Raw genomic sequence first — 71,410 nt, 5'->3', positions numbered from 1 at the left:
TTTGCCCAAGTGTGTTGTGTTAATTGGTTGAAGTTTTACTACTTTTGGTATTAAATATTTTTGGTTTTTTTTTTAAAATTTTTTTGGAGAGGACACGTGTTTAAACTTATCCTGAGAGTTCTCTCCATTTATATTATCTATAGATATTTATTAAACATATTGTCCTTGTTTGGACCTATTTATTATACTTTTAACTATTTAATTATTTATCATTTTTATTTAATTTTTGATCTTATATTTCAACCTTTGGGCTACTCGATCTAGGTTTTTCAAACTTTTGCCCTTCAGCCTAGAGAGTACAAAAGGGATTCTCCGTGAAGATTATTTGGTATTTATAGATTTTCCTTGAAACGAGTGAGACTACCATGTCCTCCTGAAGAACAGAGGCATAGAGAAAAGATCAAAGATCACGGAGAGGGAAGAAAGAGAAGGAAGTGCACTTAATTACCCATGAGAGATTTTTGAATTGAAATTTGAAAGGGCTCCGTACTCCTATCTCTCATGATAATTAACAGTTGCTTCACCCCTCTCTCACGAAGAAATTTCTTTGCCTATTTATGTTTATGTGTTGGAAGAAAAAGACAAAAAAAATCAATTGTAAGTATGTAAAAAAATATTTTAAATGATAAATATAATGCCTAGAAAATTTAAATTACATTCTTTTAATATTTTTTGTTTTTGTGTCTTTCTATGTTTTTTTTTTGTTAATAGAGAGGTGTTTATTAGAAAGTAAAAAAAGTCTTTTCCACCGACCTTTCTTCTTCCATCCCTTCGTTCATAATTTCAAAAATGTTATTCTTCTCCCTTATTAAGTCTTGAAACTGTAGAGATTTTAATGCAGCTCTTTTGGGTAAATTAGAATATTTGTTGATCAAGAGTGAAATTATTTTTTCACTCCTGAACTCTATTTTTTAACATTTAAAAAAAATTAAAGTAAAATAGTTTAGTTTTAAATTATTCTTTCAAAATCTCGTTTTCTGTTCAATAAAAACATTTTTAAAAGTTATGTGAAATCTCATTTTTTTACTAAATATTTTAAAAAAATCATTTTGAAATTTCTTAATGTAATTAGCTATTAAAGATTTAATTCTCAAATCCTTTCTCACTTTTTCATTTTATTAAATAACTTCACAAATTTCCTTTTAAAACGTGAAACCATGATGATGAGAAGCTTGATAAGAAACATGAAACAGATAAGCATGAGAAGTATGAAATTAACATAGATAACATGAAATTGAAAGTTTGTATCCATAACTGTTTAGATTTATTTTTTTTAGAAAACGAAAATCTTGAATTGAAGTAATTTTTTCATGAACTCTGTTTTTGTAGCTGTAATATTTCTGTAGTTGTGTAGTGACTTTGCGCTTGTGTTTTCAGGTAAATACTTCTTATACACAATAACAATGGACAAATAAGCACAAGGTCATTACATAGTTATAGAAAGATTACATTTGCAAAAAGAAAGTTGATGAAGAAATTACTCAATTACAAATAAAGTAATTGATTTCATTTTCTCAAAACAAACGATATAACACAACCTTTTAATTTCATACTTCAAAGAATATCTTTCAATTGAAACTTTAAAATCTCAATTATCAGAAGTAAGCCTCCTTTAAGGTTCTACTAGTTCCTCTTTTTGCGTTGAAGTCCAAAATAAAAGTGGTTGACAAATAAAAAATAATTCGTCAAATAAAAATCATTTTTGTGTTGTAAAATGCTTTAGAACTATTTGTAATACTTAGACAAATTATTTATAAATTTTTTATTGAGGAATTATTTTAAAAAAAATTGTGATTTATAGAAAGAATTGTTGACTTGTTCTTTAATTATTGATTAATAGAAATTTAAATTCATATATAGTAATTAAAATTAACACCACTAGAATTAATCTATCATTGAAATATAAATGATTTTGATTTGTGATTTGTATATAGTGCTGTATCAATCGTTCTAAGATTTATTACATGATGATTTTTTTTTTCATAAATGGATGAATTTGAAAACATTTCTCAATTAAGTTCAATGATACAAAATGAAACCTAGCTTTAAACAAATTGGACTATACATGTTTGATATGGGTAAAATTTTCTTGCTTATGATATCATTGTCATGAATTATACAATTCATCGTTCATTTGTTTTATATTGTTAATTAGATAGAGAGGATTCACAATTTTAGTTCCTTCTAATTCATTGTTCCTTGTTTGATGACATTTTTTTAATTAAAATTTAATCCGAACGAGAGGGGCACTCTCGCGCACCAACACCACCTCCACATTAATCTGGAACGAAAGTACCAACTTAGGTGGTGCCTAATACATCACTCACCCATCATACCCACCAAAGCGTTAAGCATGTTGTCCCAGACAGAATAACAAACCCAAGGGGACATCCCTTCACATATGACATCATCGCTACTCCTCTCCCCAGTAAGTGGAGAGGCCTAACCATGAATCTTTATGATGGATCCACCGATCCGGACGAGCACTTAAACATTTTCAGAACACAGATGACCCTATATACTGTTGATCAAACGGTGTGGTGCAATGTTTTTCCCACGTCATTAAGAGAGAGACCCCTTGGATGGTTTACCGACCTTCCACCAAACTCTATAACCAAATTCAATACTTTGGAACTGAAATTCACCACTCAATATGCTACGAGTAGACTCCATCGTACGTCCTCCATGTCTCTCCTTAATGTCAAGCAAGAAAGGGGAGAATCATTGAGAGCTTTTATGGACAGGTTCAACAAGGTATGTATGAATCTAAATCCTGACATAGCGATGCACCACTTGGTCTCGGCCATACTGCAGGGACGGTTCACATAAAGTCTTATCAAACGACCACCATATAGCATGGACGAATTAAGAACAAGGGCGACTAAGTTAATGCAAATTCAAGAACACGTTGCCTACCACAAGAAGACACATGTTGAAAATATAGAGAGAAACAAGGGGACTCGTCCTCCTATGGTGACGGCCGACCAAGACCGGTATCACTCTAACAGAGGCCCTTGCTTCCATAATTACACCCCTTTGACTGTACCTAGAGGAAAAATTCTGGACGAAGCCTTACAAGCCTAGTTGATCCTGACATTAAAACAAACACAAACACCGCCTAATGCGGACACAACCAAGCGTTGCCAATATCACCGTAACTATAGTCATACGATTGAGGGTTGTCAAGCATTGAGGGACAAGATAGAAGAACTTGTTCAAGCCGGCCACCTCCGTAAGTTTGTAAAAACCATGTCAGCACCATGGTTGCCCCAGCGCGACATTGATTACTCCAGAGATAAAGAACACTCTGGACGAAGGGACGACCGAAACCGCGACGACCACCGCCGCACGAGTCGTAGAAAACGAAGTGAGAGTCCAGTCAGACGGACGAGACCTCGAAGTGAAAGCCCTGAACGCAGAAGTCAAACCAAACAAAAAGTTCGTGAGGTTATCAACACAATTGTCGGACTAGTGTCGCTCGGCACACCTCCTCAAGAGGTTAATTATATCGCAGGAGGTTTCGCAGGTGGAGGATGCTCCAATTCAACAAGGAAGAAGCATCTAAGAGCAATTCAATTCGTTCATTCGACCTCCACACATCGTCGACCGCATATACCACCAATCACGTTCACGAACAATGACTTCACCGCAACTAACCTTGCCCAGGACGATCCCATGGTCATCACGATAGAAATAGACAAGTTTGCAATTACTATGGTCCCTGTAGACCAAGGTAGTTCGATCGACATCCTATATTGGGAAACCTTTAAGAAAATGCAGATTTCAGAGGCAGAGATACAACCTTACAATGAATAGATAGTCAGATTTTCAGGGGAGCGAGTAGATACTCGAGGGTACATTGATGTATTCACCACTTTCGGTGAAGACTATCTCAGTAAAACCATCAACATCCGATACTTACTGGTCAATGCCAACACATCTTACAACATATTGCTCGGTCGTCCGTCCCTAAATAGATTGAAGGCTATCGTTTCAACCCCTCACTTAGCCATGAAATTCCCTTCTGTCAATGGAGATATTGCGACGGTGCATGTAGACCAGAAAACGACAAGAGAATGTTACGTGGCCAGCCTAAAGGTTGAGCCAACCAGACGACTCTATACTGTTGAACCAAGTGGTGTTCAAGCTTTGAGGAATCCAAACCCTTTGAAGGATGTTGAAGGCTTGGTTGTGCTTGTTGTTGCTGAGCTGTCTTAGTTAGGATTTGGGGTAGTTTGAGTTTTGTAATCCACTCTAGATTGAATCCAAAGCATAGGCATTCTCAATCTTTTAAAAGAAAACTGTTTTTCAAACTAAGTGAAAAACAACCGATTGTTTTGTCGAAACAACCGATTGTTTTATACTTAGATGTTTTTAGAAAAGATTGAAAACTGTTTTTCAAATGGTTGAACTGTTAAAACCAAAACAACCGATTGATTCGAGGAAACAACTGATTATTTGTTTTGGTACCATAACTGAAAAATGGTTTTTGTTTTGACTAAGCTTTAAATGATTCTAACTGTTTACGCTTCAGTCTTTAATGTTTTGACCAATATTTAAATGCAATGAATAAGTTTGTTAAGATTTGATAACAAACATCTTTGAATAAATTCAGAAAAACAGATTTGAGAAATGATGTGAATGCAACAACAAGAATACATGATTCTTTGACATTCTTAGGAGCAACTTGAGTTGGTCATGAATGGCACTTTACTTAGAATTGGATTGATGTTCTAATTCAAGAACTCACTAAGACTTTGCACCAACCAAAGCTCATATGGAAGTCCATATATTGTCAAATGGAATCAAACAACAAGAATGAAGAACAAGAAAGGATAAACCGAACAGAAAAGTAAGATTACACTACTGCACCGAACAGAACAAATGGAAACCAAGCTGGAAACAGAAATTCAAACGGTAGAAATGAAGGTAAACACTAGAAATTAAGAACTACCGAATGAAAATTGAAGAAAAGGAAGAAGAAGCACTTATAGAATGGAACTTGCTGAATTTGAGACTTGGAAGAACAATTCACGCCACTTGGAGCCTTGATCCAAGATAAGTGAAGGAGTGCCGCCACTTGAAGCTCACCATTGCTCACAAGATAAGGCAAAGGAAGAAGAAGACTCAAGACTCACAATTTCTCTCTAAATTTGAGTATAGTCTCTCTACTTCAAAATTCCAATCTGAAAAATACAAAGGGAAGCACCTTATTTATAGCCTATGAGGTGCTGAAATGCAAAGCCAAATGAGCCTCAAATGCTACTCAAATTCGGCGCCAACTAGACAATGAAGGAAGTGTGACTTTCCTTCCTAGTTTGGAACCTCCTAACTCCTATCTACACTCCCCCCTAACCTCCCTTACTACTTACACCTATTTATTACATCCGCACCCCTATTCTATAAAAGAAAGAAGAAGAGCCATCTTATTATACTCTTGTCCCAAAGCTCTTGCCATGCTCCTAGTGATTCGTTGGGCTTGGGCCCCTTGTTGGGCTTGGACCCCTTGTTGGACTTGGGCCCCTTGTTGGGCTTGGGCTTCATGGGCTTGAGCATCCTCTACTTGGTTTCCATCAAGAAATAACAATCTTTTGAGAACAACAAGATTCTGATTTTCAAAGAGTTGAGATTGCTTAGAGATTGAGATTGATCAAAGAGTGTGAGATAGGATTTCTGCTTGTATTGATTTCAGATTTACTTTTGTAACAAGTGTAATCCTTGTATTTGTTGAACAAGTTTCTTCTGTGTGTTTGCTGAGAAGTGTTGTGTGTTCTTGAGGGGATCAAGATCAACATTCTTAGTGTTGGTGTGTTGGCCAAGAGAAGTGTGTGTCTTCAGGGGATCAATGACACTTTCTTGGTTGTGTTGTAAGTAATCTAGGTTTGATTGCTTAGTGGAATTCCTCAGTGGTTTCTGAGAAGATTGGATGTAGCTCTGGGTTTAGAGTGAACCAGTATAAACATATGTGTGCATTCTCTCTTCCTTAACTCTTTAAATTCAGTTTTGATTTTGTAAACTGGTATAAACAACCGATTATTTCTGCGAAACAACCGATTGTTTTTCTGGTGCTGTTGTTTTTGCTTATTGTTTTGGCAAACTGGATTCCTTATCAATTGTTTCTTGAGATAATTTCATTCTTGACTTAAAAGTTTTCGAAATCCCTCTTTAAACCATTCACACCCCCCTCTAGTTTAAAGCCATCCATTCTAACAATTGGCATCAAGAGCTTGGTTCTTGAAAGTTATTCAAGTTGATCCTAAAACTGTTTTTAAATGGCTGATAGACTACCTTTTGGGGAAGGTGCTTCAATCAACAAACCACCTCTATTTTGTGGTTTGAACTACCAATTTTGGAAAGTAAGAATGAAAATCTTTATGGAATCACTTGACAAAGAAATTTGGGATGCAATTGAAAATGGTCCTTTTGTCCCAAAGTTTGAAAAAGATGGATCTTTCATTGAAAAGCCTTGGTCTCAATGGACTGATTCAGAAAGCAAGAAGGCCAAATTTGATTGCATTGCCAAAAATATAATAACATCTGCTTTAAATTCTGATGAGTTTTTCAGGGTCTCTCATTACAAATCATCAAAAGAAATGTGGGACACCTTGGAAGTAACTCATGAAGGTACAAATGAGGTAAAGAGAGATAGGAAGCATACTCTAATCCAAGAGTATGAGATGTTTAGAATGCTCAAAGGTGAAACAATTGCTGAGGTGCAGAAAAGATTCACGCACATCATCAATCATCTCATGAGCCTTGACAAGACCTTTGAAAAGGAAGAGCTAAACATCAAGATCTTGAAATGTCTTGATAGAGCATGGCAACCCAAGGTAACTGCTATTTTCGAATCTAAAGATCTAACATCCTTGAGTATGGCTTCTTTGTTTGGTAAGCTTAGGGAACATGAGTTAGAGATGAATCGACTCAATGTTCAAGAAAGCGAAGACAAACACGCAAGGAGCATAGCCTTAAAAGCTTCCAAGCACAAAGGAAAACAAGAATCCAGTGATGATAGTGATGAGGAAAACCTTAGCTTGCTGTCAAGAAAGTTCAGCAAATTCTTGAAGAGGAACCGCAACAAGGAAAACAACAAAGATAGGTATGGAAACAAGAAATCAAATTATTTTAATTCCAATTATACTTGTTTTGGTTGTGGTGAACAAGGTCATCAAATTGTCCAAACAAGAGCAAGGAGAAAAAGCCTAGTTACAAGGAAAAGAAAGGCAAGACAAAGAGAGCCTACATAGCTTGGGATGAAAATGAGGTATCATCATCAAATTCTTCATCAAGTGAAGATGAGAAAGCTAACATCTGCTTAATAGCTGAAGAAGATGATGAATCTTGTAGCTCAAGTGAGGTAAGTTCATGTGCTTCTTTAAATGAACAAAATTATAGTGAATTGCTTGAAGTTTTTCAAGAAACTCATGATGAAGCTAATCGATTGGTTCTTTCAAACAACCGATTGAAAGAACTTAACAGCTGGCTGGAAAAGAGAGTGAAATCACTTGAAGATGAGATTGAAAAATATAAAAGTGATTTAAAAAATCTGGAAAATCATTTAAAAAATTCTTCTTGCAAGTGTGACACTCTCATTTGCGAAAATTGTGAAAATCTTGAGAAAAAGGTTCATTATCTTGTTGACACTGTGGACAAGCTTTCAAAAGGGAAATCTAACTTTGAGAATGTCTTGGCATCTCAAAGCTGTGTTTTTGGAAAGGCTGGTTTAGGTTTCAATCCACAGAACCAACAAGATAAGTTTTCAATTTTTTTTTAAGAAAGCCAGTAAAACAACCGATTGTTAAATCGAAACAACCGGTTGTTACATGCTTTTATTGCACTAAAAAGGGCCATTCGGTTAGATTCTGCAAAATAAGAAAGTTCTTTGTTCCTAAAGGCTACATGAAATGGATTCCTAAAGGATGTGAGGTTCCAAATGAGAAAAAGAAATCAATTGGACCCACATTTGTGAAGAGACCAAATCTTGTTGCTTGAATTCATGCTTGTGCAGGAATTCTAAAGAAGTGTGAAGGACTAAGTCATCTGATCAAGTTTTTGGAAGAAAAAGACCAACATTGAAGCTGAATCAATGCTCTGCATCTGTCCAAAGGCCCTCAACAATTAAAAGAGGCTTCTTAATCATAAAGCACATGGCTCATTGAAAGAACAATATAAAGGATAAGACCTTCCTTTCTCTGTTCTTAATTTCTGTTTTAAAGTTCTTTCTCATGGTTAAATATCTTCTTTAAAATGCTTAACTTCATCTGCTTTGAACTCTTTCTGCTCATGGTTAAAATTCAAAATCAGTTTTAACTGCTGCATAAAAACAACCGATTGTTTCTTCAAAACAACCGATTGTTTTGAACCTGACAGCATTGTAAAGAAATCAATTTAATTTCTATTTTGAATTTCTATCCGTTGCAGATCAATTTAAAGAGAGAATTCTTGGTCAATGAACCTGTGTTGAAAGCTGATCACGTTCAGAGAGAAGTTACAATAGTCATAAAGGAATATATTCCAAAATCTTGGAAATTCAAGAGCCTTAATGACTAGTCAAAGATCACATGTGAAGACCATGTGATTTTCAGATTTTTCTGACGTTTTCTGTGCAGGGCAGGGTCAAGTCCTCTCTCTCTGAAAATCTGGTACCCACTCATGTCATTGAATGCTTTTTAATTCTATTACTGCTATAAAATTTGTTGCAGCTGATCTCTTCCACAAGAACAACCAATTGCAACATCTCTTGCAAAATCTCTGAGTGAGCTTTTCTCTGTTTTCTTCTCTGCCATCATGGACTCAACTCCTCCCACCTCAAAGACAGTCAAAACCAGAGCTGTAAGGTCTGGAGGAAGGCTAGAAGGATGGTTTTCTGGAGACAATGATCTAATTGAGAGATATAGGTTTGAAACAAGCACCAAAGTGATAAACAACCCCAAGGTTGTGTGCTTTGATTGGCTGAAAAGCCAAAAGCTGGACAATGTAAGGAGGCTGCTTAAAGATCAATCTCTCAGAAAGTTCCTGGAGATGAAGGGAAACATCTACCCAGATTTAATAAGGGTGTTCTACACAAATCTCAAGTTTGAGGGAAACAACCTAGTTTCTCATGTAAAAGGTGTAGATGTGGAGATAACCCAGGAGGCATGGGCTTCTGTTGCTGGTCTAAAGTACTCAGGCCTCAGGATTAACAAGGGAAACCTTAGAGTAGTGGAGGATTTCAACAAAATCCAATACTACAAGAGTTGCTTGAAGAACCAATATGCTCAAGTTAGGACTTGCTCGGTTGGAGGCCTAAAGCTTGATGAAAGGTTGCTAGCCCTCATTGTGACTTGCATTCTAACACTAAGGGAGAGCAATCATTTTGTTTTTACTGAGGAGGATCTGGTGTACATCTTCTGCATCTTGAAGAAGATCAAAATCAATTGGATCCACATCATCAAAGAGCACATGCAAAAGACAATGAGGTTAAGTGACTATCACTATCCATATGTTGTTTTGGTATCTAAATTTCTACTCTATTTTGAAGTGAACCTAGAGGATGAAACATCTGAGTTGGTCAAGTCAACTCAAGAGTTGAACAATGGATCACTCAGCAAAATGGGTTTTACCAAAGTAGGTGGCAAATGGATTAGCAAAGATGGTGACTTTGGTGCCTCATCTAGTGTTGTTGCTGATCATGAACAAGATGAACCTGCCTCATGGATTTTCAACATGAACATCTACCTGAAGCACATCAAGATGCTGGACCTAGTGCTGGTGCTGGGAATCAAGAAGAAAGGATGCAAACCATGTCTCCTTTTGAGAGACTCATGATGAATAGGCTTGATTAGCTTTGAGGAGAATCAAAGGAATCTCCATGATCTCTGTGTCAGCAATTTCTAGAGGATTGATAACAGGTTTGACAACATGGATGCACGCTTCATGACTCTAGATGAACAGATCGAGGCTCTACAGAATCAAATCTTTGATCTTCAATATGCTGATGATGATGAATGAAGAAAAACAATCGATTGATGTATTGAAACAACCGATTGTTTTTTTTGTGGATGTATCCGTTTTTCTTTTTGTTGCTTTTGTTGTTTAATTCCGATGTATTCAAAACAATTATCTTGTTTTATCTCTTCTCTTTATCTATTTGTGAAGACAAATAGGGGGAGATATATGTTGTGTTTAATTCCAGTTTTTATTTTTTTCTGCAAAACAGTTTGGATGAGTGAAACCTTATATGTTTTTGCTCCTATATTTGTTTGTTGATTACTCTGATATTATGCTTTGAATTTCTATACTTGTTTATGTGCTAACCGAATATCAGAAGTTCTATGCTTTGCTTAAAACTGTGCTTTGCAGGAACTGCTTCAGATTCAATCAGGTACAACACAAGCATCAGGGATTTGTCTTCATCAAATAGGGGGAGATTGTTGAACCAAGTGGTGTTCAAGCTTTGAAGAATCCAAACCCTTTGAAGGATGTTGAAGGCTTGGTTGTGCTTGTTGTTGTTGAGTTGTCTTAGTTAGGATCTGGGGTAGTTTGAGTTTTGTAATCCACTCTAGATTGAATCCAAAGCATAGGCATTCTCAATCTTTTAAAAGAAAACTGTTTTTCAAACTAAGTGAAAAACAACCGATTGTTTTATACTTAGATGTTTTTATAAAAGATTGAAAACTGTTTTTCAAATGGTTGAACTGTTAAAACCAAAACAACCGATTGATTCGAGGAAACAACCGATTGTTTGTTTTGGTACCATAACAGAAAAATGGTTTTTGTTTTGACTGAGCTTTAAATGATTCTAACTGTTTACGCTCCAGTCTTTAATGCTTTGACCAATCTTTAAATGCAATGAATAAGTTTGTTAAGATTTGATAACAAACATCTTTGAATAAATTCAGAAAAACAGATTTGAGAAATAACAATCTTTTGAGAACAACAAGATTCTGATTTTCAAAGAGTTGAGATTGCTTAGAGATTGAGATTGATCAAAAAGTGTGAGATAGGATTTCTGCTTGTATTGATTTCAGATTTACTTCTGTAACAAGTGTAATCCTTGTATTTGTTGAACAAGTTTCTTCTGTGTGTTTGCTGAGAAGTGTTGTGTGTTCTTGAGGGGATCAAGATCAGCATTCTTAGTGTTGGTGTGTTGGCCAAGAGAAGTGTGTGTCTTGAGGGGATCAAGGTCACTTTCTTGGTTGTGTTGTAAGTAATCTAGGTTTGATTGCTTAGTGGAATTCCTCAGTGGTTTCTGAGAAGATTGGATGTAGCTCTGGGTTTAGAGTGAACCAGTATAAACATATGTGTGTTAGAAAAGATGGCTTTAAACTAGAGGGGGGGTGAATGGTTTAAAGGGATTTTCGCAAACTTTTCAAAGCTAGAATGAACTTATTTCAGAAACCAATTGATTCAGCAATTCAGTTAGCCAAAACAGCAAGCAAAACTGTAATACCAGGAAAAACAATCGGTTGTTTCTTCGAAACAATCGGTTGTTTATACCAGCTAACAACAAACAAACTGAATTTAAAGAGATAGGGATAGAGAGATTGTACACAGTTGTTTATACTGGTTCACTCAAAACTAGAGTTACATCCAGTCTTCTCAAAAACCCTGAGGATATCCACTAAGCAATCACACCTTGATTACTTACACCACAACCAAGAGAATGACCTTGAAAACCTCAAGAAACACACTCTCCTTGGCCAACACTAAGATTGCTGATCTTGAACACCTCAAGAAGACACAGCCAATCTCAGCAACACACACAAACGAATTGTTCAGCAGTTTACAAAGATTACACTTGTTACAGATGGAAATCTGAAATCAATACAAGTAGAATCCCTATTCAGCACCTTGATCAATCTCTCAACTCTTTAGCAATCTCAGAATACTTTGAAAAACTCTTCTTAGATGAAAACTTTGTTTCAAGATTCTTAATATATCAAAACTGTTTTTCAGAATATATCTAAGAATATAGTTTGTTATCAAATCTTAACAAACTCTTAATTGCATTTAAAGATGATTGGTCAAAGCATTTAATGACTGGAGCGTATTCTGTTAAAGCATTTAAAGCTCAGTCAAAGAAAACAATTTTTCTGTTATGGTTTTAAAACAAACAATCGATTGTTTCCTCGAATCAATCGGTTGTTTTGTTACTTAACAAAAACACCATTCAAAAACAGTTTTCAAACTTTCTCAAAACACCTAAGTGTAAACAATCAGTTGTTTCGACAAAACAATCGGTTGTTTCAACTTCGTTTGAAAAACATTTTGCTTTGATAAAATTGAGATGCTAATTGCTTTGAGATTTAATCTAAGGTTTGATTACAACATTGAACTACCCCAGAACAAGGCTAAAACCAGCACAACAACATCAAGCAAAGCAGAGGCTTCATCCTTCAAAGGATTTGGATTCTTCAAAACATTGAACACCACTTGGCTCAACAATGTGTGCATTCTCTCTTCCTTAACTCTTTAAATTCAGTTTTGATTTTGTAAACTGGTATAAACAACCGATTGTTTCTGCGAAACAACCAATTGTTTTTCTAGTGTTGTTGTTTTTCCTTATTGTTTTGGCAAACTGAATTCCTTATCAATTGTTTCTTGAGATAATTTCATTCTTGACTTAAAAGTTTTCAAAATCCCTCTTTAAACCATTCACCTCCCCTCTAGTTTAAAGTCATCCATTCTAACATATACCACAATGAACGACCGATCTCCAGGCCGAAGAGGTCAGTCACCAGAAAGGCGCTCCAAGGGAAAAGGCTCTAGGAGACATTTAGTTGCTCTTGTTGACTTAGACCCCTGATTGGACGATCCCCGCATGGAGGCCGGAGAAGACCTTCAACCTATATTCCTCCGCGACAAGGACCGCAAAACACATATGGGAACATCCTTCAAGAAGGACGACCGAGAGGCGATCTGTAAAACGTTAATAAAAAATGCTGACATTTTTGCTTTGACTGTTGCAGATATGCCCGGGGTAAAATCCGATGTTATCACTCATCGCTTATCCGTCTATAAGGAAGCCAAGCCGATCACCCAGAAGAAAAGAAAGCTAGGTGAAGAGCAGCGCAAGGTTGCCCGAGAAGAAATTGATAAATTGGTGCAAGCTGGATTCATTCAAAAAGCCCACTACACAACATGGTTGGCCAATGTGGTAATGGTCAAAAAATCAAATGGCAAATGGAGAATGTGTGTAGATTACACAAACCTTAACAAAGCATGCCCAAAAGATTCATATCCCCTACCCACTATCTACCGACTTGTCGATGGAGCGGTCGATCATCAAATCCTAAGTTTTTTGGACGCTTACTCAAGATATAATCAGATCTAAATGCATCACCGTGACAGAGAAAAGACAACATTTAGAACGGACTCCGACAATTTTTTCTACGAGGTCATGCCGTTCGGCCTCAAAAACGCTGGAGCTACTTATCAACACTTGATGGATTACATTTTCCATGACATGATCGGGCGGAACGTGGAGGTATATGTGGACGATATTGTTGTCAAATCTGACTCATGCGAGCAACATATTACAGATCTGAAATAAGTCTTTCAAGCCTTGCGTAAGTATTGTATGCGTCTAAACCCAGAAAAGTGTGTGTTCGGCGTAGAAGGTGGAAAGTTTATAGGTTTCATGCTTACCCATCGAGGTATAGAAGCAAATCCCGAAAAATGTAAAGCTATTACAGAAATGCGAAGTCCTAGTGGGCTCAAAGAAATTCAACGGTTAATCGGTCGACTTACCTCTTTATCCCGATTCGTGCCAAAGCTCACCGAACGAACGAGACCTATTATCAAGTTGCTAAAGAAAACAACCAAGTTTGAATGGACGACTGAATGCGAACAGAATTTCCTTCAACTAAAGGCATTTCTAGCATCTCCTCCAGTGATCCAAAAATCGAACGCACGCGAGCCCATCATAGTTTATCTTGCTGTCTCCAACGAAGCAGTAAGTTCAGTCCTTGTGCAAGAAATAGAAGCAAAAGAACGACCGGTATATTTCGTTAGCCGAGTCTTACATGGCGCGAAAATCAGGTACCAAATGGTCGAGAAAGTCGCATTGGCGTTAATCATCACCGCACGACAGATGCGGATGTATTTCCAGAATCATCGGGTCATAGTTAAAACTAACTACCCCATTATGAAGATTCTCACTAAACTCGATTTAGCTAAACGAATGATAGGTTGACCGATTGAACTATCAGAGTTCCATGTTGAATACCAACCCAGGGGAGCCATTAAATCTCAAGCCCTTGCTGATTTCGCGGCGGAACTCACTCCTTACCCGACCGAAGAAGGGGAATCCAGATGGACGTTGTATGTAGACGGTTCCTTGAACAGTCGTTCGTGCGGAGCGGGAGTTGTGCTAGAAGGACCAGGCGATATTGTCATTGAGCAGGCCATGAAGTTCGAATTCAAAACCTCAAACAGCCAAGTTGAGTATGAAGCTATAATCGCCGGTCTCCACCTGGCAATCGAGTTTGAGATAGCCAATTTAATTTGTAAAAGTGACTTTCGTCTAGTCATCAGACAACTTACAGAAGAGTATGAGGTAAGGGAAACTTTACTTCAACAATATTTCCATTTCGTGAAAAATCTCTTAACCAGAATTAAGGAGGTCTCGTTCCAACACGTTCGGAGGGAAAATAATACTCGAGCGGACGCTCTCTCAAGGTTGGCCACCATCAAGCAAAAGGGAGTTCATCAGTCGGTCATACATGTAACTTTGATTAAACTAAGTGTTGGCGCTGAAGAATGCATGGCGATCGACACCCAACATAACTGGATGACCCCCATCAAGCAATACTTGACAGAAGGAGTATGTGACCCACATCTAGAAAAAACGATGAAGCAACAGGCCGTCCGGTTCATACTCATTGATCAAGACCTATATAGGAGACGATACTCTCGTCCACTCCTAAAGTGTCTCGATCCCAAACAAATGACTTACGTGATGACCGAGCTACACGAGGGAATATGCGGAACCCATTCTGGAGCTCGAACCATGGCTGCTAAAGTACTACGTGCCAAATACTATTGGCCGACCGTGCAAGGAGATTGCACAGAGTTCGTCCGGAAATGCTTAAAATGCCAAGAATATGGCACCCTATCGCACAAACAACCAAAACAATTGACACTACATCCTATCTCCCTGGCCGTTCGTGAAATGGGGAATGGATATCGTTGGACCCTTCGCACCTGGCAAGGGGCAATGCAAGTTTCTGTTAGTCGACATCGATTACTTCACTAAGTGGATCGAGGTCGAGCCCTTAACAACCATTATCGCTTGAAACGTCCAGAGTTTCGTATGGAAGAATATCGTCTGCAGGTTCGGTCTACCTCAGGTTATTATCACCGATAACGGTCGACAATTCACTGACCGAGGGTTAGCAGAATTCTATGAAAAACTCAACATCAAACATATTACAAACTCAGTCGAAAATCCACAAACCAACGGTCAAGCGGAGGTCGCCAACAAAGTCATCCTCAACGAGTTTAAAAAGAGACTCGGTCCAACCAAGGGAAATTGGACTAAAGAACTTCTGGAAGTTCTATGGGCCTACCGTTGCACCCCACAATCGACAACTCAAGAAACACCCTACAGCCTGACATACGACACTGAAGCCATGATTCCGGTCGAAATAGGTGAACCTTCACTACGCTGTCAAACGTTAGACTTAGATCTAAATAAAGAAAGTTTGATGGTCGGCCTTGACCTCATCAACGAACTAAGAGATAAGTGTAAGATACGCAAAGAAGCATGCAAGATACGGGCGGTAAGAAGGTATAACTCGAAGGTAAAGCCACAAAGCTTTCAGAAAGGAGACTTGGTCTGACGCATGTGCAGTGACGCTCGGAAGGACGATGGAAAATTTTCAAGTAACTGGGAAGGTCCATTCCGTGATGCCGACACAACAGCCGGAGGAGCGTATCACTTAGAATATTTGTCAGGAAAATCTGTACCGAGAACGTGGAATGCCACGCATCTCAAATTCTATTACAGCTGATAAATAAAATTAGTGCACTCTTTCCTTGCTCGGTCGTTTTATCTCTAAGGAGGGTTTTCGACCGAGAAGGTTTTAACGAGGCACTTTAAAAAAAAATTGTTTTGACAAAGTATTCACTAGTTACAGCAAGAAATTAATAATGTTAATTATTAATTAACCGATCGTTCGGTCAAAACTATAACTTCAGCGTTATTCACCAATCATGCCCAGAAATTAATAATGTTAATTATTAATTAACCGATCGTTCGGTCAGAACTATAACTTAAGCGTTATTCACCAATCATGGCCAGAAATTAATAATGTTAATTATTAATTAACTGATCGTTCGGTCAGACCTATAACTTAAACGTTATTCACCAATCATGGTCAGAAATTAATAATGTTAATTATTAATTAACCGATCGTTCGGTCAGAACTATAACTTAAGCGTTATTCACCAATCATGGCCAGAAATAAATAATGTTAATTATTAATTAACCGATCGTTTAGTCAGAAATTATAACTTAAGCTTTATTCACCAATCATGGACATAAATTAATAATGTTAATTATTATTAACTGATCGTTCGGTTAGAAATTATAACTTAAGCGTTATTCACCAATCATGACAAAAAATTAATAATGTTAATTATTAATTAACCTATCATTTGGTCAGAAATTATAACTTAAGCGTTATTCACCAGCTATGACAAGAAGTTAATAATGTTATGTTATTAGTTAACCGAACGCTCGGTCAGGAGTTATTCACAAAAAATTGTTTTGATCAGAAACAATAACTTAAAGGTTATTCATTAATCCAGTCTTTTATGTATCGAAACATTCGGTCGGAATTAATAACTTGCGTCATTTACCAACTTTAGTTAGAAGTTAATTATTTGGTAAACATATCCACACCATTCGTTCGGTCAATACTCAATACTTAATACTTAGTAGAAATGCATAGTTATATAAAAAGAGGAATGTAAAAGCAATTGTTCAAAAGCAATGAAAATAAAGGTAAAAGAGTTTCAAGCCACACCCCGGGTCCAGGTAAATTCATCACATCACAATATTTCAATGGTCTCATCCGGTTGAGGGGTCTCCGCTATTGGGTTCTCCATGACTTGATCAGCATCTTCAACATCATCACCTCCCAAGCGGCACCAGTTGACCATTCACTATGTCTTTGCCCAAGTCATAACGAGAGTCATCAGTCGGCACGCCATGGAAGAAGGCCACCTGACGTACGCCTTGATTGAAGCTTTCCTCGTTAATGTGCAGCATGAACCCCTGAAATTTTTCAATTTCAACGTTGAGGGATTCTTTATCGGCTGTCAGGTTAGCTTTCTCCTGCATAAGATGGTCCCGTTCGGCCATCACTTTAGCAAGCGTGGCCTTTAGAGCCTCTTATTCTTCCTGGGCCAGCTGTTTCTCCTTCTGCTTCTCCTCTTGGCATTTGTCAGCGGCCGCTAGGGCATTCTTCAGAGAAAGGGCCGAGTCTTCAAGCCTATTCTTCAATTTGGGAATCACGACAGACTCCACCCTCTTCAGTTCGTCGTCGATGGCTCTGCTCACTACCATTGCCCGGCATTGGAGTTCCACCATCTCCTCAATTAGATCCAAAGTAGGGACGACCACCAATATACCCTCATCCTCCGGGCGTAGGTCGAACTGCATAGTGGGGGCAACTCTTAGCGATAACCCCAACATACTGACTGGCCTACCAGACGATGTACCCGCCGCTAGGTTTTGCGTCTTTGACGGATGCCCCTTTTTCTTGCTCACAACTGGAGCGACGATGGCAGTTTCGAGCAGCGCCACCTCTACAACAGTGGGCGGAGGCACGATTCCAGCAACGGTAGAAATTTTTCGTCCCTCGGCCTGTCTCTTCAAACTCTTCATAAATTTGCTAAGACTTGGGTCCATCTTCAAAACGATTTCTGCAAAATACATGTAAAATGAAACTACATTAACTTAGCATCAGAATGGCCGAAGACAAGAAAGTTCACATACCATTTAAATCTGCCCATTTTGTGGACGACCCATACAGAGCTATCAATTCTCGGGTGAGAAGTCTACACGACAATTGATTAACGCTCAACAGTATCTCTTTGTCGAAAGGGGACAACGATTTCCACAACCGGCTACCAAGTTGGGTAGGTTTCTCCATCCAGTGGAAAGGAAATTTAGTCGTCCCATCCGCGTTGTAAAAGAGATCTCGATCGTCCGGTTCCACAAATACTTTAAAATAGTTTTCCTTGAAATTTTTATAAGAGGTAGTATAGGCAACGAAACGAACATTCCCCGGTCGGCTGGATAGCGACAGCCAACTCACAGGAGTACTCGGATGTGTGTTGTAATAATACAAAAACGACTCGGGAGTAGGGGTAAGTTTAAAAATACGGTATAATATTCGAAAGGCTTGAAGAATTGCCCACGAGTTGGGGTGCAACTGCGTGGGCCTGACATTGAGAATCCGGAGGACTCCCATGGTGAAATTATCAAAAGGAAAGGTAACGTGTAGGTTAGCAAAAAAGTGTACTATATACAAAAAAGAAATCATGTGCCGCGTTTTCCCAACCGTGACACACACGGTCGGTTATGCCGCAAACGTCCACAGCTAGTGCTTCGGTCGGGCAGTCAGATTCTATAAAATCCTTGTTGGCAGAGAAAAACTTATCTAAGTCATCTGAAGTTCTAATCTTAGTCAGAATATTAAGGACGAACGGTTCAACCCAATCATAGGTTGGGTCGTCCGATGACTGACTCGCACTACCGGACGCAGTACGAGTCAAAGACGAATCTACACTATGGGAAGACCCTACAGAAGATGACATTACTAACCTTGACAATAAACAAAACGGGGAAACAACAACCGCAACAGACTCGACACTCAGAGCAAGCAGCGTGATCCCTGTGAGAGAAGAGAGAATGTACACCCCTAAACTTCCCAGCGAAGGAGTATTTATAGTCATCACAGTAAGAGAGAGAAACTCTCGTAAACCATCCAACACCGTTAGATCTACCACAATCCAATGGTCAGTACCGCTCGACATTTGAAACGACATGAAATCCCCACTGTTGAAACCATCAGATGGAACAGTACACCTAGAAATGGCGGCTCTGCCAAGCGTCACATCTCAGCTGTGCATTTAATGATGCCAGCTATCACGCATTATCTTAAAACTCTCAACCATCTTACATGACTCTTCGGCCGATCATACCCTCAAGCCTGGGGGCAAGTGTACTGGTCGGGCCTCGGACGACCGAACGCATACATTAAATAATACATTAAAAATATAATATAATAAACACGTGGCAGGAAAACGGTTGCAACTAACGTTGAGTGAGTCAAAAACACTTCGAGAAGCGCTTCCTTAATATTAGGAAACCACTACACGTGACCTAAGGACCACTACGCATGTCTTTAGCAACCGATTACCTGGCCCATACGAACCAAAGCTCAAGTCAACCTATAAAAGGGACTTCTGAAAGGGGAAAAGGTACGCTTTTATGATACCCAGATAGACTAGACTAATTACTAGCACTGACTAGAGCGTCGGAGTGCAATCACAGGTATCCCCGCCGACCGGACGAGCGCACTCGTGAAGGAGAAGGAACTTGAAGAATCAGGTAGCTGCAGGCACGACAATAATTGTGTATCAACGTGAACCAACATTACTCTAGCCCTGAAATGTAAAAATCTTATACTTGAAACTGTAAATTTTTTGATGAAGCTCGGTTAGGTAAATGAGAAAATTTGTTGACGAAGAGTAAAATTATTCTTTCAACTTCTGAACTCTATTTTCGATACAGTTTCCGAAATAATTTTTGAAAAGTTGATTATTTAATACATGTTTTTATCGTCATACTAAAGAACATAAATAAAGACAATAAGTATAGAACTATAAATCTTAGACCTTAAAAAACTCCTCCTTTAAACCTAAGTGATCTCAACGACAGTCAAACCAAGACCATTGTTATACTAAGCCAAACCATACGCAGTAAACCACTTCTTCTGGCACGACACAGACGCAAGTAACCTGCACGCGCCATCGTGGTCGCTATGAGCGAATCCCAAGACCTCTCCTACCCTCCTATAGACCCTGTCAACTTCGATCTCATCATCGTCGGCACCGGCCTATCTGAATCCATCATCGCCGCCGCCGCATCCGCCGCCGGAAAAACTATCCTCCACCTCGACCCCAACTCCTTCTACGGTAGCCACTTCGCCTCTCTCTCCTTCCTCCACCTTACTGCCTACCTCACCTCCCCCAGTCCGCTCCCCGCCGCCGTCACAACCACTGATTCCGAAGACGTCGTTGTCGATCTCCTCCACCAACCCCTCTGCTCCGATGCAGAAATCACATCCTACGATGAATACTCATTCCTCTGCGAAAATTCGAGAAAATTCAACATCGATTTGGGAGGTCCGAGGGCGCTGTTCAGCGCGGACAAGACGATCGATCTGCTGCTGAAATCGGGCGCGGCGCAGTATTTGGAGTTCAAAGGAATCGATGAATGCTTCGTATACGAAGCAAATGAGGGTTTGGCGAACGTGCCAGATTCTCGCGGAGCAATTTTCAGAGACAAGAAGCTTTCGCTGAAGGAGAAGAACCAGTTGATGAGGTTCTTCAAGCTGGTTCAGCAGCACTTGGATGATACTCAGGAGGAGAAAATTTCGAAGGAAGATATGGAGATTCCGTTTGTTAGTTTCTTGGAGAAAATGAAGTTGCCGCCTAAGATAAAATCGTATTCACCATTTCTGTTTGCTAGTGAGATTTGATTTTCATTCATTTCTGCACATCATTATCATCTTTCTTCAGCTCAGGGGATTTGTTTATTAAGCCTTTCATTGTGTGTGCCCTGTCTGTTTCAGATCACTTTCAAGTTGCATTGTAGGCTATTGATAAAATGTACGTCTTCAGATTAGTAGATAAAGGTGTTTCATTAGCCTGTAATTACCACCGTACTGCATATGAAAGTTTCTGCACTTCTAGATTACCCTCAACAGCAGTCCTTTACCATTTTAACCATACTCAGGAAGAAAGTAGGAGAAACTATTGCTCCGCCTGGAGTATCTTGCTTGTTAGTGAAATTTTTAGTTTCTAGTTTGTTATTTTGTCGTGTACTTTAAGTTTCATGGGCATGCTTAGCCGGAAATAGGACTGGGAATTTTAGGTGTTTTGCTATATGAAAATCAACATTGAATCACAATCGAAGTGGCTTACACTAAAGAGTGGTGTGATAGATTCTTTTGTACACTTTTGATATATTTTCCCTAGGAATTGGAGCAGTGATGCTTTTTTAGTGTCTGGATTATATTTATTGTCTCTCTCCAAGAAGCTGTTGCTTTTTATGTTCCATGTAAGTGAAATCTGGCCTTTGAATAATAACAGATGAAATCTTAGGTGCTCAGTTTGTTTGGTTGCTGCTTGAAGCATTAAACCGTCTGATGTGGCCATTAGCCATGTTATTTTCTTTTTGGAAAACTGAAGTTGATCATCTTCTTCTGTGATGAAGAGAACTATTTATTTCATATTTCATTGATACTTTCTAGTAAAGTATGTCAACTCAAATAATGCACGCATAACCTGTTGACCTGCTTCAAGTACGCTAAGGTAAAGTCTTTCTGTCTTCCACAGGATTCTTCTGTATGCTATAGCCATGCTAGATTATGATCAAGACAGTAACGAGGTTTGTAAAGATTTGCTTAAAACAAAAGATGGAATAAATTGTTTAGCTCAATACAGCTCATCTGTTGGAAGGTATTTTCATATTCTTATACTTTCATGCATTACATTTGCCATACTGTTTAATTTTCTTTTTGAGATACTTATCTTATTTAACTCAGGTTTCCTAATGCTCCTGGGGCTTTGCTTTATCCTATTTATGGTGAAGGAGAACTACCACAAGCCTTTTGTCGCCGTGCTGCTGTCAAAGGTTGCATTTATGTAAGTTACAATGGATTTACATTGGATTACTATTACGGAAATTTTCTAGTTGCTGTAACTTCTATAGAGCTTGCATTTTGTTTGAAAACTTATTTAGTAAACAGAAAACAAAAACATTGTTTTATGCATTGATTCTAGATGCTAAGTGCATATTGCCTGTTTCTCTTTCTCCCGTTTTTTGTCCTGTTACATAAGTGCCATCATACATTATGTATGGTAGAAGGAAGCATGGTTCAGCTATCATGTTGTCAAGGAATTTGGCATGTTTGGCTTTTCCTGGATCTTTCTTTCTGAATGCCAGGATTGTGGTTGCGGTAAAAGGGATGGATTCAAATTTTGCTACAAAAGGATACTTGATTATATTATTCAATTTAGTGAAAGTACGATCTCTGTGTGTTATTGTCATAACGATTTACTTGTTTAGGGTTAGGATGAAACTCCTTTATCTTTGTTCTCTTGATGTTGATATTTGGATATTTTATGATTTTTGTTGGCAAACTAAATACCTTGTTAACTATGTTTCTGCTTGCATGTTTTCAAAATTATTTTTGTTTATTGTTTTGTTGACCATATCTGCTTATTCACATTTTATACTTCTGTGACTCAGGTTCTAAGAATGCCAGTTGTTTCGCTGCTTATGGATAAGGTGCTCATATATATATATATATATATATATATATTTATTTGATCTCTTTTTTCTAGTACTTTTTTTGTGAGAAAAGATGAGGTTGAAGTCAATTGCAAAAGGATTTTCATCTGTAATTTTTAAACCAACATTGCAGGTTACTGGGCTTTATAAAGGTGTTAGATTAGCTTCAGGTCAAGATTTATATAGCCACCAACTAATTCTGGATCCATCCTTCACGATTCCATCACCGTTGTCTTTGTCTCCAAGAGATTTTCCTTCTGAAAGGCTCCAACTGTTGAGTCAGAGAGATATTAAAGGAATAGTGGCTAGGGGAATATGCATCACAAGAAGTTCAATAAAGCCAGGTGTATCTAACTGCTCAGTGGTGTATCCTCCTAGATGTAAGAGAAATCTAAACGAAGCATTTATAACTAGAGACATATTAAAACATGAGAAAAAAATTAACTTTTCCTCTATTGCCTATAGCTTTGTATCCCGAACAGATGACGTCAATCAAATCTCTTCAGATAGGATCAAATCTTGCTGTCTGTCCTGAGGGAACGTAAGTTTTTCACAAAATAGAAATTGAAATGTTCATTTTAAATTTATTCTTTTATTTCTTCTTATCTTAACTTCCAACAAATCAGATTCTACACGTTGAAAACCTTTTAGCCTTAATTAACTTCAATTCATGATTAACCTCCCCAAAGCTCTGCCCAAACAAAGGAGTAAACTCAATATTGTTGTCAAACCCCACATAAAAATCTTCATTGTAATTTTTAAAAATTCCTTTTTAAGCAGTTTGCATTTTATTTTATCAAAAGGATGCATCCAACACTTAAAACAGGAAAATGCGTTTTGCTTAAAAAAAATGAAGGACCCTGCTGCACATTTCTATTAGTTGGGGTTTTTCAAATTGAGCCTATTCTTCATATGGATGAAGCTGCAGAGCATTAAAAAATAAAGAAAAAGTGAACCATTTTTTTTGGTTGGGTGTGAGAAGTTGATATTGCATATAAAAATATTTTTATAATTTAATTGCTCACATTTAGAAACATTTTTGTTTGGGATTTACTGATAAGCTTTTTTTTATAGTCATTGTATCTTTTACATTGTTTTCTGGCTTCAGGATAGTGACTGTTACTCCCATAATTTACGTTTAAAGTTCCGCTCCGTGTTACCATATTCATATCCGTGTTTTCCTTTTCTTTCTCAGCTTTATTTTATATTTTTCCGCAATGTGCAAAAATGCCGATGAAGGAAAGAATCTACTAAAAGCAGCCATGAATGCTCTTCTCACACTGCCTGTATCCGGAAACACTATTTCTAGTGTCCAAAGTGACAGTGAAGATACTAAACCGATTGTGCTCTGGAGTGCATTGTATATTCAGAAACTAATTATGGTTTGCTTCTAATCCTTATTCACAGATTTATTTCTTCAACAGTGTTTACTTTACCTGCATATTATTCCATGTGCACTTGTTTCCTTTACTCCAAAGCTCATTACTCATTTGAATTTCTTTTTATCATTATGGAGACTCTACCCTTATTACCCTGTCTACTTTTCAAAATATTTTTATTTTTTATCTCTAGAAAGTATTAGGGCCCTAAGGACTAGATATCTCATTTTTCAAAGAACACAACCACTGGTAACTAACTAGGCAGTGCTTTTTAATATTAATGTGTTTCAAAATTGTAACCTGAGTAACATTGACATGGACATCATTTTCTGACTATGGATATACTGTGATCTCCTTTTCAGAGTAAATTTGAATTGATCAGCTCCACTTCTACACCGGATGGAAATCTGAACTACAATGACCTTTTAGATGCGGCTGAGAAGGTTTGTCTGATTATCCTTTATTTGAAAACATGTTTCTTCTCATTATTTCTGTCTGACTTCTTGTTGTTGTCACTCAAGTAGCTAGCTAACAAACCTTATTTTTGGACGAGTTGCCTGTCATTTTTGTTTTTCAATGAAAATTAAGGGAACGAATTGGAAAATATTTGTGCACGCGTGCATTTGTTTTGGCACGTGATTGCGCAAAGACAAAAAATTTACAAACCTTGATTAATTATTATTAGCCCTGTAACTGAGTATAGTAGTTTGGTGGTGGTATTCTCGCAGCTATTTGGTCAGATGTACCCCAATGAAGAATTCTTTCCAAAGGCGACATCACCCGAAGATCCAACAGATGAGGATGATAATGGGGTGACTCTGGATAGCTAAATAAGGTCAAAACCAGCTGATCATTTAATGCAGAACGGTAGGAGAAAGGAAGCCGTGAAAGACACACGCCCAAAAAATCGAGGATGGGGATTAAAATTTGTAATTATAGAGGTAAAAGGTTACATATCTTAATTTTTAGATGAACAAAATCAAAACAAGTCCCCAAGTCTAGGAAAAGTAGTGGTCAGTGATTCTGAATTTTTTTGTAAAGCATACACATACTCATTTGTTGCCAAATATCCACTTATGAGCATTTGTTGGACCAAGTTGCCACTTGTTTTTGAATCGGAAAAGGGGAAGTTCCACGGGGCTGACTGAATTACATCGCTGTCGTTCCTATATCTTCATCTGCAATTTGTGTTTTAAAACAATTTGAATGTACAATATTTGTATGAGAATAGGATGTATTTTGAATTTGTTGCAACTGTGACCGACATGCATATTGTAGCTTGTAAGAGTGCACTTAATTTATCAAAAAAAAATTGATTTCATACGAACAGAACAAATCAAATGTCCTTCCTCAATAAAATTCAGTCGCCTCAAGATATTGGGCACAAACAGTTCTACTGTCAGAAAAAGATGACCACCAAATAGTGTAATGCTATTACTTCCCACGAAAAAAATTCATGTGTTCAGGTTACACAAATAAATTAGACATCAGTAGGTGGGTTTGTCATTCCAATACAGAAACTTCTATTTTATTTTAGGCTTAAGTTGTTTTCCATGCTTCAATGATATTTTTTTCCTGGTTCTCAATAAAAAAATTACTATTTTTAATCTCTACCATTAATTGACATCAGTTTAGTGATGACATGATATCTTAGTGAGTAAGATTAACACATGTTTTTGTTTTTGGTCTTTAATAAAACAAATTATAGTTTTGTCTCTTAAATATTTTATTTTTATTTTTGTTTTGATCTTTGATGTTTTTTAATAATTTTAAGTGGTGAATTATTTATTAAGTAATCATATCAGTACTTGAATGATTGTAAAATATTTGTTCGGAGAAAAAGTTAAAATACAAACCATATTATTTTGCTTTTGTTAATGTTTAGATATCTTCTTTATTTCAATATTTTAAATATTTTATATTTAACGGTGAGATCAATAGAAAATGGAGAATTTAGACAAAAAACATCTTACATCAACTGTACCGACCCGTCCTCGGGCGTTGACCAAAGTCAAACATACGGTGAGACCCACCAAGGGGCTCCAAGGAGGAAAGTTAGTGTGTTGACCTCTTTGAGCATCGCTGTATATGGGCGTCGCCAGGTTTAAGCGTCTCCCACCTTAAAGGCGTGATTCGTTGTCGTAAGAGCGCGCTTTGGCCCCGATGGTGCCACCCCCGATGTCCACGGGTAGGGAAGACCGTGGAGGGGGCGACACGATAAGATGCCACGGTACAAGCGAGGAGGCCTCGGGCCCCGGAACCTCAGAACAGTAATAAAGAGAAGAGAAAGGTGGCTTCAAGGCCATATTCCTAGTACCAGTAGGGAGTGACCTGACTCGTGAAGTACTCATGCATGAGGTGTAGGACGTGGCTACCCGTGCCACCTTTGGAGAATCCCTGGGATAGATACGACCCGGGAGAGGGCCTCGCCCCAGGGGTAATCCGCGTGCATGGTACGAGAGGAAGGCTGATACACACCCAGGGCGAGTGACTAGAGGCTGGGGCGCATGAGTTGGCACCCAGGTAGTCACCCCTTGCGCTGGATGCACTACGAGGAAGGAAGACTTATGCGCTGGGATTTCCCTAAGTTGGGTTACAGCGTCGTAAGGCCTTCCACGTGGAATTGCACTTAAGTCAGAGAAGCCACGTGGTAGTAAGCACTAAAACCCAAGGTATATAAGCTTTTCTGAAAGCTTAGTAAGGCACGTTCTAATCATTTGCACGCTTACACACTGTACGCACGAGTGATTTGAGCACCAGAGAGAAGTTCGTTAGAATACAATTACGCGCCTTCAGAACATCGCAGTACGGTGTTCTGATACGGAGGTGCATAGTGTTTTCTGCCTACTGACTTGATCGTCAGAGTGCAAACGGCCGCGAAGGCGCCCTTTGTTCTCTCTGTTTCAGGTACTCACGGCGGTGTAGGGTGAAGATCTGAAACCAAGACGAAGGTGTCCTTGATACGCAAATCACAGCTACGCACGAAGCACATTCTGGTCAACCGGTAGGAACACCACCTATCAATTTTTACCCATTTTCATCCATTGTAAGTTTTATCGTCAAGCAAAGAAGATTAAAAAAAAGACGTAAACCCTAACCGAAGAAAAAATTTCATCGGTTCAATTAACTTGTTTTAAACAAAATAATTTAAATAGAATACAAATGTCACCATAATTAGTCACGCTCATTTAATAAATTCATCTTTTATCAGAAACTAATACAAGAACTTTTTTTTATTGAGGACAAAAAAATAAAATGTAAAATACTATTAGAAATCGAAAGTAAAATATAAAAAAACAATACACAATTCAAACCTATTTTGGTTGGCATGAAAACAGAAATTATCGACAACAATATACAAAATTTATTAATTTATGAGTAAATAGTTATTGAGATTATTCTTTAACTTTCTTTAAGAATGCACTGTCATTAGTATAAAACACATCTAAGCGATCCTCAAATCAACCAACTACTTCCTGGGTCTTTCTTCAGACTAATTTTAGCCATTTTCTCCCTACATTTAAGAGCTTCTTCCCATTTTCCCTCTCCAGTGTAAATGTTTGAAAGAAGAATGTACGAAGCATGATCACTGGGATTCAATTCTATCATCCTCATTGCAGATTTTTCTCCAATTTCTGTGTTATTATGATTCCTACAAGCACTTAGTAATGTTCTCCAAGCTGATTCACCTCCATCCTTCTGCACTATTTGGTAAGCTTCCTCTAGTCTTCCTGCCCGGCCAAAGGCATCAACTAAGCATGCATAATGCTCAGATTCAGGCTTAATCTTGTATTTGTTAACCATCAATGTAAAGAAATACAAAGTATCTTCCACATAACCTGAATGGCTACAAGCTGATAGCAGAGCTAAGAAAGTTACGTGATTGGGGGTCAAACCATTCTTCTCTAACTTATTGAATACCTCTATGGCTTCTTGTGCTTTCCCATGATGAGCATATCCACATATCACAGCATTACAAATTACTTCATTTGGCTCTACTTGTTCACCAAAAACTTTCTCCGACTCCTCCATGGTTCCACATTTAGCGTACATATCTATAATGGAACTTCCAACGTACACATCACGGTTGTAACCAGACTTGATAGAGAAAACATGGAGTTGTTTACCCACTTGTATAATTGAAAGTTGTGAGCAGGCTGAAATACACAATGGAAGGCTATAACTGGTAAAAGTGATTCCATCAGCCAACATATCTTTGCATAGCTCTAAAGCTTCTGATTCCATCCCATTTTGTTTGTAAGTTCCAATAATAGAACTCCAAGAACCATCATCTTTTCTGACAATGTCAATAAAAGCTTTAAATGCGTCACCAATTTGTTCACACTCAGAGTACATGTGAACTAATGCATTGCCAACCAAAGTATGAAGACTCACACTTGATTTTACTATAAGTGAATGAATTTGTCTACCTACCGGCAAATCTAATTTATTCTCACAAGACTTTAAAACAACAACTAGGGTGGCAGCTTGAATTTGCAACGAGGTCGTTCTGCGAAGTTCTTGTAATAGTTTCGTAGAGGGACCAGATCCTCGCCCTGGCTGTGCATGAGCCATGATCATGGAGTTCCATGCTACAATATCTTTATCAACAATTCTTCTAAACAGCTTGTCCACATCCACAAGTTCACCGAAACTGGCATAGAGAGTCAACAACACACTTGCTACAAAACAATCGTTTTGATACCCAGTTTTTATCATTTGGCCATGCACTTGAACTCCAGCGTTAAAGTCCTCTAGTTCAACACAAGCTTTCAAAGTACTCGATAACACATGCTGATCTGGTCTATTCCTTTGTCTACACATGTCCTTGAAAAAATGCACAGCTTCCTCCCCTCTATCATTCATGGTATAGCCTGAAATGATAGAACTCCAAACAAAATTATCCTTCTCCTCCATGGAGTAAAAGACTTTCCTGCAAGAACTTACATCCCCACATTTGGCATACAAGTTAACCAGAGCACTGCCCACCACAATATCAGCTTCAGCACCAAACTTAGATGCAAGCCCATGGATTTGCTTTACCTGTTCTAAATAAGAGCAGCACTTGAGTAAGCTAACAAAAGTACTATCATCGGGTTTCAATCCTTGGACCTCCCACATCTCAGAAAACAACCTATGAACCATGATAAAATCACCAACATGAGCAAACCCAGAAATCATAACATTCCATGCAACAAGGTCTTTCATCAACAAGTCATGAAAAGCACGACATGCATCACCGAGATTATTGCCACTGTTAAAGTACATATGCACAATAGAACTCCCAGCAAACTTGTCTCTCTCAAGCCCAGACCGAACTAGCAGACCATGAATCTGCAAACCCACTTCCCACAATGAAGGAGTGGCACAAGCTCGAAGCAGAACAGAGAATGTGTACTCATTGGGCCTCTCATTCGTTTCACGCATGTGATTGAACATCTCAAAGGCTTTTGGAAGTGACCCAGTTCGGAGATGCGAGGAAATTAAGGTTGTCCAGGTGACAACATTCCTCTGAGGCATATGGTCGAACAGGATGTGGGCATGGCGAAAGTGACCAAATTTGGAATACAGATTCAAGAGAGTATTGGTTAAGTGGGTTTGTGAAATGCATGGAGAGAGAATGAGCTTTGCGTGGATTTGGCTGCATTGTCTCAGCGTTATGGGTTTTGAAGACTTTGCCAGTGACAGCAAAAATGGTTCAAGCACACCACATACTTTGTTAGCAACTTCTGGGTCAAACGCTGTGTGCCGGATCATTCCAATTCCCCTATCATTAACAGACTTATCAGCTCCCTCACCTCAAATCCCACTCCTACACTTTCTTTCCTTTCCTTCCACACTTTTAATTCTTCAATTCTCCAAAACCCCTTTCTCTATCTCTCTACGGCATCTGCAGCTACGCGGTTGGTGAAACCGGCGCCTCAGGGAAGCTAACCGGCCGGTCCGGTCAGGTGACGATCCCGAAACGGAAAGCGGCGGAGGCAGAAGGCACGACCGCGAACACCGTGTTGCAGCCACCGCTGGTTTTAGCAGTGCTGCTCAAAATTTTGTTTATTCATAGTTTTTCTCTTTAGCTTAATGCTTGGTCCTTTCTTTCCTAAATAATTTCATTTTGAATTTGGTAAAGTAAACCAAATTTCTTTAATCTAAACACAATTTTCAAAAACTTTTAAACATGAGTAATGATCATTCATCACTACTCTAATTTTTCATACAAATTACAATTCTCAATATTATTATATTTTTTATTTTTTATATTATTAAATTACAAATTTATTTTTTCTTATATATATATTTTATTTTTAAATCCATCACGTGAAAGAATTATATACAGCTCTAATAATTATTAAACTATCATATTCCTTTAAAACATATCTAAGAGACATATCACATCAACAACAAGCAAGCATAGACAAAATTATTTCATTTTGCTTGGGAAATTAGGGAATGTATACTTGTATGATGATAATTTGATTGAAAGATATCTATTGCAAAGCCAGTCTAAGTCCACTCCTTCACTGTCAAAGGAAGTAGTTGCCAAGTTACCACTAGCAGATTCAAGCATCACTGCAGCAAAATTCATCTCCACCAATCCCAATGTGTTTAGTTCTGAAGACGAGGTAATAGGATATTAAAATTGTTCTGTTACTGTATTCATAACTTATTTCCATTGCAACAAATCTCAAGGATGGATTAACTTCAGTTTTGTCAATTTTACAAATTTTCGAAATTTAAAAACTTGTACATAACTGGACACAACAATGGAGACAAGTCTTTAGTATGTTGTATGTTTGAAGAGTAACAACAACATTCTTTTTTAACACAACTCTTAGTATTGGTTAAATTTAATAGATACACAGATACTCATTCACTTTCTCGTGAATTATTATTTTTTTATCTGTTTTCTTCATTATTATAATGTTAATCCAAAATAATGTTTATTTAAGTTGTATTTCTTTGATGGTGTTGGAAATCTCACCTCCACTAGAGAAAATATATTTAAAAAATATATAGTTGAGTGCAAATTTCACTTTATGAGAGAGTTTTGTAATATGGAGTTAGATTTAAAGTTTACTCATGATATTATGAATTTTGTGAAAGAAATACTTTACCTTTCAATTCTAGTCATCCATGTTTATTTTATAGTATGATATGATCATGATCGCAGGTTTGTACCTACAAATTCAAACTTGAACCATACGCATCCAACAACTTTGTGTCTCTTATTGGTATTGTATAGCATGTTACTTCATGTCTCTTATTGGTATTGTATTCCACTAAAACAAGTCTAATTTTAATTTGTCATTCAACGTCAATCCTTCTCTCAAAGTGTGTTGTTCAATGTGATAAAAAAATTTTCAAACACACTTTTGTTTATAGGGAATGAATTGATCAATGTGAGTAAACTATCTTATAGCTTTAAGATCCATTGGAGTTAACAAGTATCCATTGAACTCAACAACGGTAAAACAAAAAAGGGAACACTTTATGTCATTGCTTTAATAAATTTAGGAAGCCTCAAATATCAATTTTATTCCTGATGTTGATCATATATTTGCTTCATAGTTACTTATGTTGCTTAAATAAGAATGTTAGCGTGAAACTTGCTACTTTGAGCTATTTTGATTTGGATGTATTGTTGTTTTAACATACTCACAATGTCACTTTGTGTGATAATGAATTATTATGTTTACATGTTTCAGTCATTAACAAAGATGATCCAGCTTTATTATACCGAGAAAATATAGCAAGTATGAGCATTTGTTAGTGTGAAGAAACTTGTTATTTTGGAATCTTTTGATTTGAATGTACTCTTATTTTAATATATTCAGTGCTAATTTGTGTTTTACTTTTCAAATCAATATACTCGTGCTAATTTGTGTTTGAATTTTTTTATTTGAATGTAATGTTGTTTTAATATACTAGGAGCTAATTTGTGTAGTGATGTACGATTTTGTTACTCATTTATCTTAAGAAAGTAAGATAAGATTAAGAAGTGAATTTTAAGTTATATTTCAACTTTATAAAATCAATTTTTAAAATAAAATACGATAGAAATATTTTTTGAAAAATTACGCTAGTATAATAAGGTTATTAATAAATAATGATTTGAAGATATTGTAAATGAATGTTTAACTTTAGAGATCTAAATGAGTAAATATTATTTAAGACGATACCATTTTGTGTTATTTTATCAATAATGTTAAAACTCATATTCCTACTTGTCACTACAAAATTAATTCAAATTTTTCTAATTTGAAACAAATTAAATTATATTAATGAAATACAAATATTGTTGATAATTTAATTACTTATAGAAAGAACAAAACTTTTGTTTTTGGATATGGAGCCCCCCATCTGTTATAGATGGATCCATCAATGTCACTTTATACATACTTCTCACTCTTGAGATTAACCTTATCATTAATATATTCCTCCAACCATGTAAAATAATAAAATAATAATACTATAAGAGAAAGCATTTGTGAATAAATAGCTCGTTATTTCTCTTTAAAAAATAAGCGAATAAATATGTAAAATAGAGCAATAAAATACAAAATATATGTCTGTACAAACTTTTATCTTATATTCTTATTATCAGCGACTCAAAACCGTGTTAATTAATCCTTAGGATATTTTCTTTATCAATTAGAACTTTTAGCCATAGAAAAAGAGATATATGGACATATTAATTTCTTCATATTTTTAGTTCTATGTTCTGGGTTGGATAAAAAATATTTCTTAAATAAATTATTAAACTCGAAAAAATACTCTTCATTGGTTATACCTCCTATTTTTTAATGAAAGAATAAATTTTTTAAGTAAAAAATAATTACCTCTTAAAATATAAATATATTAATATATTAAAAATAAAGGTTATTACAATTTACACACATTAACAACTTTTTTTTATTTTATATGACATGATAACTAAAATAAAATATAATATATTTACACTTTAAAAAAAAAAATCAGTATGTTGTATTTATATTCTATGATATAAATACTATATAAAAAAAATCAATTAAAAAACATAAACACGTCTTGTATACTTTTTAAACATTTGATTACTCTTTTATCCTAAATTTATGGGTATAAAAAGTTAGATGGATTAGATTTTCCTATACACATGATCTGAATCGTTTAAATTGTTATCAATCAAATATTATTTAGAGTATATATTTTTTCAATCATAAGAATTATAATAGAGTTTAATCCAAACATTTTTATTTATTGATAGTTCAGTTTTTAAAATATAAATTAATATAAAAACTCAGTTCAATTTTTTAACTATTTCAAATTTTGGTATAATTGAATTGAATTGAATTTAATATTAATATTCTTTTAATCATCGAATTTAATATTAATATAATTCAATTCAAATATTATTTAACAAACTTAATCTATTTGGTAAAATTAATTAAGAATTTTTTGTTCACTTCTTTACTAAACTTCATTCTCTATTTCTCTCCAATCATCAAGTACAAACATACATATTCTATTCCTTATGACGACTGTTCATGCGAAAACAAAGAGATAAAGTGTGAGAAATCTACTTTTCAATTCGCATGAAGATACATATTCCTTTCAATGCATTTATATATCCATGGCTTCTCTCCGCTTTCCATTTTCTAACCTATTCAATTCCAACACACTACCATGCCACTCTCTTTCTACACAACCACTCACACAGTTTGAGTCGCTTCTGTCCTCGATCACCTCTCAAACTTTTCATGCCACTACCTTCTTTCCATAAGAATATTTTTTTTTACATAATTTAAATATATATAACAATGTAAAGTGTATTTTTTTAGTTAATATAAATATGGAAAATAATGTCATATTTTAAAAAAGTTAAAATAAAAATTGTTTGCTTAATTATTTTTATTATTATAATTTTATTTTTAACAATTATGTTTGTTATTTTACATTTTATAGATAAGGTTAAAAAAAATCATAAACATATATAACCTTTTTAAATAATTAAATAGTTAAAAAATTATGTATGACTATATTCTTAAAATATTTAAAAAAAATAATTATGGTTTTAGAAATATGATTTCATTTTATTAAGTTATGTTTTAAAATATGGTTTTATCATAAGTTATATATTTTTTAAAAACCCAACTTAAACATTGTTATGAATTTATGTTTTTAAAATATTATAATTTATATTAAAAATATATTTTAAATAAAATTAATTTTATTTAAAAAAATTATTTTAACTCTATATCAGTTGACTTGTTGACTATAAAAAATTACAATCTATTTAAAATATAGGTTAAATTAAATCACATCCTTAACACTTATAAATAAAAATAATATTTTAAATCAATTTTTTTTGGAATGAAGAAAATGGAGAGTGGGACACAAACCCGATATATAAACCATTCAAAACAATGCCATGCCAATTCAAATTTCCTTTTTTTTTTTTACCATAAACTAATTTTCTAAATAAAAAAAAATTCAAACGGCGACGGTCGTGCTTATTGTTCCTTTATAATATATTTCTTTATAATATATTTTTTACCAGAGAGTATGGGGTCTAATGGCGTTGAGAATACGCCTCATGGATGTGGACTAAATTCGGTTTCTTGGTGTACATTCTATTTTCCTTCAAAATATAAACCCTTTTCTCTTAATGTGGAACTCAAACTTGCCTCTTAATCAGAAAAATATTTCTTATGATAACTTAGTATTGCTATTACATAATATGGCAGATATGCTGTCAATACAATTTCAGAAATTTTCTTTCGTATTGTCATGAACACGTTATTTCTTAATTAGGACCATGTCTGAGATGAAAAAGGGAGGAAGAAGTGTCTGAATTGGCTCTTTGATAACGCTAGGAATTATCTGTCAAATTCAGAAGAGCTTAAATTTTTCCTTCTTTTCTTTGAAACGAAAATGAATATATCTTTTATTGAATCAGGCGTCACTGATTTCAAAGAGATTTGATTGATCAAAGAGTGTGAGATAGGATTTTCATCTTGTATTGATTTCAAATTAGTTCTGTAGCAAGTGTAATCCTTTGTATCTTTTGAAAGAATCTTTTTGTGTATTGCTGAGAAGTGTTGTGTGTTCTTGAGGGGATCAAGATCAGCATTCTTAGTGTTGTTGTGCTTGACCAAAGGAAGTGTGTGTCTTGAGGGGATCAAGGTCACTTCTTTGGTTGTGTTGTAAGTAATTTAGGGTTGATTGCTTAGTGGATTCCCTAGTGGTTTCTAGGAAGACTGGATGTAGCTCTGGGTTTAGAGTGAACCAGTATAAACCTCTGTGTGCATTCTCTCTATCCTTAATCTCTTTAAATTCAGTTTTGATATTTGTGAACTGGTATAAACAACCGATTGTTTCTGCGAAACAACCGATTGTTTTTGCGAAACAACCGATTGTTTTTCTGGTGCTGTGGTTTTTGCTTTGTGTTTTTGGCAAACTGATTTCCTTATCAACTGTTTCTCGAAGTAATTTCATTTTTGACTTAAAAGTTTGCGAAAACCCTCTTTAAACCATTCACCCCCTCTAGTTAAAGGACATTCTAACAACTGGTATATATCATGAGCTTGGTTCTTGAAATTTATTCAAGTGTGATCCTAAAAATGTTTTTTAATGGCTGATAGACTACCTTTTGGGGAAGGTGCTTCACTCAACATACCACCTCTGTTTTGTGGTTTGAACTACCAATTTTGGAAAGTAAGAATGAAAATCTTTGTGGAATCACTTAACAAAGGTATTTGGGATGCAATTGAAAATGGTCCTTTTGTCCCAAAATTTGAAAAAGATGGATCTTCCATTGAAAAGCCTTAGTCTCAATGGACTAATTCTGAAAGCAAGAAGGCCAAATTTGATTGCATTGCTAAAAACATAATAACCTCTGCTTTGAATTTAGATGAGTTTTTCAGGGTCTCTCAATGCAAATCAACAAAGGAAATGTGGGACACCTTGGAGGTAACTCATGAAGGTACAAATGAGGTGAAGAGAGCTAGGAAGGATACTCTAATCCAAGAGTATGAGATTTTCAGAATGCTCAAGGGTGAAACAATTGCTGAAGTGCAAAAGGATTCAAAAGATTCACGCACATCATCAATCATCTCATGAGCCTTGACAAGACCTTTGAAAAAGAAGAGCTAAACATCAAGATTTTGAAATGTCTTGATAAAGCATGGCAACCTAAGGTAACTGCAATATATGAATCTAAAGATCTAATATCTTTGAGTATGGCTTCTTTGTTTGGAAAGCTTAGGGAACATGAGTTAGAGATGAATCGACTCAATGTTCAAGAAAGCGAAGACAAACACATAAGGAGTATTGCCTTAAAAGCTGTCAAGCACAAAGGAAAACAAGAATCCAACGATGATAGTGATGAAGAGAACCTTAGCTTGCTATCCAGAAAGTTTAGCAAATTCTTAAAGAGGAACCGCAACAAAGACAACAACTAAGATAGGTATGGAAACAAGAAATCCAATGATTTTAATTCCAATAACTATACTTGTTTTGGTTGTGGTGAGCAAGGGCACATAAAGGCAGATTGCCCAAACAAAAGCAAGGAGAAAAAGCCTAGCTACAAGGAAAAGAAGGGCAAGACAAAAAGAGCCTACATAGCTTGGGATGAAAATGAGGTATCCTCATCAAGTTCATCATCAAGTGAAGATGAAAGAGCAAACATATGTTTGATTGCTGAAGGAGATGATGAATCTTGCAGCTCAAGTGAAGTAAGTTCTTGTGCTTCTTTAAATGAACAAAATTATAGTGAATTTCTTAAAGCTTTTCAAGAAACTCACGATGAAGCTAATCGATTGGTTCTTTCAAACAACCGATTGAAAGAACTTAACAGTTGGCTGGAAAAGAGAGTGAAGGCACTTGAAGAAGAGCAAGAAAAATCTAAAAAGGATTTTAAAAATATTGAAACACATTTCAAAAACTCTTCTTGCAAGTGTGACACTCTCATTTGTGAAAATTGTGAAAACCTTGAAAAGAAAGTGCATTATCTTGTAAGTACCGTGGATAAGCTTTCGAAAGGAAAATCTAACTTTGAGAATGTCTTGGCATCTCAAAACTGTGTTTTTGGAAGGGCTGGTTTAGGCTTTAATCCACAAAACAAACAAGATAAGTTTTCAAAAAGTTTTTCAAGAAAGCCAGAAAAACAACCGATTGTTAAGTCGAAACAACTAGTTGTTACATGCTTTTACTGCATGAAAAAGGGCCATTCGGTTAAATTCTGCAAAATAAGAAAGTTTTTTGTTCCAAGAGGCTTCATGAAATGGATTCCTAAAGGATGTAAGGTTTCAAATGAGAAAAAGAAATCAATTGGACCCACATTTGTGAAGGGGCCAAATCTTGTTGCTTGAACTCATGTTTGTGCAAGAAATCTAGACAAATGTGAGGGACTGAGTCATCTGATCAAGTTCTTGGAAGAAAAAGACTAACATTGAAGTTGAATCAATGTTCTGTATCTGTCCAAAGGCTCTCAATGATCAAAAGAGGCTTCTTGATCACAAAGCATATGACTCATTGAAAGAACATCATAAAGGATAAAACCTTCCTTATCTTCATCCTTAATTCATGTTTAAGTTTATATTCATGCTTAAATATCTCTTTTAAAATGTTCAATATCATCTGTTTTGAAATCTTTCTGCTCATGATTAAAAATTCAAAATCAGTTTTATTGCTGCAGAAAAACAACCGATTGTTTCCTCGAAACAACCGATTGTTTTGTGTCTGACAACACTGTGAAGAAATCAATTTAATTTTTTTTTTGAATTTCTGTTTGTTGCAGATCAAATTAAAGAAAGAATCCTTGGTCAATGAACTTGTGTTGAAAGCTGATCACGCTTAGAAAGAAGTTACAACAGTCATAAAGGAATATATTCCACAATCTTGAAAATTTAAGAGCTTTTATGATTAGTCAAAGATCACATGTGATGACCATGTGATTTTCTGCTTTTTCTGACGTTTTCTGTGCAGGGCTTGGTCAAGTCTTTTCTCTCTGAAAATCTGGTACCCACACGTCATTGAATGCTATGTGATTCTGTTTTTGCTTTAAAATCTGTTATAGCTGATTTCTTTCACAAGAATAACCAATTGAGCCATCTCTTGCAACATCTCTTACAATTCTTGTGTGAGTTTTTCTCTGCTCCTTTTCTGCCATCATGGAATCAACTCCTCCCACCTCAAAGAGAGTTAAAACCAGAGCAATAAGGTCTGGAGGAAGACTAGAAGGATGGTTTTATGGAGATAATGATCTAATTGAAAGGTATAGGTTTTAGACTAGCACAAAGGTGATAAACAACCCCAAAGTTGTTTCCTTTGATTGGCTGAAAAGCCAAAAGCTGGATAACGTAAGGAGGCTGCTCAAAGATCAATATCTCAGAAAGTTCTTGGAGATGAAGGGGAACATCTACCTAGATTTGATTAGAGTATTCTACACAAATCTAAAATTTGAGGGAAACAACCTTGTCTCTCATGTGAAGGGTGTAGATATGGAGATCACCTATGATGTGTGGCCTCAGAATCAACAAAGGAAACCTTTGTGTAGTGGAGGATTTCAACAAAGTCCAATACTACAAGAGCTGTTTGAAAAATCAAAATGCTCAAGTAAGGACTTGTTCGGTTGGAGGCTTGAGGCTTGATGAAAGGTTGTTGGCCCTTATTGTAACTTGAATTCTGACTCCAAGAGGGAGCAATTATTCTGTTCTTATAGAGGAGGACCTTGTATATATCTACTACATAATGAAAAAGATCAGAATCAATTGGATCCACATCATCAAGGAACACATGCAAAAGGCAATGAGGTTAAGTGACTATCACTATCCATATGCTGTTTTGATTTCTAAACTTTTGCTGTATTTTGAAGTGAACCTGGAAGATGAGACATATGAGTTGGTCAAGTCAACTCAAGAGATGAACAATGGATCTCTTAGTAAAATGGGATTCACCAAAATAGGTGGCAAATGGGTAAGCAAAGATGGTGACCATGGTGCCTCATCAAGTGCTGTTGATGATCTTGATGAAGAGGAACATGCTGCTGATATGGATTTTCAACATGAAGATCATCCTGAAACAAATCAAGATGCTGGACCTAGTGCTGGAAATCAGGAAGAAGGAATGCCAACCATGTCTTCTTTTGAGAGATACATGGTCAATAGGCTTGATGGATTTGCGGAGAATCAAAGAAATCTCCATGATCTGTGTGTAAGCAACTTCCAGAGCATTGATAACAGGTTCAACAACATGGATTCACGCTTCATGTCTTTGGATGAACAGATTGAAACAGTCCAGAATCAGATTTTTGATCTACAATATGCCAAAGATGATTAAAGAAGAAAAACAACTGGTTGATATCACGGAACAACCGATTGTTTTTATGGCTTGTATCAGTTTTTCTATTTTTCAGCTTCTGCTCTTTAATTATGTTTTATTAAGAACAATTTTCTTTATATCTCTTCTTTTTGTCTATTTGTGAAGACAAATAGGGGGAGATTTATGTTGTGTGTTGTTCTCGGTTTTAAATTTTGCAAAACAATTTATGGTTGTTTAAAGAAAGCCTTATAGGTGTTTCTGTGCTCTGATATTTTGCTCTGATATATTGTTTTTGTTCTAACCCTATATTAGAAGTGCTTTGCTTAAACTGTATCTTGCAGGAACTGCTTCAGATTCAATCAAATCCAACACAAGCAATCAGGGATTTGTCTTCATCAAATAGGGGGAGATTGTTGAACCAAGTGTGTTCAAGCTTTGAAGAATCCAAACCCTTTGAAGGTTGATGAAAGGCTGGATGTGCTTGTTGTTGCTGAGTTGTCTTTTAGATAGGATCTGGGGTAGACTTTATGTATAATCCACTCTTGATTGAATCCAAAGCATAAGCATTCTCAATCCTTTTAAAAGAAAAGTGTTTTTCAAACTAAGTGAAAAATAACCTGTTGTTTTGTCAAAAGAACTGATTGTTTTATACTTAGGTGTTTTTATAAAGGTTGAAAACTGTTTTCAATGGTTGACTTTTGCTGATAAAAAAAAATGGTTGACTTGCTGTTAAAACCAAAAAAACCGATTGATTCGTGGAAACAACCGATTGTTTGTTTTGGTACCATAACAGAAAACTGTTTTGTGCTTTGACTGAGCATTAAATGATTTTCTAACTGTTTACGCTCCAGTTTTTAATGCTTTGACCAATCTTTAAATGCAATTAATAGTTTGTTAAGATTATGCAACAAACAACTTTGTTTTAAATACAAGAAAACTGATTTGAGTTTTAAGAACTGTTTTTGAGATTTTGAAAAGTTGAGATTTGCTTAGAGATTGGATTGATCAAAGAGTGTGAGATAGAATTTTCATCTTGTATTAATTTCATATTAGTTCTGTAACAAGTGTAATCCTTTGTATCTTTTGAAAGAATCTTTCTGTGTATTGCTGAGAAGTGCTATGTGTTCTTGAGGGGATCAAGATCAGCATTCTTAGTGTTGTTGTGCTTGACCAAAGGAAGTGTGTGTCTTGAGTGGATCAAGGTTACTTCTTTGGTTGTGCTGTGAGTAATCTAGGGTTGATTGCTTAGTGAATTCCCTAGTGGTTTCTGGGAAGACTGGATGTAGCTCTAGGTTTAGAGTGAACCAGTATAAACCTCTGTGTGCATTCTCTCTATCCTTAATCTCTTTAAATTCAGTTTTGATATTTGTGAACTGGTATAAACAATCGATTGTTTCTGCGAAACAACCGATTGTTTTTCTGGTGCTGTGGTTTTTGCTTTGTGTTTTGGAAAACTGATTTCCTTATCAATTGTTTCTCGAAGTAATTTCATTATTGACTTAAAAGTTTGCGAAAACCCTCTTTAAACCATTCACCCTCCCTCTAGTTTAAAGCCATACATTCTAACAGGTGGGCCACGTAAGCTGGGTCTCACAAGCGGCATGGGCCAGTGTCTCACAAGCGGCACGCGCCAAGGTGCCGATGAGTGGTCAGACGTCGATTAACGGGATGTGTCGATGTGTCCTTGGCAACAGAGTGAGGCCAATGTGACATCGGACATCGGTGATTCAAACAGAAGAATTGGACCACGAAAGGTGGGTCCGAGAAAACACATAAGTTATCAATAATACTATCCAAAGTTAAAGGGAAGTCCTAAGTCACGAAGAGCCCATGCGTGTGGTGTGGATAACACATTCAGGCGCAACACAAGTAAAGAACCACTGGAGGCGCTAGGGCCCGTTAGGGTTACATTTTTCAGGGGTAGGCTGCATGCATGGCACGTGAACAGCTAGGGCACCCCCAAGACGAATGGCCTCAGAGATTAGGTGCACAAGTTGGTACCTAGGAGGCCATTCCGGTGGAGGTTGCACTCCAGTAAGCCTTACACACTAGATTGGCGCAAGGGCATTCCCTCAGAAACCCTAAATGCGGGTAACGGAACAGCGGAAACCCTATACTATATAAAGGGTAATAATAAACCTCACAAGGTATGCAGTTCTTGAGACTAGAACTATTACACACATTTCTGTTTCTTAGCCATAAGATTGACTTGAGCGTCGGAGTGCAAATGGCCTCTAGAGCGCCCCTTTGTCTTTGCAGGTACAGAGTGTTTTGATCGAAGGAAAGCACGAACCAAGACCGAGAGAATCGGGCGTGATTGTCGTTAGAGGCACGAGAGCAATCGAGTCAACTGGCAGGAACACCCCTTAATAATTTCCTGGTTGGATTTAGTATATTCCTTACATATTTAGGTGTTCGTCCTGCTTTATGTTACCTGTCCAAGTACACCAATGTGTCAATAGCTTTGTTCAGTGCACAGTTATACTGCATTAAGATTAAATCACAATCAATTTAGTTTACGCAATTTTTTATCAGTCAAGTTCAGACTTGGCAAAGATATGACCTTTTTCATTTGACTCACTTTATTCCTTTTACTCATAAAATTGAGGCTGAGCAAGAGAAATTAGTTTGAAGGTGCATAAAGTGGATGAAATTACCATCACAAAAACTAGTATTTTCACCTTTACCATATGAAATGTATTATGACTAAAGCAGTTATGAAAAACGAATCAAAAGAATTCCATTTTCAACCATTTGCTATCTCGACTGTGGATGGGACAAGGCTTGTGTGGTGGTGGTTGATTCTGCTGTTGATGAAGTTGAGGGCAGCACCCTTTTCTCTATGACAATAGAGTAGTGGTTGGATCCTCCAAGGCTGTCAATGGACTTGTATTCTGATGCATTGTTTTCTATGATGAGAGCATCCTCTAACTCACGGACAATGTCCACCATGTTTGGTCTATATGCTGAGAATGGTTCAAGACACTGCAGTACTTCTTCCACCACTCTCCACATTGCCTCTGCATGGTATCCTCCCTGATGCCAGGATCCATAATTTCTTCCATCTTTGATGCTCTTATATATGGCTTAGCCTGCAATGCATGCAAAGTTATTTCTTAGTGACGTCAACAAAATATAATTTAGTACAATCCTATAAAACAAAACATTTAGGACATGGACCATACCCATTCAACCAAGCTCCACTCATTCCGTGGTCTCTTTATGTCAAGAGGTTCCCTACCAGTCACAATTTCAAGTAAAACCACGCCATAGCTGAAGACATCACTCTTCTCAGATAATTGTAGGGTTTTGTAGAATCTGCAATGCATGGGCAATAGAGTTGAAGTGACAGATTCTTTTTCATCTCGTTTGAAATCTCACAGATTATCATGTAGTTACTTATATATGGAACAACTAGTTTCTATACGTTTATGAATAAATATACTCTTCATATAGGAAATTTTCATCAGAAACATTTCTTCAATCTGTCTGTAGTTGACAGTGCTTCCATGACACAGAACTCAATGCGGTAAATGATAGGAGAGTTTGAGCCTTTCTTTTTCGAATATTATTTGTGTTTAAGGGCTTTTCTTCTAGAATCCTTTATGTGGGTAGCGTAATAAATCTTTTGCTCAAAGTGATGGAGTAAAGCAGTATGAGAAGTTGTGGTTCAGACACGATCGAAAATGTCCACTTACTCAGGATCCAGGTACCCTGCAGTTCCTCTGACTTCAAGAGAAACGTTACTGTCTCCTTCTTGAGCATATTTTGAGAAACCAAAATCTGCAACCTTAGCGCACATGCTATATGATCTAGAAGTATATTGCTTGATTTTACGTCCCTATGTATTACTGAACGTCCTGGAAATGTATGAAGATATGCCAAACCTGCTTAATTAGAAAATTTGTTAACATTCAACATGATATTGATTAAAATTGTAATGAAGACAGATAACTCTAAGGATGCATCATGCCATGTTTCTCTTTAGATCCATGATGAACCAATTAAAGCATGGTCAGATATTAGTTGGTGAATATTCTCTCTCTCTCTCTATTCTAATGCATTGCAACTATGAAGAAACAGTATCAGTGATGTGGTTCCTGTCCCTCCCAGTAAATCTCACCATATTTTCTTTATCTAAAATTCTAAAACAACAGAGGCTAGAATAACTTATTTTTAGCCTAGACTAGGAATCTGCTGAAGCTTATGTTATTTGAGGAATAGTAGCCTCAATTTTCCCCAAATTTTAAAGCTTCGTTTGCTACTATGCATGACAAAGCTGGCCTCCAACCAACCTGCCACTAGTTTGATGGTATGGATTGACAGTAAGTATGCTCTGACCCGCTAACTTGGTAGGCTTTGCCGGTTCTTTTTATAATTAAAATTAAAATAAAAGAAATAGTTTAAAAAAATAATTTTTTTATTGTTTTATTTGAAAGATATAAAATACAATAATATAATAATATTATAACTTAAATTATCAATACCAAAATAGGCCAAAAAGGCTTCAGAGTGACCCATTTTGTTTTACGATGGAGTGACAGTTTGACTAGTATTATCCTTTTTTCTTAAAATGTTAACATTAAGAATTCATGAGCTTGTTACTCTTCTGATTTAAATCATTATTTGCTGGATTTAATGTTTTAAAAGATTAAAGTCAACACTAAACAGTCAAATAACACCATAAAATTATTAAAACTAAAATTAATATATTGTTTGAAGAGAGTTGAGGTAATACTTGTAGAGTGTTGCCATTGGGTATGAAAATACTATCATGAAATGCATGCTATTTGTCGGACTCTTCTGGAATTCCCCCTCAAATACCTTCATCTTAATCTTTCTAAGCTAAAAAGTGGTAGAAATAGAAACCAATATGATTTCCCCCATAGTTGTCAATCAGTAAAGCTTATGATTTCCTGGAGTTTTTTATTCAATAGAATCAATATGCCTCTTTTTAGTTTATTTTTCTTCCTGAAATGATTCAATCTGTTGTGTTGATTAGGTATATTTGCTGCAGCTTAGTAAAAGTAAAACATCATATTACTTGCCTCGAGCTGCACCAAGAGCAATAAAGAGTCTAGTTGGCCAGTCTAATATTTTTCTCTCCTGTTATAAATTTGAATTTTAGAATTAGTGGGTATCAAAACAAATAATCTGAAAGGATTTTGAATGTTTACCATAGAGTCTATCTTGCAAGAACCATTGGGCATGAAAGGATACACGAGAATTTGTTGATCATTTTCATTACAGTAACAAAGAAGAGGCACTAGGTTTTCATGCTGTATTGCATAAAGTAGGTTTAGCTGCAAGATGCATCACATACTGGTTAGATGGTGGAAAAGTAGGCCGTTGTTAAAACTTCATAAAAGAGGAGTTGGGGAATGTAAGAGCTAGGGATGTAGTGACAAAAGGAGAATATCTTATATTCTTTTCTTTAGCATTCACATCAGTTTTAGATTCAACAAAGGAGTGGATCACATTCTATTCTACCTAGATCCCTCCCTAAACACAGCAGCAACACCAGCCTTGCATCAAACACATAAGATTTGGATTCTTCAAAGCACTTGATCACTCTTGATCAACACTTAATTCCACCAATGTTGCTTCAGACCTCTCTTGTGATTTTCAGCTTCACTCCTTTCACATAGTACACAAGATTCTTGCCATCTTGAACAAGGTTGTTATAAAACACTTTCACTAGGTCTGGATAGACATTTCCAGTCATTTCCAGGAAGTGTTTCAGCTTTTGATGCTTGAGAAAAGTTTTTGCTTTTGTCTTATTTTCACTCATCAGCCATGAAAATTCCAGTACCTTGGGTACATTGATTTGCTTCCTGCTTGTCTCATGTATGAACTATGTCATAGCTTCAGAATCTCCAGCAAACCAGTTTTCCAGAATACCTTGGCTGTTGTTAGGTTGCTCTCTTGATTTCTTCTTTCTATGTGAAGAAGATGCCATTGCTTAATCTATTTTATCTGCACCTATTCAGCAAGAGATATAGTTCCAACTAGAAAGAATGTTAGTGCAAAGCTCGTATGATGAAAGATAAAACGTAATAAAGTAAAGAATGTGAACCTGGACAACTTGTAGCAAAGAAGGAAAATGTGAGATACAATTGTTTTAAACCAGATTTATATAGAGCAACAGATTGTGTTTCATAACTCACGAGTTTGAAAACATAATCAAGAAACCAGATGCAATACAAATTTGATTCTATGTAGTACAAAAGGGTGCAGTTTTGACTGATACAAGAATATATTGAAAACATGTTTATGCTAACAAATCAAATCTGTTGAACAATAAATGTATCAAATCAGTTAGGATTTCCACACATGAATGTCATAAACCTATGATGACTTTTTACGGCAAGTGCACCGCTTTGTCAGAAGTAATAATTGTCCCAAAGGACGGATATCGATCCCACAAGGAACAGTGAATTATCCAGTACAATAATCGCTAAATATAGAACAAAACAATTAAAAGTGTATTGAAAGTGGTTGTGTTGGCAATGATCAATAAGAAAACAGACAAAGAATTAGTTGTTTCAATTGGAAAAATAGGGATTAGGTTTCATCTCTCTCACTCTCATGTATTTTGATTAGCATGTCAATATTAAGTTCTTTGATTGAAATTGATGCCCGTATAAAAATCATCTATATCGATTCCTCGTATATAAAATCCTTAAGAATGTCCCCTAACTATCGATCCCTCGCATAATTATAAGAACAACTTAGAACGAAGCTCAGACGTTTAATAGCAATTAACATTTCAAGTCTATTCCTAGCACTCAAATATGTTAAGTATTGTTGTTTAGGTCCGAACCCTAAAAATACCTCCCGGTCAGATTTAAGATTCTCAATTTGTCACGGAAAATTAAAAGTAAAACAACAATACCAATAATCAATCAAGAACTGAATATTAATATATAAAATATCACCTCAATACATAAGAGTTTGAGCAGATTACTCCCAATCCCAAAGGGTAGAATTAGCCACGCATACTTCTATCACCTTCCATTCTCCCAATTGGGTTACAATTCACTCTATGGTGTTTTCCTCTCAATCTGGCACACTAAGGTTGAGCCTCTAGCCCTCTATTTATCCTAGTTTTCTAGGGTTAGGTTGTTTATTGTGTCGCGTTAATGGGCTAAATGATAAAACATAAAAAAGGCTCAATCTTTCTTTGCATCTTTTCCATTCTGGGACCTTCTATCTTTATCTTTTTAGCTCAAATCATTCATCTTTAATCCAAATCTCCAATCTTCCTTAGAAATCTGCAATTAACACCAAATTTGGGAATAAAATACTCTTATTCAAATAAAGATCATAAAAAATGTAAAAATGTATAAATTCATAAATTAGGGATTATTTTATATGTAAATTAGCAATAAATCCTCATAAGTGCCTATATTTTAATATGAAATATTACTGAAATTAGACACTTATCACTCTCCCCAACTTAGAATCTTGCTTGTCCTCAAGCAAAGTAAATGAATATATTTGAATTTAAATATCAAACAGCTTAATTAACTAAACAACAGATCAAATTAGAAAATTATGATGCTTCCAAATTCAAATATAGAAAATTATAGACACAATCAATTTCCAGGATCAAATCAAAACAAATAAATGACAATTCATCAAGGAATATCTTCTCATATGCTCACGGGTAAGTGTTTCTCTCTATTTTCACTGAATCATAACAAATCACAGTTGCTTTTCATTTCATCTTCAAATCACAAACATATTAGAAACATGAATCTTGAGGTCTTTTCCAAGGTTGTAATGAGGCTGGGCTTCCAAAAAATATTGGTTTTTCTTAGATAACAAAATGCACATCTTAAAGAAGAAGAACATACCTACAATTCAATTATAGAGAACATATATGTTATCTAATTACCACTTTCTTTCGATGTCACCTTTTTCCTCATTTTGTTTCTTTTCATGATTTTCATGAAATTTTTTTCTATCTTTTTTTTTTTTTTTTCTTTTTCTTTTTCTTCTTCGGTTTCTCTTACTTTTTTTGTTTTGTTTTCAATAATAGGAAAAGATTCTTCCTATTTTCAACTTTTTGAACTTTCAAAATCAGAACCAACCATTCCCTTTTCTATATGTATTGCATCTATGTTCTCCTTCCTTAGACATAGTAAAGGGTAGAAAATTATATCAATAAAGGTTAAGGTGCAATATTAACAAAAAAATTTCTTGGCCCAAAGGGGATATAAAAAAATGGAATTCTAATATAAAGGTTGGCTTTTTGGCCCAGCCTCCTAATTAACACAAACAAATGCCTCAATCATCTTCATGCTCTTTTATGATGCAACAAAAATAAAAATTAAGCAACCACAACTGTCAATTCATCAGTAAAACTCTAAAAAAAAACTGTTTAAGGTTCACACACTCGGTTTAAATGGTCTCATTCCTTTTTGTCTTGTCATTATCTGTCCTAATCAATCATCCTGTTAAATTTTCATGTATCATATTTGAACTACATTTGAATAGGGATTCAATCATATTTTCTTTTCTAACCTGTGTCTAATTCATCTCACTATTTAATATTTAAACACAAATTCTTTTTTCCACAATTCAAAATTAATATTCTAGTTCTTTTTTATTTGAAAAAAAAAATAAACTAGAAAACAAACAAATTAAAACTGAAATTTAGTCAAGAAAGATAATTCAAAACTTAAACTACCAAACTAACAAAACAGGAAAATTTATTTAAAATAAGCAATAAAAACAAACTAAACAAATAAGCAAATAAACAGAAAACAAAATAACCGAAAAATAAAATAAAATAAAATAAAAACTAAACAGAAAATAAAATTCAAATAATTGAAAAGAAAAGAGAATTAAAAAGATAAAACCATATTTTTGCCCAATCCTCTCTTCTTCAGAAGTCATCCAACTTTTTTTTTAAAATCTTTATCTATAGTCTTGCTTCATTTGCTGGATCTGCCCCCTTGACTAATAGAACCTAAAACTAAAATGTGGATTGGGTTGCCTCCCAGTAAGCGCTCGTTTAACGTCATATAGCTTGACGAAAGTTTGTTATCAAGGAGGATATTTATCTTGTTCCACTCGTGCTTTTGTTATCACTTTTGTCCGTCTTGAATATGGCTCTTCAACTTCAATTTTTCCGTCCTTCTTCAATTCCTTGATGACCCATAATTTTCTCGTTTTCTTCCTTCCTCTACCCCTACCTGCGTTGAGCATGATAGGTTGTCCTGGACGATACTTCTCTCCTTCCACTAGCTTTTCTTGATTGTCTCCTTTTGCCTCTAACTTTTCATGACGTATAACTTTCTCCTTTGACTTTGAACTCTTCATCTTTTCACTATTTCTTGGAATTTCCTCTTGTTTCCCAGTCTCATCTGCAGTACACTTGGTTACATCATTAAAAAGATTAAATTTTACCTCTTCATCATGAGACCTTACAAGAATTTCTCCCTTGTCAACATCAACTATGACTTTAGCAGTTTTCATTAAAGGTCTGCCGAGAATCAAAGGGACATCCTCATCTTCTTTCATGTCCAGGATAACAAAATCCACCGGAAATATGAATTTGTCTATTTGCATAAGGACATCTTCAACCACACCATAGGGATACTTTACTGTTCTGTCAGGCAATTGTAACTGCATCTTGGTGGGTTTAACCTCCAAGTTACCTATCTGTCTTAACATGGATAATGGCATCAAATTTACACTTGACCCTAAGTCCAATAAAGCATTATACACAAATAAATTACCAATTGACACAGAAATAGTAAAACTCCCTGGATCCCTGAATTTCTTTGGCAAAGTTTTTGAGAAACTGCTCCCTGCTTCCTTCTACCCAATTCATTTAATAGAAAGTAAAACCTATATTTAGCAAGAGGTTTACTAAACAAGTCAGCCAATTGAAATTTAGTACCAATAAATTTGATATCACATGTGTTGAAGATGGGAAGCATTAATGTATCAAATCCTCATGAAACATGAAGTTGTGTTATGTTTTAGGTCTAGGTATTGTTATGGGGTTTAGAATCTTTGTAAGATCAATATTGATTCTCAAACAAAGCTTATTTCAATATGTTTTAAAGATTAAAGTTTTTTTCCATGCAAAGGGAAAAACAACCGATTAAAGTTTCGAGATAATCGGTTGTTTGTCACTTAATTGGCAAAGGGGTTTTGAAACTGTTTTTTTTAATCAGTTGTATAACTGTCAAAACCATTCAACCGGTTAAATCTTGGTTTTAACCGATTAAATGTATGTTTTCATAACAGTTTTTTGAAAACCTGTTTTAACTAATTTGGTTGTTCAAATCTGTCTTCAACGATAGGTTTTCAAGGTTTATAAATCTAGTCTTCTTTCAAACGTGAAAAGATTGATGAAACAAAAAAGTTTGATACTCTGATTTGTGATTGATTTGAGAGATTACCAAGTTTTAGCAAGATTGCTTTTGAGCTTTGTTGTAATTCAAGAACTGATCAATAGGGTTTCTGGTGTACTGTGATTCCAGGTGTTTTCTAACCTTGTTTAGGTTCTTGTAATTGTTCATATAACTCTCTGTAAAACTGTTGTAAAAATCCTGTAAAGTCAGTGTGATTCTGGTTTGAGGTGTTGGTTGTGTGCAAAGAGGGTGAGTAGGCTTTGTGGGATTCAAAGTCACATTTTTGTGTTATGTATGTGTAATCTGTGATTGGTTGCATAGCGGAATACTCAGTGGTTTGACTGCGGACTGGATGTAGCTCTTGAATAGAGTGAACCAGTATAAACCTTGTGTGTAATTCTCTCTATCTCTTCTCTCCATAATTGTTTGATATTTTTCGCTGTCATAAACAACCGGTTGAGTCGTTATTTTAACCGATTATAATTCTACTATCTGTTTCTGCTTGGTTTTTTATTAGCTTTCTGAATTGCTTTTCTGAGTTGATTGTTAAAGTTTCATTCTAAGCAAAGTATTTGTGAAAGCTTTTGAAAACAATTCACCCTCATCTTGTTCTAGCCATCAATCCTAACAATTGGCATCAAGAGCAAGGTTCTTGAACGTTACTCAAGTTTTGATTTCTGGTTTTTGAAAATCTTTTGATGGCTGATAAAAGTTTTTTTGGGGAAGGTGCCTCTTTGAACAAACCACCTCTGTTCTGTGGTCAAAACTATCCTATTTTGTGCATAAGAATGAAGTTCTTTATTCAATCCTTAGATAAGAATATTTGGAATGTTATTTCAAATAATACCTATGTGCATATGCCTGAAATTAATGAATCCTCTAAAGAACATCTTGATTGTATGGCACAACATATTATTGTGTCTGCTCTAGACTCTGATGAATTGCTCAATATTTCATAATGCACTTCGGCTAAGGGAATGTGGGACACACTTGAGGAATGACACAAAAATCCAAGGAGTGACTTGATGGATAAAGAAGAGTCATCTGCTGGCTCAATCTCTTCTAAAACAAGTTAGAAGTATGCTTAATGACCAAGGGAGAATCAGAATTGAGTCAAGTAAGTGCAGCCTCTTCTAATAAGTGTGAAAGTTATTTTCAATTGCTTGATGCTTTCCAAGAAATTCATGAAAAAGCTAAGAGATTAACTTTTTCAAATAACTGATTGAAATGTGAAAACAACAAGTTGAAAATGAAAATCACAGTTTTGGAAAAAGATTTGAATCAATAAAAAACTGATTTAGAAAATTCTGAACTGGTGTAAGAAAAATCCTCTTGCAAATGTGATTCAAAGTATTGCAAAAACTTTGAGTCTCTTCAAGAGAAAGTCTTATATCTTGTGAAAACTATTGGCGTTTCAAAAAATCAAATTTTGAAAATGTGTTGGCATCCCAAACATGTGTATTTGGAAAATTTGGCTTGGGTTTTAACCCCCAAAGCAAAAAAAGTGGGTGCACAAAACCTTTTTCAACTTTCACTAAAAAACAATCGGTTAAAAAAATTGAAACAACCGGTTGTTTGTTGTTTCTATTGCATGAAAAAGGGACACTCTGTTAGGTTCTGCAGAATCAGAAAGTTTTTTGTCCCTAAGGGTATTCTGAAATGGGTTCCTAAGGAGCCTAATGATTCTTGGAAACACAATAACACCTATGGACCCAAATTCACAACGGGACCAAATCTAGCAACTTGATTTTGTTTCTTTTGTAGGGTTGTGATCCTGCCTGTTGACCAGAACGCAAGAGCCTTGCCTCGTCAAATCTGAATCGACTTTGCACCATGCTAGCTTCCGTCCTTCGCCTTGATTCACCTCAAGAACCTGCAAAAGACAGAACGGCGCCGCTGCGGCCGTTCGCGCTCCGACGCCCAAGTCAGCGACTGAACCACCAAAATACTAAGAGAAAACTAAGAACTTCAGGAACCGTGCAATATTCTCTCTCAGCGTACTCAAGTTCTCGCAAGCGTAAAAGAAGTATTCTAAAACGCGCGTACCTCAGAAGTTCGTTAGGATCCCTTATATACCTGTGCGCTTTCTCTCTCCTGACTGTTACACATCTGGACACGTGGCTCGCATCCAGCTGTACACGTGTCACCATCTGGAGCATCTTTGACTTGAGCGTCACCTCTTACTCTTCAGGCTGTTCGACTAAGTTACTTATGCAGGAAGCAACTCAGCGTGTAGCTGCCTTGGAGCGCGATCTCTTCTGTGTGGCGAGTACGGGTGTCTTCATACACACCTTCCCTGTGGTCTCGCCGGCCGCCATTATACTCTACTTTACTTACTTCACTGTGCATGCTCGGGTAAGCTGTTCCCCGACCTCAACCTCTAGCCAGCTAGGGAATGACCATCTGACAACTTCATCCTCTGCTTCGAAAGCCTGGAACAAGCTTTCCTGATCCTTCGGCGATGTCCTCCTCTCGGCGATCTCCGATCGCCTTGTCGCCTGGGTTCACACCCGGCGACTACGACACAAACCTGGTGACCGCCGATTTAGGTATGCTATAGATCGGGGCACGCCAACTTAACGACTAGCGATCACACGAACCCCCCGACGTCCTTCACTTCTGCCAGCCAGGTGTCCCGTTCAACACGCCTATACTATTGCTTGCTGCCACGTCATCAACTCCGACTACCTGGGCGGTACAGGTTGTTTGGAGAGAAAACAACACCTATGGTATATAGATAGTGGTTGTTCAAAACATATGACAGGTGATGCATCCAGGTTCATCAACATCTCTCTCAAACAAGATGGACATGTAACCTACGGTGACAATAACAAGGGAAAAATCCTTGGCAAGGTACAATAGGTAATGAAAGTAGTTTGCTTATTCATGATGAGTTCTATGTTGAAGGTTTGAAGCACAGCTTGCTCAGCATCAATCAGCTATGTGATAGAGGTTATCAAGTAACCTTTAGGACCAATTCATGTGAGATTCGCTTACCTAATTCAAAGGATGTTCTTCTTATTGGTAAGAGATCTAACAACATTTATCTACTTGATATATCTAGTCATTCTTCAATAGGTTGTCTTCTATCAAAGCATGAGGAATCATGGCTTTGGCATGGAAGGTTTGCTCATATTCATATGAATCATTTAAATAAGCTTGTATCAAATGAACTTGTCTATGGCTTACCCAAACTCAAATTCGAAAAAGAACATGTGTGTGAATCATGTCAAAGGGGGAAACAAACTAGAAAATATTTTAATTTGAAAAACTGTGTTTCAACTTCAAAACCCCTTGAACTTTTGCACATGGATCTTTTTGGTCCTTCTAGGACTTTAAGTCTTGGAGGAAATCTGTATGCTCTTGTTGTTGTAGATGACTTTTCCAGGTACACTTGGACACTTTTCCTACACACAAAGAAGGAAGCTTATTCAGAATTTAAGAAGCTTGCAAAGAAACTTCAGAACTCATGCTGCAGCAACATAGGAGCAATAAGAAGTGATCATGGAGGGGAGTTTCAAAATGAAAAGTTCATCAGCTTTTGCAACAAGTTAGGGATTTCTCATAAATTCTATGCACCAAGAACACCCCAACTGAATGGTGTGGTGGAGAGAAAGAACAGGTCTCTAAAGGAGCTTGCAAGGACCATCCTAAATGATTTTGCTCTACCAAAATGCTTATGGGCTGATGCTGTGAGCACTGCCTGCTACGTGATGAATTGTGTGCTGATTCAGCCTATTCTGAAGAAAACTCCTTATGAGTTGTTGAATGGAAGAAAGCCAAATGTGAGCCACCTAAAAGTCTTTGGTTGTAAGTGTTATATCCTTAACAATGGCAAAGAAAGCTTAAGTAATTTGATGCTAAATCTGATAAAGGTATCTTTCTTGGTTACTCTCTTAATAGCCTTGCTTATAGAGTCTTTAATAAAAAGCTTATGACTGTTGAGGAGTCTATTCATGTTATTTTTTATGAGACTAACAAGTGTGAACAAGCTGCAGCTAAGATCAATACAGATGAGGATGATCAAAACATCTTTTTAAAGAATCTTGACAGCAACACAGAAATTCAACCGGTTGAACCCTCGAATCAACCGATTGAAAATTTGCAGCAGGAGGATCTGCCAAAAGATTGGAGGATTCTAAAGGATCTGTCTCTTGACAACATCATAGATCAAATCCGCAAAGGAGTTTCCAGCATAAGGAATATGGTAGATTTTTTGCAATCATATTGCATTCGTTTCAAAGATTGAACCTCAATAAGTGTGTTGAGCTCTCACAAAGGATGAATTCTGGATAACAACAATGCAGGAAGAGCTTAATCAGTTTGTAAGAAACGAAGTCTGGACTCTTGTTCCAAAAACCAATCAAATGAATGTGATAGGTACCAAGTGGGTGTTCAGAAACAAATCGAATGACTCAAGCATCATTACAAGAAACAAAGTGAGACTCGTTGCCAACGGATACAATCAAGCTGAAGGAATCAATTATGATGAAACCTTCGCACCAGTGGCAAGGTTAGAAGCGGTAAGGTTGCTATTAGCTTTTGCTTGTATGAGTGGTTTCAAATTGTTTCAGATGGATGTGAAAAATGCATTTCTCAATGGAATCGTGAATGAGGAGATCTATGTCTCACAACCACCTGACTTTGAAGATCACAAGCATCCAGAGTATGTATACAAGCTTAAGAAAGCATTGTATGGCCTCAAACAAGCTCCGCGTCAATGGTATGAAAGGCTAAGTCTTTTTCTTTTATCTCATGTGTATGAAAGAGGAAAGGTAGATAAGACTTTGTTCATTAAGAAAGCTGGAACTGATATTATCTTAGTAAAAATATACGCAGATGATATTGTGTTTGGATCTTCTAATGTAAAACTTTGTGAGGACTTTGTCAAAGCTATGTAGGGGGAGTTCGAAATGTCAATGATGGGAGAACTTTCATTCTTCCTCGGTCTACAAGTTAAACAATCCAAAGAAGGAATCTTTGTATGCCAATCAAAGTATTGCAAAGACATTCTTAAGAAGTTCGAGATGGAAGCATTTAAAGCAACAACAACTCTTATGTCAACAAAATGCTATTTAGGAGTTGATGAAGCTAAACCAGAGGTTAATCAAACCATGTACAGGGGTTGAATAGGTTCTCTCTTTTTTTTATCATTGCTGATAAAAAAAAAAAAAATCTAACTGCAAGCAAACCAGACATTATGTTCGTTGTTTGTCTTTGTGCTAGATTCCAGTCATGCCCCAAGGAATCACATCTCAAAGCTACAAAGAGGATCCTGAAATATCTAAAAGGCACAATATCCATGGGCTTATGGTATCCCTCACTCTCTCCTATTCATTTGGTAGGTTATTCTGACTCGGATTTTGTAGGTTGCAAATTAGATGGGAAGAGTACAAGTGGAACATGCCACTTGGATCAAGCCTCATTTCATGGCATAGTAAGAAACAAGCGTGTGTAGCTTTATCCACTGCTGAAGCTGAATATATAGTTGTTGTGCGCAAATTCTATGGATCAAACAACAGCTTGAAGATTTTGGATTAAAGATTAGCAAAGTTCCTCTTCTATGTGACAACACAAGTGCCATTAACTTGACAAAGAATCAGATCCAACACTCAAGGACAAAGCATATTGAAATAAGACACCACTTCATTCGTGATCATATAACCAATGGAGACTGTGAAATCAAGTTCGTTTCCACAGAGAGACAACTTGTTGATATCTTCACCAAACCTTTATCCAAGGACAGGTTCTATTCTCTACGAAATGAATTGGGAATTCTTGATATGCATGTTTTATCTTAGTTATGTCTTCTTTTGATTTGTCTATTTGATGAGAGAAATAGGGGGAGAAGGGTTGTTGGGAGCTGTAATGTTCTCAATTATATTAAACTGCTTTAAATTTTTTGGAGTTTTAAAACTGTTGTTTTCTGGTTTACAGTTTTTTAACCGATTATCTCTATGAAATAACCGATTGTTCTTATGTAGTTATGATTATTTGAAATATGATATATGGTGCATATCTGTTTTGGACTAGACTGTTCTGTGTTTGTTCAGTGATTGCAGAATTCAACAGATTCTAAACAAAGAACTTTCCTAAAAGCATCCCAAGGATTTGTCTCCATCAAATAAGGGGAGATTGTTGAAGATGGGAAGCTTTGATGTATCAAATCCTCATGAAGCCTGAAGTTGTATTATGTTTGTTAGAATGTATGGCTTTAAACTAGAGGAGGGTGAATTGTTTAAAGGGGGTTTTCGCAAACTTTTAAAGCTAGAATGAAATTCTTTGCAAGAAACCAGATTAGGAATTCAGTTAGCCAAGAAACAAAGCTCAAAACAGTAAAGCACTAGAAAAAAAATTGGTTGTTTCGCAGAAACAATCGGTTGTTTATACCAGTAAAAATAACAACAACTGAATTTAAAGAGTTTAAGGAAGAAAGAGATGCACAAACAGTTTATACTGGTTCACTCTTAAACCAAGAGCTACATCCAGATTCCCAGAAACCACTAAGGAATCCACTAGGTAATCAAAGCCAGATTACATACACACACCACCAAAGAAGTGACCTTGATCCCCTCAAGAAACACACTTTCTTTGGCTTAGCACACACACCAAGAATCTTGATCTTGACAACCTCAAGAGCACACAACCCTTCTTGGCTTTACAACACCAAAATGTACAAAGTTTTCAAAACGAATTACACTTGTTACAGAATCAACTGAAATCAATACAGATGTAATCCTATTCCACTTCTCTCTTGAATAACCAAAGCTTAAAGTGAAAACTCAAATGTTTGAAAGCTCTTTTTGAAAAACTCAAATATGTTTTTCTTTCTTGTTGTTTGTTATAAAACATTAACAAACTATTTATAGCATTCAAATCTTGGTCAAAGCATTTAAAACAGGAGCGTATTCAGTTATAAAATCATTTAAAGCTCCCTTAGCCAAATGGAGGTGGAGATGTATATCGGAAGAGACTGGGAGGTGGAAGCAGATTTTGGACTCGAAGTATATTCTGGGGCATGAAAGTGGCCATACACCCCTCAAATTCCAATCGTGGTGGTGGAGAGATTTATTGAAAATATGTAAGGAGGGAGGAGGTAAAGGGTGGTTTCAAGCAGAGTTAGGATGGGAGCTAGGTTGTGGTGACAAAGCTTATTTCTGGGAGGAAAGATGGTTTGGTAGGAAGGATTTAAAGACTTTGTTCCCACGGCTATTCTCCCTGTCCATGAATAAGGGACAAAAAGTAGGCGAGGTTGGTGAATGGAGTAATTCAGTGTGGAGGTGGAGGCTAAGGTGGAGACGTGATAGATTTGTATGGGAGTCAGATCTGGAACAGGAGCTTGTCTTGCTTTTGTCCAGGGTCAATATGAAATACAATGTTTCGGATATTCAGGTGTGGGGGAAGGAAGAACCAGGGCAGTTCTCCGTGACGTCTGCATATGAGATACTGTCCAATCAAGTTAGAGGTCATCAGTCCGAGGTGTACGAACTCTTGTGGAAGGCTAAGGCTTTTCCAAATGCAGTTGTGACAGCGTGGAGGGTGTTGTTGGACAAACTTCCTACGAGAGTGAACTTAAACAGGAGAGGGGTGCAGTTAAGTTCCATGGAGTGTCCCCTATGCCAGCAGGAGGAGGAGTCGGCTCAACATCTCTTCATGGAGTGTTGTCACGCTCAAAGAGTGTGGTCTATGTGTTTCCGGTGGTTAGATATCTCCTTTGTCCAGCAGAATGACCTGAGGTCACACTTCCTTAGCTTCCACATGTTCCAAGTCAGTAACAACCAAACTCTGATTTGGAATGGAGTATGGGTAGCTGTTGTCAGATGCATATGGGATCAAAGGAACCTGATCATCTTCAAGCAAGGGGTAGTAGACGCGGAGGATATTTTCCAAAAGGTGCAACTTAAGACTTGGATGTGGATGAAACATAAGATGCAATCCTTTAATCACTCCTTCGTAGAATGGGTTCTCAACCTAAATATCTGCCTAAAAATCTGTAAGTAGGAAGGTGGTTGCATAAAATCGAGATGGAGCAGTGATAAGAAGAGTCTCTGGATGATGTTGTCTCGCTTGCATAGATTATGTTCGTAAGGGAGGGGGTTGGTGCTCCAGTACCTAAGGGTGCAGTAGCCTAGAAGCAACATATGCTCAATTTGGAAATTGGAGGCTTGGAGGTGCGGGTTAGTGTAGAGGTGGGGCGTGTGTTAGCAGTAAACTGAGGTTCTGTCGCAGCTGCTATCTGGTTGAGCGAGTGTATATCAATCATCCAAGGGAAGTTGGTTGTACGAGGGTCTGGGTAGGAAGGGCATAGTATGCTCGGTTGTGGCAGGGGTGGATGAGGACGCAGGAAAATACGTTCATACACGTCAAGCGTAGTGACCTCTTCTAAGCGAGAGGAGACCAGTGACATCTTCTAAGCTTAGTGACCTCTTGCATGGTTGTCATGATCGCCGGTTGATGAAGCGGCATTCTCCATTCAACATGATCGCCGATCGAAGAAGAGGCGTTCTCCATAAGTGTGTAATCGGAGGTTGCTGAAGTTATACAAGGTCATCATAATCGGCGATCTCCATGTGTAGTCGGTGGTCGCTGTAAGTATGCAAAGGTCAACATGATCGCTGGTTATGTGTAGTTGGAGGTTGCTGAAGTTATACAAGGTCAATATGATTGCGGGTCTATGAAACGGCAATCACCATGTGCTTAGTCGGTGGTCGCCGTAGGTATGTAAAGGTCAACATGATCGCTGGTTGTGTGTAGTCGGAGGGTGCAGAAGCTATACAAGGTCAACATGATCGCCGGTATGAAACGGCGATCTCCATGTGTGTAGTCGGTGGTCGCCGTAGGTAAGCAAAGGTCACCATGATCGCCGGTTGATGAAGCGGCATTCTGTCAACATGATCGTCGATCGATGAAACGGCGTTACCCATAGGTGTAGTCGGTGGTCGCCGATGTTGGTTATTTTTAGGAAGTCCACTTCTGGATAATGTATATGGGTTGGGATACCCCTGAAGTATCTCCTTTAATTTTATTTATTCATTGCTGATCAAAAAAAAATTTAAAGCTCCCTTAACTAACAAAATTGATTCTGTTAGAGTTTTCAAACAAACAATCGATTGAAAGAGCGAATCAATCGGTTGTTTTGGTTTGACAGCAAGTCAACCAACCAAAACAGTTTTCAAACTTTTTCAAAAACACCTAAGTATAAAACAATCGGTTGTTTCGACAAAACAACATGTTGTTTTTCAGTTAGTTTGAAAAACACTTTAAACTTTAGAAGATTTGAAAACAATTAAGCTTTAGATTCAACAAAGAGTGGATTACAAAGATAAACTACCCTAGATCCTACTCTAAAACACATCAGCAACTTCAAGCAACTCCAGCCTTCCATCAAACGCTAGGATTTGGATTCTTCAAAGCTTTGATCACACTTGATTCAACAATGTCTTAGGTTTAGGTTTTGTTATGGGGTTTAGAATCTTTGTAAGATCAGAATTGATTCTCAAACAAAGCTTATTTAAATCTGTTTTAAAGATTAAAGTGTTTTTCCATGCAAAGGGAAAAACAACTGATTAAAGTTTCAAGATAATCGATTGTTTGTCACTTAGTTGGCAAAGGGGTTTTGAAACTGTTTTTTTGAATCAGTTTTTTTGAAACTGTCAAAACCATTCAACTGGTTAAATTGTGGTTTCAATCAATTAAATGTATGTTTTCATAATAGTTTTTTGAAAAACCTGTTTTAACTGATTTGGTTGTTCAAATTTGTCTTCAACAGTAGGTTCTCAAGGTTTATAAAACTAGTCTTCTTTCAAACGTGAAAATATTGATTAAACAGAAAAGTCTGATACTCTGATTTGTGATTGATTTGAGAGATTACAAGTTGTTTGAGAAAAGGTGTTTTACCAAGTTTTAGCAAGATTGCTTTTGAGCTTTGATGTGATTCAAGAACTGATCAATAGGGTTTCTGGTGTACTGTGATTCCAGGTGTTTTCTAATCTTGTTTAGGTTCTTGTAATTGTTCATGTAACTTTCTGTAAAACTGTTGTAAAAATCCTGTAAAGTCAGTGTGATTCTGGCTTGAGGTGTTGGTTGTGTGCATAGAGGGTGAGTAGGCTTTGTGGGATTCAAAGTCACCTTTTTGTGTTGTGTATGTGTAATTTGTGATTGGTTGCATAGTGGAATACTCAGTGGTTTGACTGAGGACTGGATGTAGCTCTTGGATAGAGTGAACCAGTATAAACCTTGCGTGTAATTCTCTCTATCTCTTCTCTCCATATCTGTTTGATATTTTCCGTTGTCATAAACAACCGGTTGAATCGTTATTTTAACCGATTATAATTCTGCTATCTGTTTCTGTTTGGTTTTTTATTAGCTTTCTGAATTGCTTTTCTGAGTTGATTGTTAAAGTTTCATTCTAAGCAAAGTATTTGTGAAAAGCTTTTGAAAACAATTCACCCCCCTTTTGTTCTAGCCATCATCCTAACAACATGTTCCATTAGCTATATGTTCTCTTAGAAAATGATGTCTAATTTCGATATGTTTAGTTCTTGAATGGATAACTGGATTCTTAGACAGATTTATGGCACTAGTGTTATAACAATTGATAGGTATTTTATTTAAAAGAATTCCAAAATCACTTAATTGTTGCCTTAGCCATAGTGTTTGAGCACAACAACCTCCAGCTACTATGTATTCTGCCTCTGTTGTAGAAAGAGTAACACAGGCTTGTTTCTTGCGATGTCAAAAGATTAGACTTAATCCAATCATGTGGCAAGTTCAATATGTTTAGTTCTTGAATGCATAATTGGATTCTTAGACAGATTTATGGCACTAGTGTTATCACAATTGATAGGTATTTTATTTAAAAGAATTCCAAAATCACTTAGTTGTTGCCTTAGCCATAGTGTTTGAGCACAACAACTTCCAACGGCTATGTATTCTGCCTCTGTTGTAGAAAGAGCAACACGGGCTTGTTTCTTGCGATGTCAAAAAATTAGACTTGATCCAAGCATGTGGAAAGTTCCACTTGTGCTTTTCCTATCAATCTTGCGACCTGCAAAATCTGAATTTGAAAAACCAGTTAAATTCAAAGAAACATTGTTTAGATACCATAGTTCAACATCTTTAGTTCCTTGCAAGTATTTCAGGATTCTCTTAGCTGCATTGTAGTGTGATTCCTTTGGATCATATTGATATTCGGCACATAGGCATACAACAAACATAATAGCACGCCTGCTAGCAGTTAAGTATAGTAAAGAACCAATTAAACCCCTGTATTTTGATTGATCCACTGATTTTCCTGCATGATCCTGATCCAGTTGACAGCTTGTAGAGATTAGAGTGTTGATTGCTTTGCATTTGTCCATCTCAAACTTCCTAAGCAATTCCTTGCATTACTTTGCTTGATTTATGAAGATTCCATCTTTGAGTTGTTTAACTTGCAATCCAAGGAAGTAATTCATTTCTCCCAACATTGACATCTCAAATTCACTTTTCATTGCATCTACAAATGTTTCACACATCTCTTCATTTGTGGATCCAAAGATGATGTCATCCACATAGACTTGCACAAGTATAATGTCTTCTTTTTTCTTCTTTATGAACAAAGTCTTATCAAAGCGCCCATAACCTTGAGAAAGAAGAAATTCACTTAGCCTCTCATACCATTGTCTACGTGCCTACTTAAGCCCATAGAGTGCCTTCTTGAGCTTGTACACATGCTTTGGATTTTTGTAGTATTCAAATCCTGGAGGCTGAGAAACAAATACTTCTTCATTAATATACCCATTTAAGAATGCACTCTTTACATCCATTTAGAATAATCTGAATCATTTTATGCTGGAAAATGCTAAGAGAAGTCTGACAGCTTCTAGTCGTGTCACTGATGCATAAGTCTCATGAAAATCTATTCCCTCTTATTGGTTGTAGCCCTTAGCAACCAGTCTTGCCTTGTTTCTGGTGATAGCCCCATGTTCATCCATCTTATTTCTGTACACCCATTTGGTTCCTATGATGTTCATCTCAGATGTTCTTGGAACTAAAGACCATACTTCATTGTATTCAAACTAATTTAACTCTTATTGCATAGCTGCTATCCAGTTGCTGTCTAGTAGAGCTTCCTCCAGATTTTTAGGCTCTATTTGCCATTGTCTTACAGAAATTGTTAAAAGAATTCCTTGTTGAGACCCCTTTTTCAATTTTTCCAATCACATTGTCAAGTGTGAGATCCTTGGGAGTTTTCCACTCTCTAGGAAATCTTGCATTCACAATAGATTCCTTGACAACATGTATCAGTTGCATCAAAATCAATAGATTGATTCTTTTGAAGAATGGTTCTTAAATCATCTACACCAGGTTCATCCAGAACAAATTTAGGCACATAACAATCAGATTCATCAAACACCACATGCATAGATACTTCCATAGTAAGTAATCTTTTGTTATACACCCTGTAAGCATGTCCATTAATAGCATAGTGATAAGTGCATAATTTCAGTAATATTTCATATTAAAATATAGGCACTTATGAGGATTTATTGCTAATTTACACATAAAATAATCCTTAATTTATGAATTTATACCTTTTTATATTTTTTTATGATCTTTATTTAAATAAGAGTATTTTATTTCCAAATTTGGTGTTAATTGCAGATTTTTAAGGAAGATTGGAGATTTGGATTAAAGATGAATGATTTGAGCTAAAAAGATAAAGATAGAAGGTCCTAAAATGGAAAAAGATGCAAAGAAAGATTGGGCCTTTTTTATGTTTTATCATTTAGCCCATTAGCGTGACACAGGAAGCAACCTAACCCTAGAAAACTAGGATAAATAGAGGGCTAGAGGCTCAACTGTAGTGTGCCAAATTGAGAGGAAAACACCATAGAGTTGTAACCCAATTGGGAGAATGGAAGGTGCTAGAAGTATGCGTGGCTAATTCTAGCCTTTGGGATTTGGACTAATCTGCTCAAACTCTTATGTATTGAGGTGATATCTTATATGTTAATATTCAGTTCTTGATTGATTATTGGTATTGTTGTTTTACTTTTAATTTTCCGTGACAAATTGAGAATCTTAAATCTAACCGGGAGGTATTTTTAGGGTTTGGACCTAAACAACAATACTTAACATATTTGAGTGTTAAGAATAGACTTGAAATGTTAATTGCTATTAACATCTGAGCTTCGTTCTAAGTTGTTATTATAATTATGCGAAGGATCGATAGTTAGGGAACCTTCTTAAGGATTTTATATGCGAGGAATCGATATAAATGATTTTTATATGGGCATCAATTTCAATTAAAGAACTTAATATTGACATGCTAATCAAAATACATGGGAGTGAGAGAGATGAAACATAATCCCTATTTTTCCAATTGAAACAACTAATTCTTTGTCTGTTTTCTGATTGATCATCGCCAACACAACTACTTTCAATACACTTTTAATTGTTTCTTTCTATATTTAGTGATTATTGTACTTGATAATTACCTTCTGGGCTCGATATCCGTCCTTAGGAACAATTATTACTTTTGACAAAGCGGTGCACTTGCCGTAAAAAGTTATCAACTTTTTAGCGCCGTTGTCGAGGAACAGATTTGATTTGTTGAGTATAATTTCCTAAATATTATAAATATTTTAATTTTTTTTTATTTGTTTTGATTTTGTTTATTTTATTAAAATTTGATTTTATTTTATTTTATTATAGATTTGCTGTTTTAAAAAAGAAAGTTGTTGTTTTTATATTATTTTCTTTACGTTATTTGTTTTAGTTTATTTTTATTTTATTTTGTTTTGATTTTGTTTTGTTTTATTATATTCTATTTTAGTTTTTTTTTAGATTAGTTAACGTAGTTTTATTTAGGTTTATGTAACTGTTATTTATTTGTTTTAATTATATTTTATTACTAGTTTTAGTTTTTATTTTTACGTAAGCTAGTTAGTTAGAATATTAGTTAGTTGTTTACAATTATAGTTTTCAGTTTTATATTTTTTAGCTTTATTTTATTTTATTTTTATTTTATTTCTAGTATTTATTTTTTATTTTTAAGTACGTTATTTCTTGTTTTTAGTGTTTTCTTTTATTCTGTTTTTAGTTTTTCTTTTATCTGTATTTTAGGAAGAAAGCAACATGGCAGAAGAACAAACACCACCAACACTTGGAGATTATATAAAAAGTAAAATAATAAGCATTATTTTTAAAAATAAAATAATAATAAGAAAAATAATTAAGCAAACAAATTTTATTTTAATTTTTTTAAAATATAACAACATTTTACATATTTATATTAACTAAAAAATACACTTTACATTAGTTGTTATATAGATTTAAATTATGTAAAAAGATATATTCTTAATCAATTATCGAAGGGAAGGAAGCGTGTGGCATGAAGAGTTAGAGAGTCTCGGGACGAGGCTGAAGTCGAGGTGGCCAGAAGCGTCCATGACGCAAACTGTGAGTGGTTGTGTTGAAAGAAGGTGTCATTGTAGTGTGGGGGTAGATAAGCATTAATATTTCATGTACACAATATCAAATTAATATTAATATTTTTTAAGAAATTGAGATTCTTTTTAATGACACCTTGAATTACTTTTTGTAGCTTCCTCTTTGTCACATGGTATAAAATCTCTTAAGATTTTATTTAATTTTTACTCTAAACATAAATCTTAGTTTAAATTTTTGAAGAACTCTTTTAGATTAAACAATAATTACTTTTAAAGTAAACGAGAATTTAAAATATTTTTTTAATCATTTTGGAGATATTCTGAGTTCTTATATAACAATTGGTGAAGTGAATATCTTTGTTCCTGACGGTTGACTCGAGCGTCTACGTCACACTTACGCTCAGAGTCCTTGCGTTTGCTATCGCGGTTCCTGTAATGAACACCCGAAACACAAAGACAATGGGCGCCCTAGCAGTCGTTTGCACTCCGACGCTCAAGTCAGTACTAGGGCTAGGAAACACCAAAAACTGTATACCCTTGCTATTGTGTGTGTTAACGGCGCAAGAGGATTTCCCCCCTGTCAAGTCTGTTAACTTACTATTTATAGACTGAAAACTAGGGTTTCCTGTTTACCTGAAAATGGGCCTTTCTGATGGCAGGCCCAACACTGTTGTTACCTTACTCTCTGGATAACCTAGTGCGTGGGGTCCCTAAGTGGAGTGCAACCTCTGACGGGATGACCACCTGGATGCCTCCTCGTCTACCTGATCTCTAGGGTCACCCGCCTCTGAGAGTGCCCTAGCTGTTCACGTACCATGCATGCAGCTCACCCCTGATCGTGGCCCTTCCTGGCCATATCCTTTCAGTGGCTTTATACTTTGTGTCACGCCTGAACGCGTCGTCCACTCTGTACGCATGGCACTCGTGATCTAGGCTTCTCCCTTACTGATAACTGGTGTGTGATCTGGGATCCACTTCTCGTGGCCCATCTCTACTATCTGGACTTCCGATGTCCGACCTATCCACACTGCTAAATGGCAAGTCGGTGCATCCTGATGTCCGATGTCTGACCACTCTCGGCTCCTTTGGCGTACGTGTTTTGTGAGGTACTGGCCCGCGCTGCTCGTGGGACCCGCTTACGTGGCACCAACATCACTAGTGGTTTAGTCAACGCTCGGGGACTGGTCGGACACAAGCCCCCCAACCTCGAGCTGTAACTCATTTAGCGAAGAGGCTAAGTCCTTGCCCTTGGTGATCTACGTGGCTTTGTGCGACAGGACGTAAATACAATGCCAAAGTGACGCCTTTCTAGGCCTGTCTTATATGTGCACACGTGTCTTGATCAACGGCTAGGGTTTAACGTCGCTTACGCTTCTTAGTTTACTTTTAAACTCTAGAAAACGCGCACGTCTAATCGCTTGTTACATCATTCTCCGAAACTCTTTGATCTTTTCGCCTTCTTCGCTATCGTCTGCAGGTATGAACACTGACTTTCATTCACTCCCGCTGACTAGTTCTGGATAATTGCCTGTTTGCTTCATCTTTGCTTGGATCGCCTTTTGTTTATGGGTTTCCCTTTGATTCAAGAAACCCTAAACTCTGGGAGATATTACTTCTAGTTATTGTAACGTTGCGTTTGTGCCTTCTTTCTGCACATTCGCATGGTTTATCTCCATATCTCTTGAACTTTATGTGCAGGCATGGGTTTAACCGAGGAAAAACGGGCCAAGTTGACTGACATTCTCACTCGTCTTCACGGGGTTTCTAGGGACGTGGGCACTTCTCTTCAACACGCTCGCGCCCTCGCCGCCGCTGCGTCTTCACCTGTTCCTTCCAACCCTGGGGTTTCGGTCCCTCTTCCTGCCGTTCAACCGTATCCCACTTCTCTCTCTTGTCGGGGTAAAGCCGTGGTGATTGAGTCAAACGAGGATTCTGCTGAGGGGCCAATCTACAAAAAACCCAATCCTACTCTGGTGATGGTATCACATTCTTCTTCCTTCGATCGCTCTGCCTCGCCCCATGGTCGCTCGACTGGTGTTTCTCTGCTCCCTGGTCTCGGCAGGACTGGTGTCTCTTCTCCTTCTGCCCCTAAAATGCCTCTTGTCCTTCAACAAGCCATCAAGGACTTTCAGCAAGAGGTGACTGTGGACCTGGATGGAGCTGCTGCTAGGGAGAAACTGGGTTTCGACTTCGAGGCGCTTCTCGCTCAGTTCAACGTCCTATTGTCCAGGGCTGAATCTGGGGACTCCTCAACAGCTCGCTCGTTTGCTGCCCGTGAGGCGACTCTGAGAGAAGAGTTGGTCCACTTCTCGAAACTGCTCCACACCAAGCCTCAAGAGGTTACTACGCTGGAGGCGAGAGTTCTGTCTCTGCGGGTTCAGATCTTTGAGTTGGAGGAGGTCGAGGAGGTGTCTAAAGCCCAGATCACCGGGCTTGAACGAAGGTCCACCAACCTTGAGGCACAACTGGATCGGGCGAAAGTCGAGTTTCGTCAGCAAGCCAAAAGATTTGAGGAGGCTGAGGCTGACCTGACCCGAGACGTCCTGGATGCCTACGACGAAGGTTTCAAGGATGCTCTCGCTCAAGTTACTTGTGTGCATCTAGAAATGGACACTGCACCCTTTTTCGCGTCGAACTTGGTTGATAGCGGGAGGATTGTTCCCAAGGTCTTTCCTTGACTTGTATTGACGCACAAACTCTTTTATCTACTTTATTTCTATATGTTGAACTACATTTCGATTCTTACAACTGCTCCTGTCGTGGTGCCTGGCGCCACGATATTTCCTTGGATGTTTTGTTGCATGTTCCCCTTATCGTGAGGGGAGGTTTTCACTGTGAACCGGGTTGTTTCTCCCTGGCGTTCTTCGCAGGGGGAACAAACTCTTAACTGTCCTCATCTTCGCTTAAAGGCGCAGAGGATTTATCTGTCGAATTATTTTGTTTTCTCTTGGCACTTTCACTCACGAGGGGAGGTGTTCTCTACGAACCTACCTTTTTGCTCGCAAGACTTCTAGCACAGGAGAAATTAATTTTGAACTGACCTCAGCTTCGCTCAAGGGCGAGGAGGATTTAACTAATAATTGACCTCAGCTTCGCTCGAGGGCGAAGAGGATTTAACTATTAACATTTAACCCTAGCGCTTTCACTTGAGAGGGGAGGTGTTCTCTGCGAACCTACCTCTCCACCTACGAGACTTCTAACACGAGGAAAACGACTACTTCACTGACCTCAGCTTCGCTCGAGGGCGAGGAGGATTTAACTGGTGAACTATTTCGTTCAACCTTGGCGCTTTCACTCGAGAGGGGAGGTGTTATCTACGAACCTACCTCTCCGCTCACAAGACCTCTAACGCAAGGAAAACAAGTTCTTAACTGAATTGTACATAACTCGGAAAAAATGCTTCAATTATCTAGGGACCTCATTAAAAAAACCCTTGTAAGGGAAAAAGAGTGTCCTTACCACGTACAATATTCCTGTTTTAACTGAAATAAACTTGTAGTCGACTATGTTCCGTGTATAAGGAACCGAGCCTTGCTTCAACGCCTAAACCTGCGCGCTTCATTCCCAAAGATCTTTGTTTTCCTAGGGGAATTGGTCCGCACCGGGGAGAGCGGGTGTGATGATACCTGAAGTTTCTCTCCAGGCTCTTAGCATACTCTGCTTCTCCTGGGCGTAGGACCTTGAAACTGATCCTGCCTTTGTTCGGGGCCCGAACCGATTGTCTAATCGATCCTCAATGGTGGTCCCGGTTTTGGACACTACGATCTTCTCAACCGGGGCTTGCTCCGTTTGACCAGGGATTTTGCTTGAGTTGGAGACTCTCTCTCCAATATCTCTTTTCCCAGAATTGCCAAACGGATCAGATTTGGTTTCGCAGGCGATTTCTGCTACGGACTCGCCGGGTTCGGGGCGGTTGACCTCAGGTAAGACACGGTGGTCCACTAGCGACCATGGACACCCATCGCCTTGTTGTGAGGCTACTCTTGTAGCATCGCTTCGCCTCCTTCTGGTCTGATTTGATGGTAATCACCTTCCCCGTCAGGTCCGGTAACTTCATCTTCATGTGCCTTGTCGACGGCACTGCCCCTAACCTGTTTAGCATTGGTCTACCCAACAACATATTATAAGTAGAGGAGGCGTTGACGACAAGGTACCTGATGCTCTCCGTACGTGACGCGGTGCCATCCGTGAAGGTGGTCTTTAACTCCAAGTATCCCCGCACCTCTACCTGGTCCCATGCAAAACCATAAAGACAGCCGCCATAGGGCCTTAGCATGTCGGGGGATAGTTGTAGCTTGTTGAAAGTCGTCCAGAACATTACGTCTGCCGAGCTTCCCTGATCTACTAGCATGCGGTGCACCTTCCTTCCCGCGGTTACCGCTGAGATTACCACTGGATCATTGTCATGGGGGACAGCATCCTCTAGGCCGGCCTTAGTAAAGACCAGGTCTACGTTGAAGGCTTCGTCGGTTCTTTGTGCTTCTACCGACATCACCGTTCGCGCGTATCTCCTTTGTTGAGAAGCGGTACAGCCTCTTCCTGAGAACCCTCCTGCGATGTTGTGGACCTCACCATGTACGGGGACTTCGTGCCCCAGGCCACCCCCTGTCGTGTCCTCGATCCCCTATTTCTCTAGCAGATAATCTCTTAGGAGACCGCTCTTCACCAGCTCATCTAGCTGATGTCCCAACGCTAAGCAATTGCGTATGGGGTGGCCGTATGCTTGGTGGAACTCATACCATGCGTTCTTGTTGGGCCCGAGCTTTTTGTCGATCTTGGGAGGCACCTTTAGTCTCTCCGCTATGTTTGGGATAACGATGAGGTCTTTCAGCTCCACTATGAAGTCGTGCCTTGGCGGCGCGTTATCTATCCCATGCCCCCTCGTATTGGGCCTTCGATAAGGCTGCTGCTTCACGGGGGCCTTCATCTCTGTCGTCGTCTCGTGGATCCTTAGGGTTTGAAGACGACCTGCCGCGCGTGGCCGCGTGGGGACCACGCACGTGCGCTTTTCACTAAGTTCTTCCTCCGCCATAATGTGGGCCACCGCGTGGCGCTTTATCTCGGCAAAGGTCTTAGGGTGGTTCCAGATGAGTGACTCGCTGAAGGGTCCCGACACAATGCCCTTCCTAAACGCGTGCACCATCATCTTTTCTTCTGTGAGGTTCAACCTCACCACTTGCGCTCCAAAATGGTGGAGGAACTCCTTCAAAGACTCTCCTTGATACTGTTTTACATCAAAGAGGTCGTAGGAGACTGAGAGGGGGGCTCAATTCGCGAGGTATTACGCCCTGAACAACTTTGTGAGTTGCGGGAACGACGTTACATGGCCAACAGGGAGGCTCATGAACCACTCCATCGTCGTTCCTGCCAAAGCGATTAAGGAATTCTTTCAGGGACTCTCTCTGATATTGTCTTACGTCAAAGAGATCGTAAGAGACAGGTGGGGGAGCCGGATTCGTGATGTACTGCTTCCTGAACAGCTTGGACAACTTCATGAATGACGTTATATGACCATCAGGGAGGCTGATGAACCAATCCATCGCTGTTCCCACCAGAGTGCTCATGAACAACTTGCATCGCACCGTGTCAATACCCCCAACCAACATCATCTGTGTATAGAAGGTCGTGAGGTGAGCCTCTGGGTCCTCTACACCCGTGAAGGTGGCTTTGGGCCCCACGAACGTGGCTGGTATCACGGCGTCCATGATCGCCTGCGAGAATGGCATTGGAAATTCTCTAGGTGGTGTCGTAGGTTCTTGATCTTCTACCTCATGTTCCCCCCCTTGATTTCGCAAGCCCTTGCGCAATTCTTCATTGGCTCTCTGTAATTCTTCATTTCTCGCCAGCGACATAGCCAGATCAATTTGGATGCATTCTTGATCCGCTCTTGATGTCACCACCGTCTCTTGGAAAGCCTGCATCATTTCCATGATTTGTTGCAGGGTGAGGTTTTCGCCTCCATTCGGTGCAACAGATCCTTACCTCGTATTTCTCATCTTTCTTGTTCTTGTGGATGGGACAGTGTTTTAAATTGTGCCCCACGGTGGGCGCCAAATGTTCCTGCCGGTTGACTCAGTCGCCTTCGTACGTCTCACGATACTCCCACGCCCGATTCTTTGTGCCTTCGTTCGTGCCTTTCTCCCGATCCAACACCTAAAATCACAAAGACAAAGGGCGCCCTAGAGGTCGTTTGCACTCCGACACTCAAGTCAATCTTAAGGCTAGGAAACACCAAAATTGTTAAGCGTAAAAGCTCTGTGTGAACTGTGTGTGTAAAGCTGCGCAAAATGAATAGCGTACCTTGTTAGGTCTATTACTACCCTTTATATAGTCTAGGGTTTCCACTGTTTCCGCTACCCAAATTAGGATTTCTGAGGGTGTGCCTTAGCGTCGCTATTACCCACTTTTAGGGCAACGTAGCGCGTAAGGCTCCCTTACTGGAGTGCGACCTTTGAAGGGATGACTACCTGGGTGTCACCTCGTGCACCTGATCTCTGGGGTCACCCGTTCTGGGAGCGCCCTAGCTGCTCACGTGCCATGCGTGTAGCTTCACCGCTGGAATGTGACCCTTACAGGTCGTATCTTTTCTAGTGACTCTTTACTTGTGTTACGCCTGAACGCGTCATCCACACCACACGCATGGACTCTCGTGACCTAAGTTTCTCCCTAACTGATAATCGGTGTGTGGTCTGGGATCCACCTCTCGTGGCCCAGCTCTATTGTTCGAGTCACCGATGTCCGACCTCTCTACACTGCCGAGGACACATCAGCACATCCTGGTGATCGATGTCTGACCACTCTTCAGTACTTAGGCGCACGTGCCTTACGAAACATTGACCCATGCCGCTCGTGGGACCCACCTTACGCGCCCTCATCATTACTAGTGGTCAAACGACACCCGAGGACTCGTCGGTACAAGTCCCATCTATGGCCCCTAAACAATTCTAATGTAAACCAAATTTCATAACTTTAATTAAACACAAAATAAATAAGACATCAGACATAATTTAAAGTAATGTTATCATTAACAAACCTTAAAGTAGGGGAAAAATCGATTGTTCTTAGGATATGTGGTTCTACAACCATTCCATTTGGTTGAATTAAGAATTCCCCCTCCAACCTTAAAATTGCACTCAAAACATTATGAAAGTGACGGGAAACTGTTTCTCCAGACTGATGGAAAAAGAATGACACACTTTGACTCTTCACATTATGCCCAATAATGTGTAGAATTTCACTTCTTGTTCTTCCACGGTTGATCGATATGCATCTTTAACAAGTCCAATTGCCCGTATTCGTTAACATAATTGAATGAAAGCTTTCGGTCCCATGTGAATAATATCACGAGAT

The 71,410-nt window shown here is 37.4% G+C and overlaps 7 protein-coding genes across 8 annotated transcripts; 2 read left to right on the top strand and 5 right to left on the bottom strand.

Annotated features, from left to right (window-relative positions):
• The first annotated feature begins 19,846 nt into the window (after window positions 1-19,846).
• Window positions 19,847-25,107, top strand: LOC137811031 (rab escort protein 1). 2 transcript variants are annotated; one of them, XM_068612582.1, is made up of 9 exons: window positions 19,847-20,725; window positions 21,619-21,741; window positions 21,828-21,927; window positions 22,535-22,573; window positions 22,710-22,956; window positions 23,042-23,117; window positions 23,772-23,958; window positions 24,318-24,398; window positions 24,684-25,107. In XM_068612582.1, the coding sequence occupies exons 1-9, from the start codon at window positions 20,040-20,042 to the stop codon at window positions 24,783-24,785; spliced, it is 1,641 nt and encodes a 546-aa protein (XP_068468683.1). In that variant the 5' UTR covers window positions 19,847-20,039; the 3' UTR covers window positions 24,786-25,107. The 2 variants fall into 2 exon arrangements, 1 of the variants encoding a protein (XP_068468683.1); XR_011081017.1 differs by having other exon boundaries at window positions 19,860-20,725; window positions 24,318-24,590.
• A 2,189-nt stretch (window positions 25,108-27,296) lies between these two features.
• On the bottom strand, window positions 27,297-30,072 carry LOC137811030 (pentatricopeptide repeat-containing protein At4g13650-like). The gene has a single exon (XM_068612580.1). The coding sequence runs from the start codon at window positions 29,710-29,712 to the stop codon at window positions 27,412-27,414; it is 2,301 nt and encodes a 766-aa protein (XP_068468681.1). The 5' UTR covers window positions 29,713-30,072; the 3' UTR covers window positions 27,297-27,411.
• Window positions 30,073-42,176: 12,104 nt separating this feature from the next.
• LOC137809665 (nodulation receptor kinase-like) lies at window positions 42,177-44,357 on the bottom strand. The gene is made up of 4 exons (XM_068610765.1): window positions 44,301-44,357; window positions 42,951-43,139; window positions 42,438-42,570; window positions 42,177-42,344 (listed from the first exon to the last, which is right to left on the bottom strand). Exons 2-4 carry the CDS (start codon window positions 43,052-43,054, stop codon window positions 42,180-42,182), a joined length of 402 nt encoding a protein of 133 aa, XP_068466866.1. The 5' UTR covers window positions 43,055-43,139; window positions 44,301-44,357; the 3' UTR covers window positions 42,177-42,179.
• A 12,492-nt stretch (window positions 44,358-56,849) lies between these two features.
• On the top strand, window positions 56,850-57,626 carry LOC137809248 (uncharacterized). The gene has a single exon (XM_068610383.1). It carries the CDS (start codon window positions 56,850-56,852, stop codon window positions 57,624-57,626), a length of 777 nt encoding a protein of 258 aa, XP_068466484.1.
• A 2,978-nt stretch (window positions 57,627-60,604) lies between these two features.
• On the bottom strand, window positions 60,605-60,985 carry LOC137809247 (uncharacterized mitochondrial protein AtMg00810-like). Its single transcript, XM_068610382.1, has one exon. The coding sequence runs from the start codon at window positions 60,983-60,985 to the stop codon at window positions 60,605-60,607; it is 381 nt and encodes a 126-aa protein (XP_068466483.1).
• A 6,994-nt stretch (window positions 60,986-67,979) lies between these two features.
• On the bottom strand, window positions 67,980-68,552 carry LOC137809246 (uncharacterized). Its single transcript, XM_068610380.1, has one exon. It carries the CDS (start codon window positions 68,550-68,552, stop codon window positions 67,980-67,982), a length of 573 nt encoding a protein of 190 aa, XP_068466481.1.
• A 132-nt stretch (window positions 68,553-68,684) lies between these two features.
• On the bottom strand, window positions 68,685-69,990 carry LOC137809245 (uncharacterized). The gene is made up of 2 exons (XM_068610379.1): window positions 69,409-69,990; window positions 68,685-69,284 (listed from the first exon to the last, which is right to left on the bottom strand). Exons 1-2 carry the CDS (start codon window positions 69,988-69,990, stop codon window positions 68,685-68,687), a joined length of 1,182 nt encoding a protein of 393 aa, XP_068466480.1.
• Between the last annotated feature and the right edge of the window lie 1,420 nt (window positions 69,991-71,410).

This window comes from Phaseolus vulgaris, chromosome 2 (genome assembly GCF_000499845.2).
Source record: "Phaseolus vulgaris cultivar G19833 chromosome 2, P. vulgaris v2.0, whole genome shotgun sequence".
NCBI classification, from domain to species: Eukaryota; Viridiplantae; Streptophyta; class Magnoliopsida; order Fabales; family Fabaceae; genus Phaseolus; species Phaseolus vulgaris.
Note: the sequence above shows the minus strand (reverse complement) of the source record. Positions and strands in the feature narration are given on the sequence as shown.

Excerpts from the sequence above, each read along its gene's own strand:
- LOC137809245 (XM_068610379.1), bottom strand. The coding sequence starts at position 69,990 with ATGGAAATGATGCAGGCTTTCCAAGAGACGGTGGTGACATCAAGAGCG. Across the intron at positions 69,285-69,408 it reads GCAGGAACGACGATGGAGTG|TATCAAGGAGAGTCTTTGAA; the intron begins GTTCATGAGCCT and ends GATGTAAAACAG.
- LOC137809665 (XM_068610765.1), bottom strand. The coding sequence starts at position 43,054 with ATGTGCGCTAAGGTTGCAGATTTTGGTTTCTCAAAATATGCTCAAGAA. Across the intron at positions 42,571-42,950 it reads GCAGGGTACCTGGATCCTGA|ATTCTACAAAACCCTACAAT; the intron begins GTAAGTGGACAT and ends CATGCATTGCAG. Across the intron at positions 42,345-42,437 it reads AGTGGAGCTTGGTTGAATGG|GCTAAGCCATATATAAGAGC; the intron begins GTATGGTCCATG and ends CATGCATTGCAG.
- LOC137809246 (XM_068610380.1), bottom strand. The coding sequence starts at position 68,552 with ATGTCGGTAGAAGCACAAAGAACCGACGAAGCCTTCAACGTAGACCTG.
- LOC137809247 (XM_068610382.1), bottom strand. The coding sequence starts at position 60,985 with ATGGACAAATGCAAAGCAATCAACACTCTAATCTCTACAAGCTGTCAA.
- LOC137811030 (XM_068612580.1), bottom strand. The coding sequence starts at position 29,712 with ATGATCCGGCACACAGCGTTTGACCCAGAAGTTGCTAACAAAGTATGT.
- LOC137811031 (XM_068612582.1), top strand. The coding sequence starts at position 20,040 with ATGAGCGAATCCCAAGACCTCTCCTACCCTCCTATAGACCCTGTCAAC. Across the intron at positions 20,726-21,618 it reads TTGCCGCCTAAGATAAAATC|GATTCTTCTGTATGCTATAG; the intron begins GTATTCACCATT and ends TGTCTTCCACAG. Across the intron at positions 22,957-23,041 it reads AGTGGTGTATCCTCCTAGAT|CTTTGTATCCCGAACAGATG; the intron begins GTAAGAGAAATC and ends TATTGCCTATAG.
- LOC137809248 (XM_068610383.1), top strand. The coding sequence starts at position 56,850 with ATGAATAAGGGACAAAAAGTAGGCGAGGTTGGTGAATGGAGTAATTCA.